Below are 72,089 nucleotides of genomic sequence, written 5' to 3' on the forward strand. Positions count from 1 at the left end.
TAGCAGTAGACCGTCTGAGAATCTTGTATTTCTTTTTATCAGTTTGGAATTGCTATGTAATCACTTTAAACATTATTTACTTTTAAGTATGTTTCGTTATTGTCTTATGATTATCATTGCCTCGGAAAACCGAGATGGTGGCATCCTTATACCTGAGTGGTCCTGGTAAGGCACTTGGAGTATGGGGGTGTTACAAATGGTATCAGAGCGACGATCCTGAAACCTGTAACCAATGAATTTAATGAATATAGGGAGTCAAATAAAATGAACCCGGGGTAAAAGTTATAGGAGCTAATGCAAAGACTTGGGAGACGTCCTAAAGTCGCGAACTCGCCCTACAATTTTGAACCGGTCACCATGGGATATGAGTCGGGATCGCTATGTGTTTATCTTGTGAATTGTGTACCTATATGGTGAAGTGTGGCATGAATCAGTGGATGTATGTATGTGGATAATGGGGAATGTGTAGAAAACATGGTGATGATGTGATTTCGTAAGTTATTGATTGAAAGCATGATAGTTGTTTTACGATATGGAATTATAGAAATACGGAAAGAAAATTTGTTTGATTTGAGTTATACATAGAGTTATGTATACATATATGTTGTTGGTAGTGTTGTACGAGTTTATATAGCTGAAAGTTTGAGTAAGAGCATGAATAATTGGTGGAAAAGATGATAATTGTTGCATGATAATATGATATTTTTTTTTATAACGCATGTTGTATGATGGAAGAGATTTTATAAGGTCGTTATGCTAGTAACATGTGAATATGATACTTGATGTCATATAATTGTGATTTTGTTTACGTAAAGTTATATAATAAAAACATGTGGGTAATATGTGATTGGTAAGTTGAATGATATATATGCATCGAGTTATTTGTTGCTTGGCTTTTGAAGTTAGTAACATGTGGTTAGGGATACTGGTTTTATGAGCATCGAGTTGTTTTTGTTTACCATGTTGTCGTTTAAGTTGTTGGGAAGTAAAATCAAGTAGTTGTGTTTTCAATTATAGGGAGGTTGTCTTTAAACTGTTATAACTTGAGATTCATAAATGATTTTAATGTGATTCTAATTGGAGGTGATATCTTATTCTTTTACGATTCTAACGATAGGTCACACGCCCAAAACGACCAAGTAATGAGTGAGTTATGACTGTTTTACGAAAATTGGACAGTGCTGAGAATTGGGGTACTCGATCGAGTAGCTTTGGTACTCGATCGAGTAAGGGGGAACTCGATCGAGTACGTTAGTTACTCGATCGAGTAGCCCTGGTGATTTGTTTTACGTGCTTCTGATCTTCACCTACTCGATCGAGTAAGTCCCTTACTCGATCGAGTGGCCGGTACTCGATCTAGTGACCCATGATTCGGGTCATATGCTTATCTTTGGACTTAGTTGCATATTATGTTTAATTCAAAGTTGTTATTTTGCTTCTTTATACATTGTTTTACATGTATGTTGGTCTTGATACGTAAGTTACCCAATCTTATGGGGTGGTGAGTGGCACCTTATGGTGAGTATGAGTTTGGTGGGAGGAGATGAGCTATATGTGGTTGTGCTGAGAAGTGGGAAAAAAAAAACATAGATGAGCTGATTGAGGCATGGTGCAAGTTTTGGTGAGACATGGTGAGTGATATATTCGCGAATTTGAGTGATGTAAAGGCAAGTGGATGTGAGTAAGGAGTAATGTAAGTGTAAGGAATGTGAGACTAAAGGGTTGACAGGAAGGATGTGGATAGTAGCAACTTGAGATGTGTAAGAATTATGGAGGGAGATGGTTAGATTGTGTTGGTTAAGAATATCAGTAATGAAAGATCGTTGTAGAGGGATGGAGAATGGTGGTCTATAGTGAACTGAGATGGAGACATGCCGCGAGGTGGACTTGTAGACAATGAGTGAGTTTGGGAGATTTGGTTTATTAAGAGGTGAAACTAAGGTGTGATTTCCTTGGGCAATTAACGGTATGAAATGAGTTCTTTAAACAGTGAACGTTGATTTTATGGATAGGTTAGTGGCAAGTGTGAGCGATAGCATAATAAGAGAAGATCCATGGTAAGAAAGAGTGAGATGATATCGACATGAAATAATGGGATTTGAGCTTTGGCGGAATGAGAAGGTAACCGGAGCACTAAAGAATTAGATAGAAGTAATAAGGAGTTGAGCTATTAAATGGTATTGTTGAATATAAAGAGAAAAGAAGAGTAAAAAGTAAGCTAAGGAAAATTTTCACCGGAGTTATGTGATATAAAGGTAAGGAATCATCGAAATGTGTGATATTATCATGAGGATGTTAGTTAATGGTTATATGGGAGCTTCAGGACAACATGATTAATAATGAGTTTCGAGGAATTAAGGGAGTAAGAGTTGGTGGAGTATTTACACGATATGAGATTTTTGGTGGAAAGTTAGATGACGATACAATTAAGGATAGTATTGGGAATAATGTTGAGGTAATTTGTTGATGGGTTTGATGTTCTTTATTTGGGGATGTTAACCAAAGATAGGAGAAAAGCTGTGTCGTTTTGATATGAGTGTAAGAGGTTTGATATACGAGCAATGGTGGTATTGTGGTGGTGTCACTAGTGGTTAAGGGTGATGATAGATAAGAAAGACAGCAGTCCTAGAGAGGTTGATTTTATAAAGGCCGGATTGATATGTATGGTTGTAAGGAAGTATAAGATGTGGTTATATGAGGCGAGCGCTAGTGATTGAATATTAATGGTATGGCATGAGGTGATGGTTATGCGAATGGGAAAATATGTTATGAGGGGCTTATGAGTTAAGCTCGGGCGACAGGTAACCTTTATCGAGTGGTAACTTACGTGATCAGGATTGACTAGTTGGATGTGATTATGGGTCTATGATGTGTATAAATGTTTGTGTGAGGTTCTGACCTCACGAGAAGCGGTATGGTGTGATAGTTATAAAGTTGTTATATGAATGTTTGTGATATATGTAGGGTACGACAATCTAATGGAATGAGGCTAAAAAGGTAATAATTTGATTGATTTGGCATGTCTAGTTATAATTTTATGTGTATTGATAACACATGCATATTCCGTGAAATGGTAGAGATGATGTTCATGAGGTGCTTATCTGTTTATCCATATAATATGTTGCGTTGTGATTTATTAAAGTGGATTTGAGTAAGTTTTTCTTGTCTGAGAAGTTATGTTGAGTCAGTGTTTATGGGTTTGAGTAAGTTGTGATGTCTATCGGTGCGGTTGTGGTGCCTCGGGTGGTGATCCGGGCACGGTACTTCGTGTTGTGATGCGGTATTTTCGCATCATGCGGTCGGTTGTTGGTGACGGTGTTGTGATGCCGTCACCGGTTGTGGTGGAGTAGGCGGGATGATTATGATACGAGTTTTCGAAAGTGCATACCAGTTATACATAGATTGTTGTTTTGTTTGCTGTTGTTCTTTGTGAGCTTTGGTTGAACATGTAGACTGTTGTTTTGTTTGTTGATGTTTCTTACCAGTTTCAACTTTGGTATGAGGGTAGAGTATGATATGAAAGAGAGTTGTATATGTTTTCGTTGTTGTCATGGTATAGTAAGATTCTGTTGATGGGACACAAATTTGTGAGAAGTTATTCTGATAATTTTGATCTTGTTTTAAGTTGAGGCATCAGTAGTCATAGTCATGATCTGATATATGCAGGTGGTTCATAATCCTTTGTTGAGACAGTGAGTGTTGGGTGTTGAGTAATTAGTGCCGTGTTAAGTTATGTATGAGTCTTGCGGTAATGAAAGAAAGGAACTTGAGGATCTAGTGTGAGTGTACGTAACAAGTGTGGATCGTGAGGTATGCTTTTAGCGATAAGAGTTTTATGTAGTTTATATAGAGAGGTGTGTCATGTGGCGGTAATAGGGAACAAGTGAAGTTTTGGGTTAAGTTAAGGATTTTGTGGTATAGGTTAGGTGGTGTGACGAGTGAAGCGAAGTATGAGAGTTGTTTAAGTAAGAGAGCCTTGGATATGTGCATGGCGAGTGTTTAGGTTCTAGGTGGTTATCTTTGACATGCGGTGGTGATGAGGATACTGAAAAGATATATCTAGGTTTTAGTATTAGTGAGTTACGAGGACGTAACATTTATCTTAAGAGGAGTAGGATGCGATAAAAGAGATTTTAATGGTTGTACATATGGTAGTATATTTTGAAGTAGAGTGTTGGTGTAGCATAAGGTATGGATTTGTATATGTTGTGGTTGATAGTGTTAAAAGGTCATGGACGTGCTTGTAGTAGTTCGATGTTAGGAATGCGAGAATACTTCGATAGTGTTGACAGTTGGATGATGAGGTTATGAGTGTGAGTAAACTTCGAGGACGAAGTTCCTTTTAAGGGTGGTAGAATGTAACATTCCGTTTGATGTTTATGTAGTGGGTTATGTATGGAGTTAGTGTCGGGAGAGTTTATGATGTAGTTGATACGACATCGTGAGCGAGGTGTGGAGGTAGGAATAGTTGGTAGAGTTGGTGTTAAGAGTTCATGGTTTCATGTTTTGTAAGTTGGGGGTTTTGTTTTGAGTTCTTAGCAGCTTTGTTGCGTCTTGACCGAGTTAGTATGTTTGTTTTTATGTATGGGTTGAACTTCGGGGACGAAGTTCTTTTTAAGGAGGGAAGACTGTAATACTACGGTTTTATGAGTCTCTGGGTACTCTATCGAGTAGGCCTTACTCTGTCGAGTAAGGGTGTGTTGCATTTTAAAATAGTTTCTGACCTGTTGGGTACTCGATCGAGTAACGTAGATACTCGATCGAGTAAGGGGGCACTCGATCGAGTAAGGGGGCACTCGATCGAGTACCTTAGCTACTCGATCGAGTAGCCGGTTTACGGGGAATGATTTGACGGGTTTTGCTAATAACGCGAGTTTGATATAAAAGGCTTCCGTCAGTTTATTTAATCACTTTTAACCTTTCTAAACCCTTCAAAAGAAAAAGGAGTTACGTAGTTCTCTCTCGTCGCGTTGTTGGCAAATCCCCAAGGCTAGGAGTGTCGGATCATCTTGTTCTTTGCATCATAGTGTTCCTTGCGTCAAGGGTAAGATCTACATACCAATTTTATACTGTTTCTTTGAGTTTGTTTAAAACCCTAATTGGGTAGATTTGGGGGTTTTGGGAGGGTTATTTTGATTAGGTGATAATTGTATGATTATGTGTATAGGAGAAGGGTTCGTAGAGGAAAGGTTTTGAGACAGCTGCTAGATCGTCTGATGTTTGTGTTGCATTCCAGGTAGGGTTTCCCTACTCAGTATTAATTACATAATGTGTGGTGATTGTGCTGTAATTAGTGATTGTTGATTGATTCAGACGGTTGTGATTGTATATTGTTGATTGATTCAGACGGTTGTTGATGTTGTATTGTGATTGCTGATTGTTTGTCTCTGGTTCTCGAGATGCGTTCTCGGCTGAGTGGAGTCACTTGCGGGAGTGGCTTCACACCCTAGTTTCGCCCTCCGTGGAACCCGCCACGGGAGGGGATGTGCACATTAATGGGACAGGGTTATCGCTCGGTATGATGAGCGGGGCTTAGGTGGGAACGGCTGCGGTCCCCCACTGGCAGGGCTGGTCCAGTGGACAGTCGGTGACGGAGATTGATGGGAGTGGTGTGATTGTGTGTGTGTGACCGTTTGAGCTGTGTTGTTTGTTGTGTTGTTGGATTATATAAATTGTGTGATTAGTACTGACCCCGTTTAAATGTTTTAAAAACTGTGGTGATCCATTCGGGGTGGTGAGCGATTATTGAGCGGTATGATATGACGCATATGGGATAGCTGGGATGAGTCATCACGTGGCAGTTAGAAGTCTTCCGCTGTGTCAGACGATGTTTTATAGCTTTGATAGTTTTAGCAGTAGACCGTCTGAGAATCTTGTATTTCTTTTTATCAGTTTGGAATTGCTATGTAATCACTTTAAACATTATTTACCTTTAAGTATGTTTCGTTATTGTCTTATGATTATCATTGCCTCGGAAAACCGAGATGGTGGCATCCTTATACCTGAGTGGTCCTGGTAAGGCACTTGGAGTATAGGGGTGTTACAGCCACATCCGATTCAGCTGCAAGGCTTTCAAAGGCCTTCATTTTCTTTTCCGCCAGAGCAAGTTCCTCTCTTTACTATCAACAAGGAAGAGATTGCTGAATTGATATCTTTAGTGAAGGCACTTGCTCTACAAGTGCAAGAAACCGCGTAAGCTAGAGATCTTCTATAAAGAGACTTGAGACTCAATTGGCTCAAGTATCTGCCGAGCAAGATGCTGATATGTATGACTCGGAAATTGATGATATTGTCGAAAATGAAGCATCAAACGAAGACTTCAATGCTGTTCCGTATGAAAAATTCGATCAAGCTAGCTTCAGTATTCGATCGAATGACTTATTCAAGGAGGAGCTCGATCGAACATATTCTTTTATTCGATCGAATAGTTTATTAGAGGAGGAACTGGATCGAACAGTTATAGAGACTGTTCGATCGAGCATTGCTGAGGAAAAAGACCTTGATCGAACAGTCGAGCAGTTTGGGTGAAGAAAGCTTTCGATCAAATTTATTAGCTATGGACAGTGTTGATTCGTCATTCATGCCTATTCCGTATGACGTTAAGAAGGTAAATGAAGACCAATCCTATCCGACTAGAGGTATTGCTATTCCTTTAGTTGATTCCGATAAGATTCTTTCTATTCCTTCCGTTAAATCATTTACTGCTGTTGATTCAACGCCTACGCCCCAGTTTGGGAGCAAGTTGGAGGAATGTCGCCGTGTTTCTTCTTATACAGGTCTTGACAAGTTAGAAGACCCGGGAGGAGGATTTGAAGGATTTATCCCGCGTAAGAAGAAGGCGCGAGAGAAGGCCAATAGTGACGTCTATGATGCTGTAAAGAGCCGCTGTTTTTCCGTTGCTGTGCTGTGTAGGCCGGAAGTAAAGCTGATGGACGCTGAAGCGACTGCATCCAGTCAGAAGCTTAATGGTGGGCCATTAATTTTTGTTGGCGGATGAAGAAAGGAAGGTCGAGTTGGGACCTGTCTGAAACTAGCGCTGACCGGGAGGCAACCCGGAGTTTAAAACTTTTTGTATGGATTTTTAAACATTTTAGTTTTTCTTGTGTGCTTAATAATTAGCTTTCTCGACTTTAGATTGCGAAACAATTTTGGACTTGGTTTTTGGTCGAAATTTGTAGCCCGCAGGACCATTCGATCGAGTAATTCTGTTCTTCGATCAAACACTTTGGAAGCTGATTGTACTCGATCGAATATTATGTCTTCTCGATCGAGTATCACGAGTAGACCTGTTTTGTGTTGCTTCGTGTGACGCTGTTCTGGAGCTGTTTGTGACCTCCCATGTTGCTGGCTGGTTTGGGGAGGTCCCTTCTTCGCGTAATCTTGTAAGTTTTCCGCATCTTCTCTCTCCTTTTTAGTTTGCATTTCCTTTCCCTATTTTTTAGTACAATGAGGGCATTGTACGGTTTGGTTTGGGGAGGTTATGCATCCATATCTGTGTCTGCATGTTGTTTTTATTGCATTTCTGTTATCACGTTTAATTTCTGTATGCATTGTTGTTCATTTTTTTTATAAAATTCAAAAATCTCATAAAATTCAAAATCCCATAAAAATACAAAAAATATTCGAAAAATTCAAAAAAATTCACGTTTATTTTAGCATATAGTCGAGTCGGAACAGTGGATTTCTATGATGAAATTGCATTACATTTGTCCTTTTGCTTAAGCCTTGCACAATTTAATATCTTTTAGCATTGTCTTATTGCATATCTATGAGTTTATGTTAAAATTTAGCTGAACAAATAGACTTGACCTGAAATTTTGGCAAATTACTTATAATTTCTAAGATTTAGAGCCCTATAAGCTGGTGTCATTTATGACCGGTTTTATGTAGGATTGTGAGTAGTATACTCCTTGCATAACATGTTCATATTTCGCACATTTATGAAATTCAATTGCTTTTTGCCTTCATACATTCGAGTTAGTGGTTGATGTCACATGCAGGGAGGTGCTTACATTTCCTTTTCTTCTAGTTTTACCCATAAACTCCACATTTAGCCAAATTTGCCTTTTTGACCCTTAACTACATCCGAAATTTAGTATGCCTTGTAAAGCAAGTTTAGTGTATGTTTTTGCGGTATATATTTTATTGATCCAAATTTGGTTTGTATTATATTGATTTGGAGTTGGTAGAAAATAAAAAAAGAGGGTGATGAAAAAAAAAGAAGAAATAAAGAATTGAAAAAAAAGAAAAATGTGAATCAAAAGAAAAAAAAAAGAGAAACCGAGAAAGAAGAAGAAAAAGAAAAAAAAAGATGTTTGATTGTTGACGGTTTCACTCCTATGCTTTATTTATATCTATTGAGGAGTATGTTCAGTTCAGTTTGGTGAGTTTGAATGCCAAATATGGGCATTGTGCTTAATTTTGATGGATTAGAAATGGACATGTTCCATTTGGTTCTGTTCAGGTACTAGCTTGGCCTCCTATACCCTCACATTTCCAAAAATGTTTTGCCTTTTCTTACCCATTGCCTCACTAAACCATACTTTTGTAAGCCCTCAGCTGTGACAGACCTTGTTTGGTTGGAATGTAAGTACGGTAGTTAGAATTGTATATCATATTAGCTGCATGAATGTTTATGTGGGTCGTAGTTTAGGTGAGCGACTAATTTTCTTCCTCTCTTACATTCATATGCTTACCCTTTGCTTCATGAGAGAAGAGTGACCCGTGAGAGTGCATTATCAAAGGTCTTGCAAGGTCAATAGTTCAGCTTTATTATAAACATCCTACAACTCATTTGCATTTGACATTTTTGCTATAAGTGTTAGTTAGCTGCATTAAATCGGTTTAAGTGGCCATTTGTAGCTAGCTCTGAGCTTTTTTTTTTCCGTTCCATTAGTTTGCATATACTTTGCTTGGGGACAAGCAAAGGTTTGGTTTGGGGAAGTTTGATGCGTTCATTTTATATAGGCTTTTTGTATCATATTTGCACGCATCTCTATACATTTTGTGTAGTGTTTAGCTACAAATGTCCCCCGAATTGTCTACTTTGGGTTGTCTTATATTATTTACAGGTATGAACCTAAAAGGAACATAATAAAGCTTAATACATGTCCCTATGCATGCATTTAGGAGATGGGTTGAGTCGGAGCTTGAAGACTACTATTTTGAGATGCGCAAAGAAGTAAGACAACTAGGCAAGCAAAGGAAGAACTTCAAATTATTAGTGCCTAGTTTTAAGAGCCATATCTCGAGTTATACAATATACTTTCAAGTGATTCCAATTGGATATGAAATCTGGTTCTCTTAGCTTTCCAACGCCACTGGAAACACTCTGTTTGCCCAAGTAACGAAGAAATGACAGCTGTTTGAAGTTCAGTGCGCAAAGCAGGAATTGTGCGCTGGGAAAGTACTCGATCGAGTACTATAGTGTTCGATCGACTCCTTTTTCTACTCGATCGAATGTGCCTTTTTGAAAAGTGTTCGATCGAGTACCTAAAGTACTTGATCGAGAGGTTTTAGCTTGGATTCGTTCGATCGAGTGATATAGAGTTGCTCGATCGAGTGACTAGCATATATACTCGGGATTTTTATCCCGTGTTAGGTTTATTTTTATGTTAACAATCACTTCCCTATATAAAGGAAGTCGTCATTAGGTCATAATCATCTCTACACACTCTTAATTACTCTTAATCTCTGGAACTCTGCTCTTAATCACGGCTACTTGTTCTTTACGCCGGATTTGCTTTATTGTAATCTTTCTCTTCTTTTAATCTTAATCTAATACTTTATTTCTCTTAATCCTTGTTCTATTATTCTTTTGTTATTGATTTGTTTAGTTTATACTTAATCTTATTCTCTCTATTATGTCTTTTCTTGGTATGCTTATGTTTATTGTTATTGATTTCAAGAACATGAGTAGGTAATCTCCTGATGTTAGGACTAGGGGATCCATGGTAGAATTGTGACGATGTAGCGAATAAATTAGATAATTTACATGTGAGAATATGTCCCCATAGCAATATAACTATAACACCAATTTAGTTGAGTGCACGCTTCTAAATTACATTAATCTGGTAAATTTTGTTCCTGGATCGGAAGATTGGAATAAACATACCTGCTATGAATAGTAGACTACCCTAATGAGGACGAAAGTTAAGTTAGTGGAATTCTAGGGTGGATAGCGGACCGGAAGGACCTTTCCCATGCCCTTCTCACAGTAGATTGTCTAGGCTATTTGCAATTGAGTCGATAGATTACCATGGTGAACCGAAATCCTGATATACTCTCTCTTATCTGATCACTTTTATCACATTTTCTTACTTTAATTGCTCTTATTTTATTTCTTTTACCCTTAACCCTTTAGTAGTTTAGAAAACCAATACAAAACCCCCATTTGTGACCTAGATAGACGGACTACAGATAGATACCTTGCCTCCCTGTGGAGATCGACCCTACTTATCACTAGCTTCTGTTAGTATATTTAGGTATTTATTTTTGGTACATAAACGACCGTATCAACACATAACACCAATGTTTAATCCTGCAAACCGCTAGATGTCTAACATCAATTCAAAGTTCCTGATCCGGATGACTCAATAGAAGTACGGAAAACAAGTAGTGGCCTTATGGCCACTTACTACATCAAAAATAAAAGAGTATGATATAAGTGCATCAAATATCCAACAACAAATCAAACGAAACAAGTCTAGAAAACAAAGCGGAAATCAAATGTCCGTACCCTCCTCCATCTCCTCACGACCTCTGGTGCCATATGTTCCTACTCCAGATGTTCCCGCTCCCTGATAAGCTCCAGCTGAGTAGCCTCCACCGCCGGTCCATCTCCCTGCCTTGTCCAGCTGACTGCCGTAGTTGGCTCTCCACGGTCCCGCTAGGCAGCCAAACTCGGTCTCTCTTGGTGGTCTCCAAAAGCTGGGATCAACCCCATAAATATGGAACACTCCAGAATCAACCCCGGATCCTCTCCACCAAACCGGTTGTGCAGTCCGTCCTATACCCTGGTTTTAGGCCATCTCATGCATGTTCCGTAGCACCAAGGTAGTGGAGATCCGCTCAGTCAGGTCACTAACCTGCATCTTAGGGTCGTGGATGGTGGGGTAGGGCGAGTACTGCAATGGGTAAAAGCTAAGTGTAGCAAATAAAGGCTCAGTCTCAGTCTCGGCCACCCTAGCTGCTCTCCCTCTACGGCGCTCGCGGGGCGGGGGAGCAATCAGCTGCTTCTCCGTCATGGAGATAGGTTCAGGTAAGTCTAGCAAAATCCTGAAATCGACCAGGTAAGACTGATGGCCGGGTCTACGCTCACCACTCCCCGGGTCATACTCTGCCAAATGGTCCACCACGGAAAGGTGCTCGGGATCGGGGAGCTGTTGGAGTAAGTGTCCCCGACAATAATGCGATCACAATTGTCGATCATGATGATCACATGTTTAAATCTCATATTTAAGAATGCATGAGGGAAATTAATATTTTACAGTCAACTGGTCCACACATATCGGTAATGATTGGCTGACTAGAGTTTGACATTACTGTCGTGCGACGGTGGTGATCTGTTGATACCCTGAGGTCATACCTATAGGGTAATACTCTTAATTGATTATTTAATTAATCGTATACCGATACGAGTTAATTAAATTGCTTAAAATTGACAGATGATTTTGTGAGTATAATTAACGTGTCTCATTGTAATTCGACTAAGTTAGATACGGTCTAAGTAATCGAATTGTTTTATTACTTAGATTAAACTATTGTTCACGAAACAATTGAAACAAGTTGAATAATTTATTATAAATACAAGTAGTTGTAATTTATAATTCGATAAACCACTTTGGTACAAGTAATCAAGAATTACTAATTAAATTTTGTACGTGACATATTTTATTAATATGTTGATTTTTAATATGTTAAAAATAGACTATAGTGTAACATGTCATGTAACATGTGACACATGACAAAATTGACAAATGACAAAATAAAATGGATCTTCCATTTTATGTGTGTGTGTGCCGAAAATGGAGGGAGTATTAGAGGTTAAATTGTGTTGATTATTTTAATAAGGGAAACAAAATGATTATACTCTACATGTAGCCATGCAACCCTATTGCTTTTGAGAAGAGCAATTTGTGCATGCATTGGCCTCAATTACTTCCCCCAACCGGTTTTGAGCATGAAAAATGACCAAAGTTTTTCTTTTAATTATTCACTACCTCTATGTATTATTTTCTAGTGTTAGAAAATAATCACTCTCTACATTTTGCAAAATATTTTTAGAGAAAGAAAACTCATAATTTCCTCTTATCTTAACCGGAATAAGAGAGAACAAAATCACCATTCTTGTGTCAACTTTAAGCTTGTTTTAGTTAGTACTAGTCTTATATTAATTAATATAATTAAGGGTATTCCTTGGGTATAATTCCTTAGGAGAGATTCTAAACTTGAATCTTATTCTTCCATTTTGGAAAGCTCAAGATCTAGTAAGAAGGTGAACCTACTAGTGCCCATTTATCTGAAATCATCAATGTAAGAATTTATTTTTCTTCTTATACTTTGTAATAGTTTTGCATGCATAAGATCCATTTTAATTTTATGACTAAATTAAATCATCATACTATGAATATGTTAACATACGAGATTGATGAATCCCTACAAGTGGTATCAGAGCACATTGTTGTTGCATGTAAAATCGGGTTTGTTTTTCCGAGTTAATTAGTTAACATATAAAACTTGTTATTTAGGATTTATGAAGATAAATCATGAAATAATTTTGTATGTTAAAAGTTTCTGGTCCTAAATGGATTTTAGGTCATATGGAACGATTTATGGATTTTATTGTTCATTTTATATATTATTGGCATTAAAATGTGATTTTTATGAGGAAAATGTCATTTTCGGACGAAAAATAGCTAAACTTCGAATTTTTAAGTGATTTTTGGATATGTTTTCACATATATTATCTACTGGTTTCATGTTAAATTTCATGAAAACCTAAGTTATTTTGAATGAAATATGGATTTTATAAGTTTAAATCGAATTTAAAGGGTTTATTAGGTTAATATGAGTTATATTTTGAATCTGGTCATGGAAATTTTATATGTTGTCACATACATTTTTACTCCGTGTGTGTATAAATCTTAGACGAATTGAACTTCTTTTGCATGATTTATGAATTTTTGAGTAAAAATTCGATAAATAGTGACTTAAATTAGCCAATAATGCTAAAACATATTTCTTAAATAAAACAAAAAGTCATATGTTGTATTTTATCCCATATTTCAGATCTAAAAGTGAAAAGTTGGTTAAAATTAATTTTCTCATATTTTAATGGTCATAATTGATGAAACCGATAAGCCGCAACGATGTTTTTCTCGAAAAAATTTCGAAATTTTTTAACCAAAGTTTTGAACATTATGAGTGTCATGGTATTTTTCCATAATGTTCAAATTTTGAAATTATTTGAAATTTATATAATTTAATTTGGAGTTTATAGTTTAAAATTGTATTTTTGGGTCCCTAATGAACAATACTAAGAAATCAAGTTGAATTATTGTCAAAATGTTAGTAAAGACTAAGTTTTGAGTCCTAATATGGTTAGGGTGATTAACTTGAACATAAATATGAATTTATGTAACATATTGCGATTTTAATAAGTTAAATCACGCAAATCCATAAAAACCGATAAAATATACGATATCGGCTCTTAAAAGGCGATTTAGCATAATATTAAGTATGTTCATACATATCATAATGCTGCATTTTATTTATGATTGTCATATTTTCATTTTATATAATTTTTGAATTATGTAATTTTACTTAGTATGGCCTTAGTTTTTAATTGATATTATCCGAAATGCATGGGAATATCGATTCGGTTGTAATTATTGTGATCTCGTATCACCGTTTTGTAATTTAATAGTTTTTTTTATTACAAATGTATAATAGGAAATTATGTAATTTTTATTTATTATTTTGTAATTTCCCGGAGTTTCATGAAGACGATGTTACCTTGAGATGCGTGCCAAGACCGAAGTTCAAGGGACCAGAGGAGTTGGTTTCCGAATTTATAATAGGTTATTAGATTTACTATTTTAGGAAGGCCATACTAGGACTTTATATTTATGCTTTGCATTTTATTTATATGTTTGCATGCATCGCTAAATCGCCATAACTAAACATGCATTTTATTTAATCGAGTCATCGACCGTGTCAATTATAATTAGCGTAGTTCACCGCTTTAGTTCACTTAAAACGTGATAGATAATAAATTGACATGACCTCTCGCTATATTAATAATTGAGAAATAGCCTTATCAAATAGTAGAACCCATGAGGTACCAATTTCATAAGGGAGTTGAGCCGGCTTCACCGTAATACAAACCTTGTTACGTTGGCGAAGTGGGGTAGTAAAATGTTATTACATCGAAATTTGGGTTGAGCTCAATGGAAGTATTCGTGACCGTAGTCGCATGTGTTCCGGGCTAAAGATAAATATTAGAGTAATTTTATCGACCGAAAGTTCTAAAAGTAGAATCGATTAAAAAGTTAATCCACCGAGTTATATTGATAACGGATGAATCGGCTCACCGTGCCCGAGTTAATATGAATTTGGATCTCGGGATCATTTATCTTAGTTGGGTAGAGGTCACTAGATAAATGCAATAAAACTTGTTTAAATAATTTACAAGTATTATTATTAAAACAATAAATGTTTTATTATTCCTTCTATTTTGTTTTGTAGACCGCTTTTATTTCTCAATAACCAATGGCCGCACCAAACACCAACGCAAACACTCTCACTAATGTTTCATGGCTCCGATCCTTTATGGATCGATGTAAACTTGAAAAGAATGGGTCAAATTTCTCCGATTGGGATGCCCAAGTCAAATTAGCCGCTCAAGGTGACGACAAGCTTCGTTACCTCATTGAGGCCTCTCCACCCGAACCTAATGCTAGGTCAAGTGCCGCCACTAGGGAAGCATATGAAGCTTACCACAAAGAGTCCGCCGCAATCAAAAATGTGTTGATTTTTGCTATGGAGGCGGATCTTCAAAGGAGAGCCTTTAAGATGGGCACCGCCTATGAAATCTACTCTAAGCTTGTGACAATGTTTTCACAAACACCGAGGATCGTCCAATATGAGGCGGCCTCGGCATTCTTTGATCTCGACTTCCAAAGAGGGCCAAAAGGTTAGCCCTCATGTCCTCAAATTGTTGGAGCATGTCGAGACATTGAAGATTCAAAAGGTTGAAATTCCCAAAGAACTCATCATTGATAGAATTCTTCACTCCTTAAGCAAAGTCAAAGCATATGTGTAATTCCGGGTGAATTTCAACATGCAAGACAAGGATGTGTCCCTTGAAGAGTTGCAAAAGCTACTTGTGCAAGCCGAAAGGGACATGGGGCTAAATGCTAGCTTCCCTAAGGATGTGCTCAATATAAGCAATAAGAGCAAGGGAACCTTCAAGAAGAGTGGCAAAAAGGGCAAGAGGCAAGCTCCCATGAAAACCAAGGCTAAGACTTTTGAAGCTAGCACTTCCAAACCCAAGAAGGGTCCCATTGACAAGTGCCATTATTGTAATGGCATTGGACATTGGAAGAGGAATTGTTCCAAATATCTTGGTGACATCAAATCTAGAAAGATCACTCCAGTAGGTAAATGACTATCCCTTCTTTTATGTTTCTAATTCAACCTTGGTATTTTGATACAAGTTAGTATCCCCTTTTTATTGTAATTAGGGCCTCCTCCAAGAAACAACAAGGGCAAGGAGAAGCAAGCTTGAGAGATTGTGAGGAAGCTAGGAGTAGCCACTCATGAAGCTTGGCTTCATTTGTTGTCTTTATTATCATGTTGTATTTTGAATTTCTAGAACTATTTCAATTTCCTTGTTTGACATGGAAATTTGTTTTAATCCTTTGAACAACGGTTGTAATTTTGGATTAATAGTGACTTGGTTTGCAACCCAAGTCACTACGTTTATCGTATTTTTAATTGTTCTAAAATTCATCTTTATATGCTTGACATAGAAACATATGAATAATCTACTTAAAATTGATCCAATAGACAATTATAATGATAGATTCATTATATGTCCATAGACTTGAAGTTTGTGTATGATCAATTATAAAGTGATATTGAGTTAATGAACTCAATTAAGGGAAACTTAATAACCTATTTACACCCATTAAATCTTTATAAATAAGTCCATGTGATATCTCTCTTTCTTCACCAAAACATCATTTGTGTCACAAAAGCTATCTTTTGAATATTTAGGGTATTTATTCTAAAGATAGAGTGAGACTAATATTAAGACACAAAGAATGCTTTGAGTTTTATATACCTATGATTCGCATATCTTGAGTAGATGAGATCTATGTAAGCGATTTGTATACCTTGAGTAGATGAGATCTATGTAAGAGACAATGATTTGTATACATTTCTAATCATAGTAACTACGTGAGGAAATCAAAAGAAGATATTCTTAAGGAAACTACGTGAGGAGACCAAAAGAAAGTACTTAAAAGAATATGACTAATGGAAAGACTTAACATAAAGATTCTTGTTTGATTATGATCAAACTAAACATAAAGATTCAAAGTCAACGTTTACTTAAGAGCCTAATGAAACAAAATGCATCCTTGAATATAAATGAGATTTATGATTAAGAGTTGTATAGAAAGACATATCGATGTCTATAATAGCTAAGTTAATGGTTAAGCATGCTAGAGTCATTGCTAAACTTCATGAAAATGGACAAGTTGTACCTCTTTCCGAAATGAGTATTTTGAGAGGGACGTATGAACTCCATGTTGAATTTTACTTTTAGTAATGGTATTGCTCCGCTTCATTTTAGAATGAACAAGTTAGAGATTAAAATCTCCTTCCATTGTTGTGATTGAAACCTCTTTCCAAATAGGTATTTTGAAAGGATATGTTGAGAACATATGTGGTTTTGTCATAACAATCTAGCAAAGCAAAGTAATTTTAATTCATGAAATGTTTCGATTGAGTGGTCAAATGCGAAACATGTGGAATTGAGTGGGAGTTTGAAAATTTCATATGCAGACAGGAGATTTAGTGGGAGTAACCATCCTCCATGAATTTTACAACTTATTATTCATTGAGAATGACGAGCATATACTATCTTTGATAAAGATAGCACTTAAGTTTTCAATTCTGGATGAATATGGACTAAGATGAAGCCAACTATAACATGGGATGTTAGATTGGCACTAAGATGCACACATCAAATCAACAAGATACGTAGGTTATTCATATTGATGAAGACGAAATTACCATGAGATGGTCATGGTCATTCATTGAACCTAAGAACTGTTGACTACATGATTTAAATGAATAATGTTTCTGCCATTAGAATAATCATGCACATGTCCTAAATAAATCATATGCTTAGAGCATGATGAGTCACTGGTATGCCATATTAGAATCGTCATGAATTCTCGAGGAGAACTAGTGAGCCATTCTAGAGTTTGGAAGAACACTCAGTTGTGTGATAAGAAGTTACACATGCTAGTGTTTCCAAACACATAAGGATTTATGAAGATCCTAATTCAATTACGATAAGAGAGAAATAAGTATTTGGAAGGATACTTAGTTGTGGTAAGAAGTTACACAAAATTAGTATTTTCTAAAATGCAAGGATTTGTGAGAAGTCCTAGACTAATCATCTTGACAATTGTTGCAGGATCCTACAAAACATATACCTAGTGCATTGTGAGTTGGTGGAACACTTGACTAGTGAAAGTTACTGATGTGATCAATATTTGAGCATATTTAGTCCTCGAATTAGCCTCGTTCCTATTCTTTTTAGTGCATATTTGGGTTATTTACTATCTTTAGTCCTTTTTGCATATTCTTTGAGGTTTTGTTTCCTTGGTAGGAGAGGAGTGCAAACCTTGCATTTTCATGGCAAAATAGAGCTAAATTGATCGAATCTAATGACCAAGCATCAAAGAGAAGACAAGACTAGAAGGCCTTTGTACATAATGTAGTAGATGGGCAATGATGAAGAATATCCTTGCATCCCCGACAAAATCTCGGAGGATTGTTGGAAGAAGAAAAGAAGAAAAGGAAGCTGAGCTAAGATCCGCTCGTCCCACCCATCGGGACGCCCATCCAGCAGCTCCCCAGGACGCTCGTCCAAACCTCCAGGCCGCTCGTCCAGAAGCCCCCCAATCCGCTCGTCCCGACCCTTGGACGCTCGGATTGTCCTCCAGAGAGACACATCCTCTTCTTTCTTCATTCGAGATGCGCATATATTTGGAAGACTATCTAAAAGGAGACCCGCATCTTTTCTTGAGAGGAGCGATTCCTCAAGGACTTAATCGTCATTTAAGCCCTTAGTAACCCTAATTTGTGCACCTAATCCCCACTATAAATACCCCATTACTCTAATTAGATTACCATGTTCTTCTTATCAATCTTTAGTGTAGTTTATATTATTCTAATCTCTCTGTAATCTTGCAATCAACTTCTAATCAAATATTAATACAAATCTCATTTCCTTAATCTCTCTATTGTTCATCTTTTATTTTGGGTAATTGAAGATTATTTGGGTTTATTGGGAGATTGACAACCTTCCATCAATCATCAAGTACTTCTATTATTCTTTGCATTATTATTTTGGAATCATCATTAGGTATAATTATCTTAATCCCTTTTTAATTATTGTTAATCATCTTCATTTATTCATCATGTTTTGCTTTGTTAATATGATTGACAACCTTGTTATCATGTTAAACTTGATATTGAGTGAGTAGTTTCCTTAACTAGGGTTAATGGGTAATTAAGGGAAATCAACATGGGGGATGATTCATGCTTAATTTAATATGTTGACATAATTTATTTGCTTGCTTGTTGTGATCTCAACTTATGCACATGTTATGTTTGATGAAATGCGAGCCTATGAATCCTTGCATTTTTTACCCATCACTTACCTTTTTAATGAGACTTGTAAGACATAAACCAACTCGAGTCTCATTAGACCATGCATATAGTTGAGTAGGGAGTATTAAGTCGACTTGTAGGTGTTGTAGAATCTAATCGATTCGGCTCCGGGACCCAAACCTTCCTAGGATTGTAAGATATAAACCAACTCAATCCTATCACAACAATAATTGCTTGTTTATAATTTGAGAATATGTTTGTATGATCAATTCCCATGAATCCCCTATGAACCCATGACACCCTAGTGCTTTTAATCAATTGTTTACATCTCATTTTAGTCATCTTGCTTGTTTACTTTTATTGTTATTTAGTTTAGTGATCTTTTTATCTCAACCCAAATTGTGACACCCCTAGACACCACTACTTGCAATCGAAAATCCTACATCAATACCCATCCCTTGGGATCCGACCTTTAATTGCCTCTTTACTAGTAGTAGAGTTGTTTGTGAAGTTATAAATATTGTTTTGGTCTAGGTGCTCCTAACGACAAGTAACCAAAATCTAAGCTCAAAGCGGACCGACCAAAAATGGCGCCGTTGCCGGGGACGGTGTTAACTTGATTTGATTTTCTTTGATTGTTATTAGTTATGTCTTTCTTTGCCTTGGGGAAGTAAAACTCCTCAAGGTTTGTTCTAATTGTTTTCGAGTTGTTTGATATTTTGCATGTCTAGGAGATCACAAGATAACTTGTTACCCATTGATCACGAAATTGAAAGGACTTTGACACCAATAGAAGACTTGCAAGAGAAGGTGAGGAGAACCCAACACAAAATCAATTACACAATCAACCCACAATGCCTAAGTTTTCATGACATTTCGTACCAACTGAGGAGAACCTACCCAATGGAACTCCCACACCACAACACTTAACCGGAAATTTCATTGCAAAATCCGCATTTATCCAATTAGTCGAAAGAAGCCATGTAACACCCCCATACTCCGAGTGCCTTACCAGGACCACTCAGGTATGGAGACATCACCATCTCGGTTGCCCGAGGTATGATAATCAAACAACAGCGATAAAGAAACAACATTTATTATTAATCGTTTAAAGAAAGAATACAATCTTTGAAACCCAAACCGATAGTACGATACATAATTCCAAACTGTCTACTCAAACTGAAATGTAAATAAAACTAAACTACAGCGGAAGACTCTATCGTCGTCGTGGCCATCCCAGCTATCCCGTATCATCTCTATACCTGCTCAATATCTGCTCACCATCCCCGAATGGATCACCGCAGTTTTCAAAACAACACCGGGTCGTACTAATCACACAATCAAAACAGATAACAACAATAAGACAAACAGACAAATGAACCGCCACACACACACACACATCCACCAACCAACCGTCTCAATCATCGATCGTCCACCGGACCAGCCACCGCCATGGGGGACCGCAGCCGTTCCCACCTAAGCCCCGCTCATCGTACGAGCGATAACCCTGTCCATTAATGTGCACATCCCCTTTCGTGGCGGGTTCCACGAAGGGCGAAACTAGGGCGTGAGATCACTCCCGCAAGTGACCCCACTCAGCCGAGAACGCATCTCGAGAACCACAGACAACCAATCACAAACACCGTCACAATTACAATCAACATATCAATCAACTAACTACAGCACATCACCAATATCCCATTATGGGACTAATACTGAGTAGGAAATCCTACCTGGAAAGCACACACGCAGACGGTATCTACAGCTGTCTCAAAACGCCTCTTCTATGAACTCTCCTCCTAACATATACACATGAATGCTACTATTCAATTACTTATTCATAAAAACCCCCAATTACTAAAATTAGGGTTTCACTAATCTTATCAAAACGTTATAAAAATTATGCTAGAAGCTTACCCTCGACGCAACGAATCCAACGACACAAACTACGATGCAATCCGACCGTCTGATCTCCGGGAATTGTTAAGGACGCGATTAGGAAGATGATCGATCGCTTTCTCTCTTAAACAGGTTTTAGGTTTTGGTAAAAGTGATTTAGAATAAAGACGAATTGGTTTAAATACCTTAATCGCGTAATTAACAAAACCCGAGAAAACTTCCCCGTAAAACCGGACACTCGATCGAGTACCCAAGGTACTCGATCGAGTACCCCCCTACTCGATCGAGTGTCCAAGCTACTCGATCGAGTACCCCCCTACTCGATCGAGTGCCCCAGCTACTCGATCGAGTACCCATCAGGTCAGAAACTATTTTATTCTGCGACACACCCCTTACTCGACAGAGTAAGGGCTACCCGATAGAGTACCCCCAAGACCATAAATACGGAGTATTACAGTCTTCCCTCCTTAAAAGGAACTTCGTCCCCGAAGTTCAAACCACTACCAAACAAAGGTACTCCCACAAGCTTCCCGACTCGAAGGTCAAAACAACACAACGTAAAACATGCTACCTAACCCAACTTATCCCGACAACATACCGACACAACATATACAAAAAGGTGCATAAAACTCTTAGAAACTCTCGCGATCATCTCCTACCCCCCTAAAAGAAACAAGGTTACGTCCCCGTAACCATACATACCTGATCAAAAAGAAAAGGGTAACGCTCTTTCATGATATCCTCCGCCTCCCATGTAGCTTCCTCAGTCTCATGGTTAGACCAAAGGATCTTAAGCAACACTGTCTCACCACTCCTGGTCTTTCTAACTTTTCGGTCTAGGATCTGCTTAGGCACCTCAAGGTACGATAAAGACTCATCCAGCTCTAAGCTCTCTGCCTCCAACACATGTGACGGGTCACTCACATACTTCCGCAGCTGCGATACATGAAACACATTATGCACTCTCTCCAAAGCAGCCGGTAACGCCAAACGATAAGCCACTTCCCCAACTCGCTCTAAGATCTCATAAGGACCTATAAACTTCTGACTTAGCTTGCCTTTCTTCCCAAATCTCATAACTCCGCGCATAGGAGACACTTTCAGAAGAACTTTGTCCCCAACTTGAAACTCTATGTCCCGACGATGTAGATCTGCATAACTCTTCTCGTCGATCCCGAGCCGCTTGCTCTCATCCGTTCCCAGATCATCTTAATCTGTTCCACCATCTCATGTACCATCTCTCGGTCCTAAAACCACCGCCTCAAAGACTATCGTCCCAACAGATTGGACTCCTACATCTCCTCCCATACAAAGCCTCAAACGGTGCCATACCAATACTAGTGTGATAGCTGTTATTGTAAGAAAACTCTATCAAGTCCAACCTCTGCTCCCAGCTACCACCGAAATCCATCACACACGCTCTCAACATATCCTCCAAGGTCTTGATCGTTCTCTCAGTCTGCCCATCTGTCGCAGGATGAAATGCTGTACTCATCTTCAAAGCTGTTCCCAACGATTCCTGCAACTCCTTCCAAAACCTTGATATAAACCTCGCATCTCTGTCAGACACTATGTCCTTAGGGACTCCATGTAACTTAAGCACGTTCTTTCGATAGGCCATAGCCAATTGTGCCTTAGTCCATGTATCTTTCATTGGAACAAAGTGAGCTGACTTGGTCAACCGATCCACTATCACCCAAATCATATTGTTACCTTGTTGACTCCTAGGTAAACCCACAATGAAATCCATGGAAATGGATTCCCACTTCCACTCAGGCGCCTCCAAAGACTGAACCTTACCTTGTGGTCTTCTCTGTTCCCCTTTAACTCTCTGGCATGTCAAACAACGGGACACAAACTCAGCTGTCTCTTTCTTCATCCCAGGCCACCAAAACGTTTTCTTCAAATCTTTGTAAAGCTTGTCTCCACCCGGATGAACTGAATATGGTGTGCAATGCGCTTCTGCCATGATTGTCCTTTTCAACTCCTCGTCATTAGGAACACACCACCTACCATCAAACCTCAAACTACCATCTGTATGAATGGAAAAGCGGGACACCGTCCCTTTCTCTACTCCAGCTCTCCACTCCACTATCTTAGGATCCAAAGCCTGCTTACCTCGAATATCATCATAAAACTCCATATGTACTGTCATATCACCCATAGCCTCTCCTTTCTGCAACATATGAATCCCAAAGCTCGCTACCTCATCCCTTAGTCTCATCAAAGATAGAGCCGTACACAAGGAATGTACACTCTTCCTACTCAAGGCATCAGCTACAACGTTGGCCTTTCCTTCATGGTAGATGATATCCATGTCGTAATCACCAATCAACTCCATCCACCTCCTCTGTCTCATGTTCAACTCCTTCTGCGTGAAGATGTACTTGAGACTCTTGTGATCAGAAAATACCTTAAAGATTGCTCCATAAAGGTAGTGTCTCCAAATCTTGAGAGCAAACACCACTGCACCCAACTCCAGGTCATGAGTAGGGTAATTCTCCTCATAAGGCTTCAACTGCCTAGAAGCATAGGCGATCACTTTACCATTCTGCATCAACACACATCCCAACCCATTCTTCGAGGCATCTGTAAAAACCTCGAAATTCTCGCTCCCTTCAGGCAATGCTAGGACAGGAGCTGTGGTCAAACGCTCCTTTAATGTTTGGAACGCCTTCTCACAACTCTCATCCCAACGAAACCTGTTCTCTTTCCTCATCAACGCCGTCATCGGTCTAGCTATCTTGGAGAAATCTTTCACAAACCGCCTGTAGTATCCAGCTAAACCCAAGAAACTCCTCACCTCAGCGACATTCTTTGGTGCTTCCCACTTAGTCACTGCCTCAATCTTCGCCGGATCCACAGCTACCCCATCTTTAGAGATTACATGCCCCAGAAAAGCAACTTTCTCCAACCAAAACTCACACTTGGACAACTTAGCATACAACTCATGATCTCTCAACGTCTGCAACACAATCCTCAGATGCTCCTCATGCTCCTCCTTAGTCTTTGAGTAGACTAAGATATCATCTATAAACACCACCACGAACTGGTCCAAGTACTGTCTAAAGATCCTATTCATCAAGTCCATAAACACTGCCGGCGCATTGGACAACCCAAACGGCATCACCACATACTCATAGTGGCCATACCTCGACGTGAAGGCCGTCTTCGGTATGTCCACATCTCTAATCTTCACCTGATGGTACCCTGACCTCAAATCGATCTTAGAAAAGACCGTTGCACCACTCAACTGATCAAACAGGTCATCTATCCTTGGCAAAGGATACTTGTTCTTTATCGTCACACGGTTCAGCTCCCGGTAATCTATGCATAACCTCAAAGTTCCATCCTTCTTCTTCACGAAAAGAACTGGTGCTCCCCAAGGCGATACACTTGGTCTAATGTATCCCTTCTCTATCAACTCATCCAATCGCTTCCCGAGCTCCTCCATCTCCTTAGGACCCATACGGTACGGTGCCTTAGAGATTGGCCCCGTCCCCGGCTTCAACTCAACGGTGAAATCTATCTCCCTCTGCGGTGGCAACCCCGGAATCTCCTCTCGGAAAGACATCTCGCATACTCTCCCACCACCGGTATCTCCTCCACCGCCGGGCTCTCTATCCGGTCATCTCTCACATGGCACAAAATCGAGGACATCCCTTCCTCGTATACGACTTCAAAGCGACAGCTGCAATCAACTTAACTTTGGGTTTGACTAGAAACCCACGGTAAGACACACTAACTCCCTTAGGACCTCGTAGGGACACTTTCTTTTGATGACAGTCTATCTTAGCTTTATACTTCCCTAACCAATCCATCCCAACTATCATCTCAAAGCCATTAAAAGGAAACTCTAGCAAGTCTACAGGGAAATCGACTTGCCCAACTATCAAAGATACATCTCTAAACAACCTCCCACACGTTACAGACTCACCTGACGGTATGAAAACTTGCTCCCTAACAGACTCATATACCCTCAAACCCAACTGCTTTACATGACTCGAAGACACAAACGACTGAGAAGCCCCCGAATCAAACAAAACAAACGTAGGAACGCCATTAACAAGAAATGTACCGGTGATAACGTGCTCGTCCTCCTCAGCTGCTTTCTTGTCCATCATGAACAGCTTGCCACTTGACTTCTGCCCACCTCCCTGGACAGTACTGGCTGATGCGGTCGGCTTAGCACCCGACCCTTGATTGTTGTTGTTGTTTATCGGCGTCTTCTGATAAGAATTACCGCCGTTGCGGTTGCCTCCGATCTGGTAGCTCTGACCTCCACGGTTTGGCCATGATCCCGCCGGTCTGTTGCTCGCGAAGCTCTGCGCAGGTCTCTGGAAAGATCCCGGTGCACTTGTGCACTCATGCCTCTTGTGGCCCACGCCACCACACCCAAAGCAAGTCACTCCCCAGCTGTTGCTCACACTCCCACGACCTCTCCCAAAGGATGCTCCAGCACTAAACCCGGACCCAGAAGAAAAACCCTTAGACTGATTGTGGTTGCCTTTCTTGAAATTAGATTGGCCACCACCCTCGCTCTCAGACTTCCTCTTCTCTCCACCTGACCTCTCCTTAGCCATCTCCACTAGCCTCTCAGCTCTCCCAGCCCTCTCATATGCTTCCTTCACATCAGTGAGGACTCCCACGGGTAACTTATCCATAATTGTCGTGGTTAGCCCTCTCTCAAACCTCAAAGCAAGATTCTCCTCACTCAAACCCATGTCCTCAGCATATCTGGATTTCTCATTGAACTGCCTGTAGTACTCAGCCACGACATCTCAGTCATCTTAAACTTGTCGAACTCCTCCCTCAACTTGCTCCTCACATGCTCGCACGAACTCCTTCCTCACAAACTCTGCTGCGAAACTCCTCCCGGGGTATAGCGGGTAACCCCCGGTTGGTATATAACTCCTTGGCACTCACTTTCACCGAGTCCCACCACTTGCCAGCCGCCTCCCTCGGATAAAATGCAGCTTGATCCACCCTCATCTCATCGGACAAATAACTAAGTCTAGTATGTTCTCCATCTCCCTCAGCCAACTATCAAGGTGGTTAGGCTCCTCAACCCCCTTGTACTCCTTCGGGTTAAACCTCGCGATATAGAGGCTGACTTTAGCGTGGTCAACCTCCTTCTCCTTACCCTTATCCTTGTCTTCATTCACTCTCTTCAGGGTCTCCGTAAGAGCGTCTTGGTGTTCCAACATCTTAACGATGTCATCCGTAGTCATAAGCTCAGCTCTCGCGTACAAGGCATTTCTCTTGGGCGGCATCTTGAAGCTATAGAAGAAAGGGATAAACATAAACACGCGTACTAAACTTCAAAACACGAACACGCGTTGCCCAGCACCTACTCGATCGAGTATCCAAACCCACTCGATCGAGTAACGGGCTACTCGATCGAGTGCCACTATGTACTCGATCGAGTACCCAAACTCCAGAACTAAACAGACCTTCTGATCACTCACCCACTCGATCGAGTATCTAGGCTACTCGATCGAGTGACCCCCTACTCGATCGAGTACCCCTAGTTACTCGATCGAGTGCCCCAAAACTCGATTCTGGACTCAAAATCGCCTAGAACCTACTCGATCGAGTTAGTCTTACTCGATCAAGTACCCCCAATACGTACAAGCTACCCGCATGTTATTCGTATACTAACATGCCAACTTTGTCAAACTCATTATATTCTAATAAATAGGCTACGCATCTATTCTACTAATCAACAAAATCAATTCATCATGCTATTAAAGCCACATTATAAACATCCAACATGTTATCATTTCATTAACATGTTCCACATATCCTTTTCTTTCACATGCTCAACTTTCTATTTCAACACCAAACATGCAACACACTTCATCACTTTATTGCACAAGTTACTAAGCACATACATGACTCAAACACATTTCCCCCACGTGACCGGTTCAAAATTGTAGGGCGACCCCTTGCGACTTTAGGACGTCTCCCAAGCCTTTGCACTAGCTCCTACAACTTTTACCCCGGGTTCATTTTAATTGACTCTCTACGTTCATTAAGTTCATTGGTTACAAGGTTTCGGGATCGTCGCTCGATACCATTTGTAACACCCCCATACTCCGAGTGCCTTACCAGGACCACTCAGGTATGGAGACATCACCATCTCGGTTGCCCGAGGTATGATAATCAAACAACAGCGATAAAGAAACAACATTTATTATTAATCGTTTAAAGAAAGAATACAATCTTTGAAACCCAAACCGATAGTACGATACATAATTCCAAACTGTCTACTCAAACTGAAATGTAAATAAAACTAAACTACAGCGGAAGACTCTATCGTCGTCGTGGCCATCCCAGCTATCCCGTATCATCTCTATACCTGCTCAATATCTGCTCACCATCCCCGAATGGATCACCGCAGGTTTTCAAAACAACACCGGGGTCAGTACTAATCACACAATCAAAACAGATAACAACAATAAGACAAACAGACAGCTGAACTGCCACACACACACACACATCCACCAACCAACCGTCTCAATCATCGATCGTCCACTTTGGACCCGACCACTGCCATGGGGGACCGCAGCCGTTCCCACCTAAGCCCCGCTCATCGTACGAGCGATAACCCTGTCCATTAATGTGCACATCCCCTTTCGTGGCGGGTTCCACGAAGGGCGAAACTAGGGCGTGAGATCACTCCCGCAAGTGACCCCACTCAGCCGAGAACGCATCTCGAGAACCACAGACAACCAATCACAAACACCGTCACAATTACAATCAACATATCAATCAACTAACTACAGCACATCACCAATATCCCATTATGGGACTAATACTGAGTAGGAAATCCTACCTGGAAAGCACACACGCAGACGGTATCTACAAATTGTCTCAAAACGCCTCTTCTATGAACTCTCCTCCTAACATATACACATGAATGCTACTATTCAATTACTTATTCATAAAAACCCCCAATTACTAAAATTAGGGTTTCACTAATCTTATCAAAACGTTATAAAAATTATGCTAGAAGCTTACCCTCGACGCAACGAATCCAACGACACAAACTACGATGCAATCCGACCGTCTGATCTCCGGGAATTGTTAAGGACGCGATTAGGAAGATGACTGACTGCTTTCTCTCTTAAACAGGTTTTAGGTTTTGGTAAAAGTGATTTAGAATAAAGACGAATTGGTTTAAATACCTTAATCGCGTAATTAACAAAACCCGAGAAAACTTCCCCGTAAAACCGGACACTCGATCGAGTACCCAAGGTACTCGATCGAGTACCCCCCTACTCGATCGAGTGTCCAAGCTACTCGATCGAGTACCCCCCCTACTCGATCGAGTGCCCCAGCTACTCGATCGAGTACCCATCAGGTCAGAAACTATTTTATTCTGCGACACACCCCTTACTCGACAGAGTAAGGGCTACCCGATAGAGTACCCCCAAGACCATAAATACGGAGTATTACAAGCCAATTTGGGGGGATGCCTAGTGAAGACCCTCATTCCCACATGGAAACTTTTTGTGACTATTGTGATGCGATTTCACAAACCGGAGTGACTCAAGACCAAATTCGATGGGTCTTATTTCCTTTTTTCTCTAATTGGCACCGCAAAACAATGGTTGAAGAGCCTTGATAAGGCTATTCTTGGAATTGACTCTTGGAAGAAGTTGGCTCTAGCTTTCTACAAAAAATTCTACCCCCCGGAAAAGACTAACATGCTAAGAGCTCAAATTACGGGTTTTAAGCAAAGGGACGAAGAATCTTTGTATGAAGCTTGGGAGCGATTCAAAGGAATTTGTCGCTCATGTCCTCATCATGGACTTAGCGAGTGGTTCTTGGTACAACAATTTTGGAATGGTCTTTATGAAGACTCAAGAAACATTCTCAACATGGGATCAAATGGTATGTTCACCGAAGTTGACGATAATCAAACTTGGAACAAGATTAAGGAAATGGCGGTCCATAATTCATAATATAGTAGACCTCGCAAGTCTACTAGAGGAGGAAAGCATGAAGTGGACTCTATTACTCAATTGGGTGCTCAACTTAGTGCTCATATTGATACCATCAACTTAAAGTATGAGAAGGCTATGGCTAAGCTTTAAGAAGCCTCAAAATCACCAAAGCATCATGTTAATGCCATGGTGGCATCTTCATCAATCCCAAGTAAGATATGTGAGAATTGTGGAACTTTGGGACATGACCAAAGTGAATGTAGGGGAACAAATGAGCAAGTGAATGCTTTTCAAGCATACAAAAGTGGTACCCCTTATTCCAACTATTACAATGAAAACACCAAATTCCACCCAAATCTCTCATACAAAAGCCAAAATGTTCAAAACCCTCAACCAACATATACCCCACCTCCCATGAGAAAGCAAAATCAAAGACTCTTTTACAACCAAAACCAAGGTTATCAAAATCAAACTCCATACAATCAACAAAATGACCAAGGTTTTGATGTTCAAAAAGCGGTCCTCCAAACGCAAAAGAATCAACAAGAATTTTTTACTCAAATGCAAAAAGATAGCCAAGCAAAAGACATTACCATCAACAACATCCTAGCCCACCCAAAAATGTTGGAAACTCAAATGACCCAACTAGCATCTTCAAACTCTCAAAGACAAAAGGGGCAATTACCACCTCAAAGTAATCCCCCAAGACATGAAACGCTTAGTGCCATTCACTTGAGGAGTGGTACGAGATATGAAGGACCAAAGAAGCAAGTTGAGGATGAAGTTGTGGAAGCTAGTGACAAGGAAAGAGTTGTGCAAAACTCTAGGAAAGAAGAACCCACCAATCAAGAAGTATCAAACAAAAGTGAAGAAAAGGCCAAAGAGAAGGAGCCCATTATGATTAGACTTCCATTACCGAGTCGTCAAGCTAAGCCTAACTTTGATGACCAACTTGGAAAATTCATGGAAATTGTGAAGAATTTAGAAGTCTCGATTCCTTTCACGGAATTGATCAATCACGTTCCAGCCAAAGCAAAGTACATGAAGGACATCCTTACGAAGAAGAAATCAATCCGGAAGCTTGAGACTATTTCCTTCACTAAGGTGAGTAGTGCCATCCTTCAAGGGAGCTCACCTCCAAAACTCAAGGATCCGGGAAGTTTCTCAATTCCATGCACTATTGGTGACACTACAATCAACAAAGCTTTATGTGACCTTGGGGCAAGTGTTAGTGTCATGCCATATTCGGTTAGCAAGAGGCTAGGAATGGGAGAACTCAAATGTACCAATGTCACGCTTCAAATGGCGGATAGATCAACAAAGACACCTTTAGGGGTATGGGAAGATGTTCCCGTGAGAATTGGAAAATTCTTAATCCCGGTGGATTTTGTTATTGTTGACATGGAAGAAGACTCCAACATTCCTATTATCTTAGGAAGACCTTTCTTGCACACCGCGGGAGCGGTGGTCGATGTGAAGCATGGAGAGCTCACCCTTGAAGTGGGATATGAAACCATCACTTTCAATCTTGACAAGACCATGAGAGCTCCCCGATTACATGAGCCATGTTTTATGGTTGATCACTATAGCTGGAAGGATGATAGGAAGAAGTTGGAATTTCAATGGAAAAAGAAAGTGGATGATGCTCCATCAAAAGAGCAAGGAAATAACAATAATGAGAGCTTGAAAAGCTCACCCATGACAAGTGAAGAAGATGGCCTCATTGGCCAAGAAAAGAAAGAAGGAGAGTTGTCTCTATCAACTCAAGAAATTTTTAATGATCAAGTAGACGAAGTTTGCGGTCTTTGGGATGATGAGTTTGAAGGGATATTCAATCCCTATATTGGTAATGCTATGAACCAAGACCATCATGGAGAACAACAAGTGTAAAAATCTATTGAGGACCTTTATCATGATAATGAGCAAGCTTTCGACTACTTCTTCAAGGTGTTGAGTAACATCAACAACACCTTGAACATGCCCCCTTGACATCTCACATTGGATGAGAGTTTGGTGGAGTTCTCCCTAAACCACCATTTGTAAATATTCTAACTCCCTAACTTGCATTTCAATTATTACATTGCATTTTTGTCATTTTTGGATTTATTTTTGTGCCTTGATCAAGATATTCATCATTTTGAGAGAAGTGAGGGAGGGACTTATGATTTTATTGATGTGTAGTGCTTTACCTTAGTGTGAGGATAACAATTGCCTAGGCTATTCATGCCTTTGTAGTACCCCTACAATGAAGAACATGAGAATTGAAGAATGAAAATGACACGGGTTACGAAGTACCCACAGATGGACCTGAATCCGTGTGGTCAAGGAGGAATCCGAGCGGCCAAATGGGCAATCCGCTCGTCCTGGAGAACCCGAGCGTCCAAAGTCACCAGACGCTCGTCTGGTAGAGCTGCAGAAATCAAAAAACTGGTCTGTAAAGGAATTCCAGCGTCTCAGCTGAGAATCCTTTCGTCTCATTCTGAACGGCCGTCCTTCACAAAAGACGCTCGTCTTTTCAATAGCAAAAATATGGGATTTTCTCTGTAAAGGAATCCAAGCGTCCACCCAGAAAGACGCTCGTCCCTCAGCTAAGAATCCGCTCGTCTTAGAAGCAAGACGCTCGTCCTGTGACGTGTTCTCCATAGCCAAACATTGAGGAATCTGAGCGTCCCGACACCTGGTCCGCTCGTCCTCCACTGCACTTTCAAATATAACGGTTGATTTAAAACCTTTTTATCCCTTTCATTCTCATTTCTTCAATATACAAACACTACCCACTACCCAAAAACCCCAAAAACCCTCATCCTCTCCATCAACAAAATCAAATTTCCTCAACCAAATCAAATCCAAACTTCCTCACAACAAAAATTAACCACTCCTTTTGCAACAACAAGTGATTCAAACACCAAAATATTCAACCTTTGAGTCGATTTTTAGGATACAAAGCAACATTCATTCATCCTAATTCGATTTGGGTATCACTAAAAATTGGAGATTTCAATATTTCATTGGTGTAATCAAGCAAAGGAGAATGGCAAGAACTAAAGGAGGCACCAAGGCACCCCAAAAGAAGACACTTTCCAAAAGGCAACTAGCTCTTCAAGCAAAACAATTGTCAAAGGCATTGGTAGTCCATGAGGCAAGGTTGGAGGTTCAACAACAAGATCCCCCTATGGAAGCTACAACATCAACAACTCCGGTCATTGAACAATTATCCAATTATCCGGAGGTAACTTTCACTTCCGACTCTCATAGGGAGAAATTCATTCTCTTTGCTAAGAAAACCATCATGCCTACTAAGTTTATTTGTGAAGATGCATTGTCAAAATTGGGTGTTCTTGAACAAACCAAAACCTTCTTTGAGTCTATGGGATTGGGTAAATTGTTTACAATGAAAGAATTAACACACCCCTCCCTCACCTTGGAATTTTTAAGTTCTTTGAAAGTCACAAGGGTGGAGACTCGAACCAACATCGAGTTTCGTCTTCAAAATGTTGATAGACGCATAACTTATGGCGAATTGGGTAAGATATTAGGCCTTAGTGATAACCCGAAATATACAAAGACTCCTATCAAGTATGACCCCGCTCCTCTTTGGATGGCAATTTTCGGAAAGAAATTCATACGCTTTCATGATTGTCGTGCTCTCTTAGTCCACCATCCGGGCATTAGAGTATGGCATAAGGTCATTGGGAATACTTTGATAGCTAGAAATTGCACAAATCATCTTACCAAAATCGATTGTATTCTTCTTGAGTCGGCCTTGAACATTGGGAGGGAATTTACCAAGCCATACAATGCTCTAAGACTTTTGGTTGAACGGTGGCTCAATGTCGATTGTGGCAAAGAAGGCACCGCCTTTATTGTCAATGGAGGACTAGTTACCCATTTGGCTAAGCATTTTAACCGGGATTTCAACAAAAACAACACTTATGTGCCGGTTAAAGGATGCCATCTTGTTGATATGGACACCATGATTCACAAGTTTAAGTGGGTCAAGCACGACACCCTTGACGACAAATATGGGTGGTTAACAAATGAAGCTAGATCCTTCACCTTACCTTCCAAAATTTGCCGATTGAATGTTGACCGACCGAACTACCTTCTCCCACTCTCCGAAGAGACCGAGTATATCATTCAACAACAAAGGGGCGAAATTGCCGAGCCCTCCTCCTCCATTATCACCCCACCTTACCCATTTGAATACCACGAATTCAAACCCAAAGATGTCGAAGTGGGAAATAATTACTTGACACTACTCATGAGGGAAATGCACAATCAAGCTTACAATGATAGAGTGGATGCTTACAAGGCCCAATATCCGCCCCTCCTACATCTAGCTAGGCAAGGACTTCTTGAACCGTCTTGTCCTTTGCCTAGTTGGGCGGATAGGGAAGTATTCTTTCCTAGCATTCCTATTAGTGGTAGACCGGGTGAAGAGGATATGGTTGTTGAAGAGGGTGGTGACCAAGAAGGAGGAGAAGAAGAATAGGTTCAAGAAGAAGAAGTTCAAGAAGAGGAAGAGGAAAGTGAGGAAGAACAAGCAAGTGAAAGTTAGAGTGGACATGATTCCATATCTATGGAGGTTGATGATGCCTCAAGAGATGATGATGATGATGATACAATGGGTGAGGATTAGCAAACTTTGGAGGCTCCTACATTCTTACACCTCCCTTATGGTTTGTCTACTTCTCTTGTTTTTATTTTATCTTGATCATTTATTTTGTGGAGTCCTAGCAACATTGGAGGACTAACACCTTGGCTTCATTAAGGTGTTCTTTATCTTTGTTCCCAACTTGTAAAATCCAAAATGACAATCTTTAAGTTTCATGCATTGCATTCTATGTGCATAAACTCCCCCGAAATTCAAGACATTAAAAATAATGTCTATTTTGGTTTGGAGAAGTCCATGCATATGCATTGGGAGCTAATTTAAATTATGCTCTCCGCCATAACAAAAACACATGCATCATGTAGTGTAGCTTAGTATAGTTTGCATTTAGTTTAGAAATCATGCATATTCATTGTATAATTTCCTATCGTATTGGCCATTGAGGACAATGCCCATACTAGTGTGGGGATGGAAAATTCTAACTTGACTTTTATTCAAAATCCAAAAAAATCAAAAATTTCGAAAAATCCAAAAAATTTGAAAAATTGAAAAATCCAAAAACAAGTTCATTTCCTTTGTAGTGTAGACTTGTATATATTGTGTTTGTTCATCCTTGTTCACATTGATTGACTACGCCACATCCGAGACATGAGGATATTGAAGACCGCATGGTATGATCTTTCCAATCTCCTTTTTCCTCTTTATGTTAATGACTATGTGGCTTTATCTTGATTGATGCGGTATAAACAATGTGAATTTAGGATTGCATTTAGACTATTTGGCATATTAGTTGGAAGAAGCATATGCATTAGGTTGTATAAATGTTAGTTGCATCATGGCATGTAGTTGCATTTAGGAAAAATTTTATGAAACCGTCTATTTGGGAAGCTTGACAAGTGTATATAGGCCCTAGTAGATGCTTTTTGTTCTTAAGACTTTGCTTGTTATAATACTTGTAAAACACCCTAGGATGTGTCATGCTAATATCATTTGACCTATGTATTAAGGCCTAGTCAAGAGTACCTTGTGGTGTGATAACTCCTTGGCTACCGTTTATTCCAAGGTGACCCTTGAAACCATGCAATCATCATTCATCCATGTTCTACCATACATTTTGTCATCAAAGGGAATGGGCACAAAAATTGTTCAAAATTTGAGTTCAAGAAATGAAATGAAAAGTCAAAAAGTTTGCAAATGCATCAAAAGAAAAGAGGAGTAACAAAAAAAAAATGAAAACTCCTATGCTTCAAATATAAGGCACCCTCGTTACTAATTGGGGTGACTTTGAAAATATTCAAAAGAAAATGCAAAAGTTGAAAAGTTGTCAAGTATTGAAATGCCAAACATCAAAAGAAATGGCAAAAAGAAAATGTTCTCAAATGTCAAATGCCACAAGAAATTGGGGGGAAAAACAACAACAAAAGCAAACTCCCAAATGAAACTAAAATACTATTGATCCCTTTATCCATCGTATCCATTTTTGTGCATGGTAGAGAGGGGACGACCCTTCTTTTTTTCTAGGCAAGAAGGGAAATTCCGCGATCCTCCAGTGTTTCTAACACCATAGGGAGTCTATTCTTGACAAAAGCATTTAACGATTGAGGACAAAGGTACCCTAGCTTGACACAACTTGGAGGTGATTTATTGGTATCTTTCTAGGCTTAGTAGTTTGAAGAAACCATATCTATGAAGGAGTGTGTACCCTTGAATTGCTTCTCCTTTGGATAATTTCCGCCACTTAGATGAGGAAAGTGGCTATTCTTTTTGTAGATGCATCCATTACTTGATTTTGTGTGCTTTAATGATTGGATGTGTCGCCATTTTGGCAAGACCCACCTTGCCTTGCAAGAAGGCATCCTACCTCATGGTTGTCTTGTTGTGAATTTAAGGGGCGGAGTGAGACCCGCTAATTGTCTCATGTCGGCTATATTAGTAGGATAGTTTAAATAAAGGTCCTAGTTTTGTCACCTCTTTACTCGGGACGAGAAAAGGTTCGGTTTGGGGATATTTGATGTGATCAATATTTGAGCATATTTAATCCCCGAATTAGCCTCGTTCCTATGCTTTTTAGTGCATATTTGAGTCATTTACTATATTTAGTCCTTTGTTTTGCATATTCTTTGAGGTTTTGTTTCCTTGGTAGGAGAGGAGTGCAAACCTTGCATTTTCATGGCAAAATAGAGCTAAATTAATCGAATCTAATGACCAAGAATCAAAGAGAAAACAAGACTAGAAGGCCTTTGTACATAATGTAGTAGATGGGCAATGATGAAGAAGATCCTTGCATCCCCGACAAAATCCCGGAGGATTGTTGGAAGAAGAATAAAAGAAGAAAAGAAGAAAAGGAAGCTGAGCCAAGATCCGCTCGTCCCACCCATCGAGACGCCCATCCAGCAGCTCCCCAGGATACTCGTCCAAACCTCCAGGCCGCTCGTCCAGAAGCCCCCCAATCCGCCCGTCCCAACCCTTGGACGCTCGGATTGTCCTCCAGAGAGACACGTCCTCTTCTTTCTTCATTCAAGATGAGCATATTTTTGGAAGACTAGCTAAAAGGAGACCCGCATCTTTTCTTGAGAGGAGCGATTTTTTAAGGACTTAATCGTCATTTAAGCCCTTAGTAACCCTAATTTGTGCACCTAATACCCACTATAAATACCCCATTAGTCTAATTATATTATCATGTTCTTCTTATCAATCTTTAGTGTAGTTTATATTATTCTAATCTCTCTTTAATCTTGTAATCAACTTCTAATCAAATATTAATACAAAACTCATTTCCTTAATCTCTCTATTGTTCATCTTTTATTTTAGGTAATTGAAGATTATTTGGGTTTATTGGGAGATTGACAACCTTCCATCAATCATCAAGTACTTCTATTATTCTTTTCATTATTATTTTGGAATCATCATTATGTATAATTCTCTTAATCCCTTTTTAATTATTGTTAATCATCTTCATTTATTCATCATGTTTTGCTTTGTTAATATGATTGACAACCTTGTTAACATGTTAAACTTGATAATGAGTGAGTAGTTTCCTTAACTAGGGTTAATGTATAATTAAGGGAAATCAACATGGGGATGATTCATGCTTAATTTAATATGTTTACATAATTTATTTGCTTGCTTGTTGTGATCTCAACTTATGCACATGTTATGTTTGATGAAATGCGAGCCTATGAATCCTTGCATTTTTTACCCATCACTTACCTTTTTAATGAGACTTGTAAGACATAAACCAACTCGAGTCTCATTAGACCATGCATATAGTTGAGTAGGGAGGATTAAGTCGACTTGTAGGTGTTGTAGAATCTAATCGATTCAGCTCCGAGACCCAAACCTTCCTAGGATTGTAAGATATAAACCAACTCGATCCTATCAAAACAATAATTGCTTGCTTATAATTTGAGAATATGTTTGTATGATCAATTCCCATGAATCCCCTATAAACCCATGACACCCTAGTGCTTTTAATCAATTGTTTACATCTCATTTTAGTCATCTTGCTTGTTTACTTTTATTGTTATTTAGTTTAGTGATCTTCTTATCTCAACCCAAATTGTGACACCCCTAGACACCACTACTTTAAATCGAAAATCCTACATCAGTACCCGTCCCTTGGGATCCGACCTTTACTTGCCTCTTTACTAGTCGTAGAGTTGTTTGTGAAGTTATAAATATTGTTTTGGACTAGGTTCTCCTAACGACAAGTAACCGAAATCTAAGCTCAAAGCGGACCGACCAGTTGTATCATCCACCATAATCCAAATCGTTGGTTATGTGATAACAACAAAAGGGTTTGTTACAAGTTTAAAGACCCAAGGTCTAGTTTAAAGACTAGACATGTGCTTGGTAGAGTTCATGCTATGAGAGAGAACATGAAAATAAGGGAAATCGCAATTCGAGAGGTTGAGCACGTGGACACATGGTGTGCTAAACTTTTATTGCATTAACAAGTCTTAACACACTTGTAAGACATATAGTAATAATATGGTATTGACTACTCAAAAGAAATGTCTACATTTATCGTTTGAGTTATCATTAACTCATCTTGTACTTTGTTACATCCAAACGGGTTGTAGAGACAATATTGAACCCCGTTAAAGTGAACCTGGATTAACATGGTATTCGCCCATAGTCACTTGTATGAGGTGACGTCTCGAAGTGACTAGAGTGTAATATGATTGATGGCAAGTTCAAGTGTCATAGAGTCATATGAGATGACTAGTCAATCACATAGGCAGACTGTTGGGAACACTATGTCGGGCCTAATGACCGCTTATAGATTTATGGCAAATTTATATAGCCTGGTCGTGGCAAGAGCTACTATAGTATTCTAATGAGTCGATTCTTTTGACTAAAGACTGTTCGCCCAAGGTGGCACAATTTCAGAGTAACTTTGATTTATGTTCTTATGACCTTCGTAAATGGGGTTAAAGGGCTTATTTTGGGTTATGATGATCTGTGGCTAGTCGAAGGGAATAGTGCGATAGGAATTGTCCACCCCTTTGTCAGGGTTAAAACAATATCTCAGGGCCACTCGAGGAGTAATGAACTGGAAATGCGTGGCCACGCTCGGAAGGTATCTATGGTAGATAATTCCGGTCAATCAGTTATTCTCCAGATCGAGGAAACCACTCTCGATATGATCACTTGAAAGTACGACCCGAAAGACACCTTGCATTGAGTGGGAGATAGTAATAGGACAAGAGAATTGGTGACGCACACTTGTCGTGGACAAGTGGGAGATTGTTGGAGAAAGTGTCCCCGACAATAATGCGATCACAATTGCCGATCATGATGATCACATGTTTAAATCTCATATTTAAGAATGCATGAGGGAAAGTAATATTTTACAGTCAACTGGTCCACACATATCGGTAATGATTGGCTAACTAGAGTTTGACATTACTGTCGTGCGACGGTGGTGATCAGTTGATACCCCGAGGTCATACCTATAGGGTATTACTCTTAATTGATTATTTAATTAATCGTATGCCGATACGAGTTAATTAAATTGCTTAAAATTGACGGATGATTTTGTGAGTATAATTAATGTGTCTCATTGTAATTCTATTAAATTAGATACGGTCTAAGTAATCGAATTGTTTTATTACTTAGATTAAATTATTGTTTACGAAACAATTGAAACAAGTTAAATAGTTTATTATAAATACAAGTAGTTGTAATTTATAATTCGATAAACCACTTTGGTACAAGTAATCAAGAATTACTAATTAAATTTTGTACGTGACATATTTTATTAATATCTTGATTTTTAATATGTTAAAAATACACTATAGTGTAACATGTCATGTAACATGTGACATATGACAAAATTGACAAATGACAAAATAAAATGGACCTTTTATTTTATGTGTGTGTGTGTGCCGAAAATGGAGGGAGTATTAGAGGTTAAATTGTGTTGATTATTTTAATAAGGGAAACACAATGATTATACTCTACATGTAGCCATGCAACCTATTGCTTTTGAGAAGAGCAATTTGTGCATGCATTGGCCTCAATTACTTCCCCCAACCGGTTTTGAGCATGAAAAATGGCCAAAGTTTTTCTTATAATTATTCACTACCTCTATGTATTATTTTCTAGTGTTAGAAAATAATCACTCTCTACATTTTGCAAAATATTTTTAGAGAAAGAAAACTCATAATTTCCTCTCCTCTTAACCGAAATAAGAGAGAACAAAATCGCCATTCTTGTGTCAACTTTAAGCTTGTTTTAATTAGTACTAGTCTTATATTAATTAATATAATTAAGGGTATTCCTTGGGTATAATTCCTTAGGAGAGATTCTAAACTTGAATCTTATTCTTCTATTTTGGAAAGCTCAAGATCTAGTAAGAAGGTGAACTTACTAGTGCCCATTTATCCGAAATCATCAATGTAAGAATTGATTTTTCTTCTTATACTTTGTAATAGTTTTGCATGCATAAGAACCATTTTAATTTTATAACTAAATTAAATCATCATACTATGCATATGTTAACATACGAGATTAATGAATCCCTACAGGAGCACCATCCACATAGATTCTCTCACCCTTAAAACAAAAGAACCATTCTCTAACTTCCTAATCCATCTATTATGACACCAATATTTCTCATCCATCGTGGGGGCAGACTCGAACAACCCAGTTCCTGACGCAGGTAGAGCTTTAAAGTCAGTCAATCTCTGGGCCAAGCGGGTCACTATGACCCCATAAGTAAGGTAACGGCTCGGAGACCATGCCATAAGATCCAGACTAGAGCATACAACCCCAGGAGCACTATAGTAAAAAGGCTTCCCCCTACGAGGGTTAAGATAGGACATCAACAACATTACCTCATGAGTGTTCATCTTACTCATATCCTCCCTCCCAAACAGTAGACAAGTCATCATCCTAAGGAACATACAGAGTGACATATGTTGAACATCATTAATCACTCGCACTCAGCACGGGTCTCCCGGTCAGGTAAGGTTGGTAGAGAGGTGCCCCACTGTTCTTCGCCACATCACTCAAGTACCCCTTTTTCTCGGTCTCTAGCCCAAGGTGGTTAGCAAACTCATCAAGTGTCAAGCTATGGTCATTGTTCATGAGGCGGAAAGAAACGGTTTTCCCCTCTACATCATACTTAAAGGAGCTCAGAAACTCCAAGGTTAGATATCGGTAGGACTTCTTTCGAAGATTGTAAAGTCCCTCAATTCCCAAGATCTCAAAATTGTGAATGATATCCCCTTGAACCCCCAAGGTCTCCAAGATGTCGGGGTCCACACAACGAGTCGGCCTCATGGTCCGACCCATTAAGGCCACAAAAGCAGCCCGCTGCGTGAAGTCACAGAAAATTACCAATGGATATTCGTCCACCGGAGGAACAATGGGTTCCTGACTAGATTGGCCAGTTTCCAAGTTAACATTGGCGCGAGTCCGCCTCTTAGCTGGGACTTTTGCTTTCGGCATGCTGCAAAAATATGGATTCAACAAGGATTTTCTAGAAATTTTGCCATAGTAAGGACTATTTTTTGAATTATACACTTTTAAGACGAAGTTTTAAGACGGATTTTTCTCGCAAAAGACATGTCAAACTAACCAAGAAAAGCATTACTATCAGCAATTAACTCCCAAGGAACATCCTAGAGGCAATCTAGGTGACTACTAATCAAAACTTGGAAGCAAACCCTAGAAAAATTTTTAACATAAGATGGATGATTTCAAGCATGAAAACCGTTTTAGAGCATACATAGGCAATGTTTAAGAGCAAATATGACCAAAATATCAATATAGAAGTATAAAAACTTTGGATTACAAGAGAAAAAATTTAGATTTTACGGCAAGTTTTCTCCATTGATTGAATTAAAAGCTAAGAAAATTGATTAGATACATTACCTTGATTGGAGGTTGAACAAAGCAAGTGGAAATCCAAGAGCAACTACCACCAAGAATCACCCAAGTATTTGAGAGAGAGAAAATTTTGAAGAATTAGTGTAGAATGAAGGTAGGAGGCGGAAATAAGAAGGGAAGAGGGGTTATAGAGTTTTTTCGAAATTAACCGAGCTGGACCGTGATTCTTGGGTACTCGGTCGAGTATTGGGTTTACTCGGCCAAGTAGAGACTACTCGGTCGAGTATTTGGTCTACTCGGTCATTCAGAGGTCAGTAGCGAGTGTAATCTGCCATTCCGAATACTCGGCCGAGTATGGCCTACTCGGCCGAGTATCTACGTTACTCGGTCGAGTTCAACAAAACAATGACGGAATTTAGAAGATACTAAGAGTATTTCCTGCAAAATAATAAACATCATTCGGATTCACTGGATTGAGCTCGTCACCATTAGACCCTATTTCTAACACACACAAGGCACCTCTTGAGTTATAAAATTCATTACAACATTCTTATGCAACACATGTTATTATGCACATAACCGGTAGTAAGAAAATCCACACCACAATACATATGCACAACCAATCTTGACTATATTGCGGGTAGCACAGGTCATATATTTCTAACTCCATGCCACAACACATATACACAACCATCGTTACAAGTACACATATATATACCATTAAGCACACGTTCACATTCTCGTCCTTCTTATCATGTTACAACACTACCATTGCTTGTTATCTCCTCTGTCATGTACCACTATGCATAAGGCTTTAGATTCATCAGTCAACTCATCTATACGAGCACGCCACCTAATCTTACTAACACTTCATTGAAGACATCGCTTACGCGCAAACATAACTCCACCTATTCCATACTCGACACATTATCACATAGACTACTACATGCATACATACTTGACACACACAATGGCACAGAGACACTCCCACACATCTACCCTTTCACGGTGGCTGGCTTAAGCATGATTGGGGATGGGATTCTGCGATGAGGGTGCCTTCTCACCCAAAAATGACATAAGGGGCTCCTAACACACATACACCAGGTTCATTTTAATTTGACACCCTACATTCATTTGGTTCATTAGTTCAGGTTCCAAAATCGTCGCTCTGATACCACTTTGTAACACCCCCATACACCAAGGTGCCTTACCAAGGATCACCCCAGTGTATAAAGGTGCTACAATCTCGGATTTCCGAGGTAAGTAGATCAAATAAACAATAGTAGAACATTTATTAAATAGCTTTATACGTTACATTAATAAACAACGAGACAAAGATACAACGTAGAAAACTGAAGAGACTACTAGACATGAATGGCGGCGATATCTACTTCGGTAGCGTGATGACTCGATTCCCTTCCATGTTCCGCAAGCATCAAGACTAGCCGTACCTGCTAAGCAACTGCTCACCATTCCTGAATGGATCACCACAGTTTTGAAAACACAACACGGGGTCAGTTCACTGAATAATTATAAAGATAAGCAAATAAAACAAAGATAAACCAGTTGTTCCATCATAAATCTCCAACTCCCAATCACATCTCCTAACTGACTACACACTAAAGTGTGTAGCCCTTCTAGTGGGGGGCCACAGCCTTGCCCACCTAAGCCCCACTCATCACACGAGCGATAACCCATGTTCATTAATGTGCACATCCCTTCTTTGGTGGGTTCCACAAAGGGCGAATCAAAGGCGTGAAGCCATTCCCGTAAGTGACTCCACTCAGCCGAGGACGCGCCTCGTAAACATCATCAACCATCTAACTCCAACACCCCGTACTCCAATCCACCAACAACAATCAATCAACAATATTAATCATATCAATTAATCACAAAAATGCAGCTTAAATCAATTATACAATCAACCGAGTAGGGAAACCGTACCTTATCGCTAATCCATGAAAGTGCATCCAACAACTAGCCAGGCAAAACTCCGAGGCATATACTACATGTAGTAACTAGGGCTGAGCAAAATCGTATACCCGATACAGTTTTGAAAACCATATCGGGTTTACGGTTTTTAATACACCTTTTTTGGGTTCCGGATACGATACGGTTTAACCGGGTATACGGTTTTCGGGTACCCGGTTAAACCGGATATACGAAATCCGGATACCCGGATACGGTTTTCCAGTTTCTCTATTAGATGCGATTAAAAAAACAAGTAGAACATTGTGATTTTGTGAAGTCAGTAGCAAACTAGCCCTTCTTCTCTACCAACCAAAGTGGCTAAACATGAACATGAACAACTGAAATTAAACAACCAAAACGAAATAATCGAAAACATTAACAACCAAAATCAAAATCAAACAAACAAAAACATGAACAACCAAAATCAATTGAAAAATGCGAATTAAAATTAGATAACATACTTGATAGACTGACTATTTTTGCGACAGATCTGAAGTAGGTTGTTTAAAACAAAGGGAAAATAGATTGTTTGAAAATGGGGATCGACATTTGTGAGGAGGAATTGGTGATCAAATTTAGGGATCGAGATTAGGGTTAGAAAATGGGGATCGAAAGTTTGTGAGGAGGCAATGAGTGAGTACTGAGTAGGGTTAATGAGGATTATTTACTTCTTTGTGAGTTTTAAGCGGTGTAACTAAGTGTATTGTGAGTTGTATTTTTTTTATTTCTTTTTTAAATAAAAGTCAAAACCGGGTCAAAACCGTATACCCGATTTTCATTTTTGCTAACCCAGATATGAAACGGTTTTTGGAAAACCGTATCGTGTATACGGATTTTCATACCGTATATACGGAAAACTGTATAATAAGAACCGTATATCGTATCGTATTCGGATAAAAAAAAACCGTATCGGATTTTTTTGTTCAGCCCTAATAGTAACCATACTCTATTACTAGACTACCCCAAAAACCTACTGGAAGATAACGATGAAGCATAAACTTACCTTAAGACGCAGACCGAAGTCAGCAACGATGACATCCCGACTCGATGACTCCAAGCATGAACCATTCCACCTTCTTGAGTTAGTGTCTAGGCTAAGTGAAGGAGTAGAAAGGTGGGTGATAGGTAGGAGAGAGAGAGAGAGAGATATTATGGTTAGAAAGATAAAGGAACCATCGAAAAATGAAATAAGGTTTACGATCTCGCGTTTTATAATAACGTGTTAAAAAACGTGATACTCGGTTGAGTATCTTCATACTCGACCGAGTAAGCCATACTCGGTCGAGTGTTCCCACTACTCGGCCGAGTAAGCTCTACTAGGTCAAGCAAACCATGACGTAGGCCTCCTATCCTTTCCCATATCCCTTGCTACGGGTCTCCCCTGGTCAAATGGTCAGTCAACAGGTCCTTAAACAGGGCGGGTATTACAGATAAAACATCATAAACATAAAGTTGGATCAAATTAGTGTTCTTGTGCTCCTACTAAGCGCATCAAGGCTCTTTTATTTCTTCTTTGAGACTGTGAATATATGATGTATGAATATAGTAAGTCAATGGTTGACTAATAATCTAGTTAGTTAGTTATAATATAACTAACTATATATACCCAAGCATTGTAACAGATTAATTAATTAATTCAATACAGTTTATCTCTCTATATTTCTCTTCCTTCTTTCTCTATAACTGATTCCCTAACTAACTCAAGCTTCATAGCTACTTCATCAATAGAGTTCCCACCTGTTTCACGTGGTATCAATCGCATGAGGTTCATGATCCTGTGATTCTTGCTTCTTTCTTCGCTTCCGCATCTCCTTTTCTGGAGTTCTTCTATTGTTTGGTTTGGATTCTCCTTCTTTATTCCTTTCGTTCTTCAAATTGATTGTTTTCTTGTGTTGTTCTTCCTGTAATTTTCTTCATATCTCTGCAAATTTCCTGTGAAATTCTTCATTTCTTGCAAATATGCCTGATGATAATTCTTCATCCAATGTACCTGCTGCGTATGAAGTATTTGATGATCCTTTATATATCTCCAATTCTGATCAGCCTACATTAAAATTAGTTGAGATAAAATTTAATGGACAACACTTTATGCAATGGAAACGTGAAGTTTATTAGGCATTAGTTGCCAAAAATAACGATGGATTCATAGACAGTTCTTTTAGGCTTGATAAGAAGGATAAAAAGTAGGGTTATTTAATGAGAATACTCTGAACTATGGAGCTCCTTCTCAAAATACTCTAATCTCCTTTTTAACTACTAATAAAACCAACTATTGCACCTCTTCTCTATGAATAGAATTCGTGTTTTTTTTAACTTGTTATAGCAGGTAAGTTATGAGTTTTCATCTTCATCTTCCTCCTTAATTAGCCCACTATTTTCCCTTTTAGTAATCTTCACTAGGGTAGTTCCCGTACAAATGTACGGTTTTTTAGATGAGAATGTTAAAGATTATAACAATTAAATTGCTATTTATTTAACTCCAGCCCATTAGAAATTTAATAATAAAATAAACTATATTGATAATATTTCATATTAAGAGTTGCAAAAGAGTAAAGTCAATAATTTTAACTCGAATAAGATTATGTTTACTCAAAATATATTGTCAACATTATTTTTAAAAATAATATTATATTACTATATCCACTAAAAACATCAACATTAACGGATGATGTTGTTAATAAAATCAGATAAGATAAATGAATATAATCATAAAAGCCGTTAACTGAATTATTATCCAAAAAAATTGACATCTCATTAATTTCATCTCACCTCGTATCATTTTGATCTGAGGAAAAAAAATGATCGACAAAACAAATTGAAATAATTGGGTAATGTCACGCAATGTGTATTTTAATGATTATATTTTAGAGTTTAATGAATAACACTGGCGCAATATTTTAATTGGGTAATTGACTTACCACTGGTTAAACGCATCTGATTGATTAAACACGTAGTCAATAACATATTTCCTGTCGCTAAACACTGGCGCAAGGAGCGGCTGACTGAATGTCAGGCTTCTCGTAGCAAAGCACTGATCAGGAGCAGGTGCCCTACAGTCAATAGAACACCCAAGGTTCTCAAAGACGTGATCCATGCACGATAAGGGCTCGCTTGAGTGAAGTAAGAATGGATGGTGGCTAAGATCACTATGAGGGACGTACGTTGCCGGGATAGGAATCTCCACATGATCTAACTCTGGTAGTACAGCAGATGTTACCTCGTCATGATCGAAAGTCCCTTTATTTTTCCCGGCAACCCCATCGAACGCCTAATGTAATTCTGTAGCAGAATAGATTGTGCTTGTAAGTTCCAGAGACTTGACGGCCGCATCCTCCGCTGCCGCATCTGTAACAATAAAGGAAAATGTCAGCAGACCGACAATATTTTTTTTCGTGAAGGATTGAATTTTCAACCAGGTAGAAAAAGTGAAATACTAAATCCAAAGAGTATAACTTTATGAAAATAAAATGAAGCTTTTAGGAAAAAAAAGTGTAACTTTAACACAAACAAGTGTAATTTTAGTGCAGAGGAGTGTAACTTCAATATTCCGAAAAGTGTAACTTTAACAACAGAAATAGTAATTTTTGTGGAGAAAAGGGTAACTTCATCCATGAACAAGTAAGGTGCCACTTCAAAACTCTAAAGTTTAATGGATTACCTCCATGATCCTTCAGTGCCGCATCATCCACCACATTCTCCACCACCTCCTGAGAACTTACATCCATAGCTTGGTCAACATTCTCCCCCCCGGCTGATCGAGAGCACAACCATATGTTGGGGCCCTTTGATAAGCAGCGTTTAATTCCGCACTAGAATAGAGGGTACTTGTCCATTATATGTCCATCACATCCTTTTCCTACACCAAATTCGTAACTTCTGGCACCTCGTCAACCTTTAACGACGACTCCCCGGGCACGATGCATGGGCCAGGTATAGGTACCTCTCCAGATCTTTGAGTTTATGCTATGGACTGTTCAGCCGCGCGCTCTGCTTCACTAAGCTTAGCAGACGAAAAAAAAGAACTGAGTTACAGGGGGGACATATTCCGTGGACTTAGCCTCCATAATTCCATTCTCCGCTTTTTTAGAGTCCACGTCAATAGGCCCCATTAAAATTACAGATTTTGGGTCCACTTGTATAGCCTCGTCTAATTTCGTACTAGAATATATGGTACTTGTCCATTCTAGGTCCATATCAGCGTTAAGCTCCCCAGTCTGGTCGATATCCTTATCCAGCACGACACTCATAACTTCCGTCACATCGTCGGCCGTTCTCGACAACTCGGCGGACACGTTTCAAGGGGCTGATACAGGTACCTCTCCAGTTCCTTACTCTTCTGCTATAGGCTGTTCAGCTACGCGCTCTGCTTCATTAATCTCAGCAGTCGAAAATAAGAACTGAGTTAGAGGGGGATCAGCCTCCGTGGACTTAGCCTCCTCAATTTCCTTCTCCGCTATCTCAAAATCCCCACCAACAGGCCCGTCCGTAATTACAGGCTGCTCTTGTTCATTTTGAGCTACAGACATCACATAGAACTTCTTCTCAGCTTCATCAACCTCTTATTGTGGTGCCTGTGAAACTGGTTCTCCAACGTCCACCGACCTTTCAACTACTTTCCGCCTTTTGTAAATGACACGAATTCCCCGAGTATTAACAAAGTCCAAATGTTTATCGTTACTCTCATCCTCTCTGTTAGCAACTTCCTTAAATTCAGCCGTGTTGTAAAATTGCACCGCCTCCATAATCTATTTTGTAGACACTTCGCATGCTTTATCATTGACTGGTTCATCACATCCAAGTGTAGCGGCTACCCCGCCTTCCAAATCTCTGCCAACGTCTACATGAACCTTTTCCTCATCCTCATCCTCATCCTCATCCTCCACTTCCTCACCATCCTCCTCATCCTCATCCTCCCCCGCCCCCTCTTTCTCCTCATCACCATCCTCTTCAACCTCTCCCGCTTCCTCTTCCTTCTCATCACGCTCCTCCTCACCCTCCTCCTCGTCTCCCTCATCATCCACCTCCTCATCCTCCACCTGCTCCCCTGAACTGATTGTTCCTGACCCACCTTATTGCAGCACAGGCACTGATGTCAAAGAATCGTTTATTCGTTCAGCTATCTCTTGCATTTCCACAGCATATTCCTTCATCTTTTGGCTTTGAAAGAATGTTTGGGTGCATTGTGTAGCAACAGAGTCACTTGAATAATTAAGATCTTCTGTTAACCTTTTGAGCGTCATGGCTGCATCTGCATACCATGAATAGAAGAGGATAGCATTCCTCTGCAACTTCAAATAAAGCTCATGGACATCCTACACTCAAAAAGAGAACATAAAAGGTACAGATAAATTAAAACTGTAATAGAGAAATAGTGTAACTTTAACAAAAAAAAAGTGCACTTCTAGTGCAGAAAAGTGTAATTATAACACTCCTAAAAAAGTGTAACTCTAACGAAATCAATTGTAATTGTAATGAAGAAAAGTGTAATTTTAACCACAAAAATTGTAATTTTAATGAAAGAAAGAGTAACTTAAAATAATAAGTGTAATTATAATTGACAAATGACCAAAGAACACTTACATCAACAGCCCGAGTTTTCAATTCCTCATCATCTTCAACACCGAATGGGAGTTCAATCTCGAGGAACTTCTTCTTCTGGGAAGTGGAAGCCAGCTGTTTTGCCGCATCAGTGACCACATTGTCGATGGCCAAAACTTTGTTATCAGTGGGCACACCACCAATGCTTAACACTTCCTTTTCCAGGCATCGAGGATACTTGACCAAGGACAAAGTTTGGCGACCCAAACGATTATTGTCTAGCTCACCATGTAACCTTGCAGAAAGCGTTTTCCGGTCCCAGTGCTTAATGAGAGGGAGGTCGTGGGGGAAGCTCTGACCACGGAAATCATAACGTTGAAAATACGTAATTATTAAGAAAGGGATACAGCCAAGCAGGAACAATTTATTTTCACCAATAGCTGCTGCGGCCTTAACAATGTTTTCTAGAACATAACTACACCAGTCATACTGCAAAATAGCCTTCACATCTTCAACGGCTTTCAAAAGCTTAAAGTCAATTCCGCTGTATGAAGTTGGAGTGAGTAATGATGACATGGTGAGCAGAACAAACAGCCTGCAAAATTAAGGACCTCCATCTTTGTATTTTCTTTTTAATATATCTTTGAAGACAATTTCTAAATTTACCTCGTCGTTATCCTCTTTAACATTGTACGCTTTCCGCCATTTGTCTTTCAAACGCTTGTTCTCCGAAGCTTGAGAATCCTTTTGGCGGCCCATAGGTACAAGTTCAAGGGTTTTAGGGCTAAGCAGTAACATGAAACAGTCATATACGCCATGCTTCGTGACCATGAACTCTTTCCGTTTAGAGGCCCGAAAAACATACGACTCGTCGCTAAATGCATTGAGAAAATCTTTAACATAACCCAGCGGATATGATTTGAGCTTAAGCTCCGAAATACCTCCAAAACCAATCCTCTGTACCGCCGCTCACTGAGCATCATTAAGCTTTCGAACCAGCTCAACAAGCTGCTTCGGGCGGCACTTGAAAGACACCCTAGAAATTTTTTTTTTTGACTTCTTTCGTCTCCTCAAGATCTGACATCTGGTGAAGAAAACAAAAATTAAATTACAAGGTGAGAGATATAACTTACATAACACATAAAATAAGCATAATCTAAAAGTTACAGTTAACTGATTACTACAACACAAATAAAGTGTAATTTTAGCTGACAAAAGTGTCATTTTAGCTGACTTTACAAAAGTGTAGTTTTAGCTGACAAAAGTGTAATTTTAACAAACAAAAGTGTAATTTTAACAGAAAAAAGTGTAACTTTAACAGACAAAAGTGTAATTTTAACAGACAAAAGTGTAATTTTAAGCAACAAAAGTGTAACTTTAACATGTTGTAACAAGTGTAACTGTAACAAGAAGAAAGTGTAACTTTAACAGACAAAAGTGTAATTTTAGGCAACAAAATTGTAACTTCAACATGTTATAAAAAGTGTAACTGTAACACGAAGAAAGTGTAACTTTAACAGACAAAAGTGTAATTTTAGCTAACAAAAGTGTCACTTCAACATGTTATAACAAGTGTAACTGTAACAGAAGAAAGTGTAACTTTAACAGATAAAAGTGTAATTTTAGTTAACAAAAGTGTAACTTCAACACTTAAAAGTGTAATTTTAGAAGAAAAAGTGTAACATCACGGGTTATAGTTATAAAGTAATAAAGACCAGTCAATTATTCTGACATAATCAACTAAACCAATAATAATGAACCTAAACTGAGAAGAACTGATGTTCATAATGTATAAATTTGCAATCAGACTAAAATTAATAGAATTAAATTTAAAATGTATCAAAATTGGAAAATGGCTAAACATAACAGTAATCCAATAAAATAGTAATATGGGTATGTAAATGTGCTAAAATATCTGGGTAATCTGAATTAATATGAACATAACAATCGCTAATACAGTAATCCAATAAAATTAGTACAACAACGCGTATGAAAATGTGCGAAACAATCTCGGTAATCTGAATTCTTATGAACATAACAATGGCCAATAAAGTAATCTGCAAATGGAGAAATTATAAACAATGGATAATCAAAATAAAATGAAGAAAAAAATCATAAAACTCTAAAAAGCAAAAAATGATTACCTTTATAACCTAAAAAAAGTAATCTGAATGGACGAAATAGCAAGTTGCAAGTGAGTGAAGAGAATGGAGAAGAAACCGATACTCAGGTAACAAAAATGCGATAGAGTGAGGAGATTTTGAGAGCAGTTTATTTTTAGAGCGATTGATTATTATTGGGGTTTAATTTGGGAAGGAGTTTATTTTGAATAATTGAGTGAAATGAGAAAGAGGGGGAAAGACAATGAGACGTGTATGATGGTTGATTGACAACCTGCATGCATGCTTATGACCTATGAGAGGTAGGATGAGAGAGGTAATTACAATAGCCATTAGAATAACATTATTAGTTGCTTTTTACTTTTCATCTAAGCCATTCATATCCAAGATCCAAGGGTATACAATGGTACTTATGGACTCACACTTAGTAGAAGGACTTAGTTGATCCTAATACTATATATATATATATATAGAATTAGGATCACATGAGTCCACCCTATCTTTTTGAGTCCCGTGAGTCCACTTATGTATCACACGCTCTACACAAAAATATCACGTTTTTTTTTTTTACAAAAAAAAAAAAAAAAAAATTTGGTAAAAAAAAGCTGTGATATTGTTTAGTATCACACCTTACAATAAACAATATCACTGGTTGTACTAAACAATATCACGGGTTATACTATACACTATATATCACACCACTGAAGAATCAAACAAGCGGTTCCCAAATGATAGAAATCGAACAAGGAGGCATAAGCCACACCCCATATGTTGGACAGAGCTTGTTTTCCACATGGGTGGCAAGAGGTAGTAAATAGATTTAATGCAAATTGCAATGCAAAGTTACGGCCTTACGAGTCATCCGAATTCACCGCGTGTTTTAAACTCATAGCCTCTCTATGTTTCAAAGTTCAACCATATGGATTTAAGGTTATGTACATCTCGATAAGACCCCGTACTCTCACCAATGTCGCCATGGCAGAGTGGCACAGGTGTAATAGTGTAATACAGTTGTTGATGCTAGTGCATGACACGTTTGAACAGCTATGTGCAAGGCATTTAAGAAAGAAAACAAAGGCATAACATATAAAGATGTCGCCAGTCTCATGGGTTATACTATACACTATATATCACAAGTTATACAAAACAATATCACACCTTACAATAAACAATACCACTGGTTCTACTAAACAATATAACGGGTTATACTATATAATATCACACCACTAAACTTAACTCCGCCTTCCACCATCTTCATTGTCAGTCATTTTATAGGTTTTGACAGTTTGAGATCTGTTTGCCACTGTCTCCAATTGACGCATTCTTAAGGCAATTTAGCCGTGAATACAAAAATTGTAAGAGAGCTCGTTGTCCTATAACCACATATTGTTGTCATTGGAGTAGAGGTGGTTATAGGATGTGTTAATCGGGTTATATCAGTTCATATTTTCAGCTAACTTAAGTTCTTCTTTTTTGGCTTGGGTTGACTTATTTTGTGAGATCAGCTAGTAACATATCGAAACTGTGAGCACGACATAGTGTCAAAATTCAGTATTTTGCCATTCAAGTACGAGACTACGAGTGTACGACATTAACAATCTTAATCTTGGGTATGAAGATCATGGTCTAGGAAAACAAAGAAATTGAAAACCTATCGATTTTATTTTGGTTACCCACGACAAAGATAGTAGTATTGTACATCCATTACTATGCACTAGCAATCGGTTAGTATATTTCCATTACCTATCACTGAAAACAATTGTTTCTAACTAAGCAGAAGGATTGCCAAACGGCAATATTCAATCAGTTTCCTCGTAATTTATGGGTCGTAACATAGTATACTAAGAAATGTAAATGAATGTAACATGCGATTATTTGTAAAGGTTAAACAAAACATAAAAAGAACCATCGACACAGCTGTTGATGAAAATGGCTTCACACTTCGAATGCTCCACCTGCTCCTTGTTTAAAGATTTAGTGAGTCTTGTATAAGACGGTCTCACATGTTAAACCAGCCCCATTCATATGTGTATCTCTCATTTAATTATAAGTTTAATCGGTTTATTTACGAAGACTCAAAGCTTAGTTCGGTTCTTGTTTATGAACACTACTATATTGTTATTCAATTCGTGATATTCTTGTCTACAGCGTGTGATACATAAGTGGACTCATGGGACTCAAAAATATAGGTGGACTCACCGGATCTTGCCTCTATATATATATATATATATATATATATATATATATATATATATATTACTGTTTGTGAATAGTTTTCATTTTGCCTATATAAACAGGCAGATGTTTTAGTTGAGGGCAGGCTTCTCCTACCCCTCTCTCTAGTTTCCTCTCTCTCTCCCCCTTGTAAATCTTCTTTCTTAATTAATAAAATATCGTCAACCGTTAGTCTTCTATTCTGAGCACAATCTAAGTTTGTAAGTTTTCTTGTTTTTAATTTTTTGTTTTTAATTTATATATTTTACTCTAAGGATGAGCCTAATAGGCTAAATCCTTTGTTGAATTATGACGACACTTGATTAAGTTATATATGTAACCATGGATATGTTATTATCTTAAGATGGTTTTATTACCTATCAACATAAAATAAGAAGGTTTAGTGAGGGTACGCATTTTGTTCAATCTGAATTGATAACATGGAAGGAGAGGCACCGTTTTGCCGTTATGCCGTGGATAGGCGCTAGGCGTTTTTTGTCATCTCCGAGTTGTTACCAGTTCAGATTAAACATTTTCGTGGTAATATCCCAATCACTTGTAATGAGCACTTGGGTGTGCAACCTCGTTCTTATACTATGTTGGTACAGTAAAAAGATCCGCCTTTCTTAACTTGGTATCAGAGCCATGGAAGTATATATAATTTATGATAGTTAAGTCATAATTCAACTTTCTTATCTTATGAGTTTACATGTTCTTAATACGGGTAAGTCTACTGTAAAAAACAGTATGACTGAAGAGGTTGATTATCCTCATAATTTAGATTTGCTAAACAAATGGACAATTCCAGAAGTTATTAAAAGAACTATTTATAATTATGGATTTTTTGAATATATTGGGTTAAAACATAGAGTTAAAACCACAGAGGAATCTATTTCTCTAAATAATGAAGAAATGTATCTTCAACTTCTAAATAATAATGACTTAGAACCATTAAGAAAATCTAAACATCAATTTATTCATATTGGTTTAGTCCAAGTGGCTTTTAAACCATTAACTTTGGAAGGATTACCAGAAAGTTTTATTGCAGCCTTAAGAGATGGCAGAAATTTGAATTGGCAAAAGTCAATTATTGGAGTTGTTAAATCCAGTTTGGCTCATGGTCCAGTCTATTTTGACGTTTACCCAAATTTACAGTTATCTTTAATAGATACTAATATATTAGATGCTTTAACTTTAAATGTTAAAACTCATGGTTACAATTATGCTAAAGGATCTGAATTAATTTGTATTTACTACAGGATTTATTATAAACCTTTATATACGTTAAATCCTCACTGTAGATTAGCTGATAAAGCTATAAATGAGACTATCATTATTGAGACCAATTGTAACAAATCTAATATCACTACTAGAAAGGCTATTAAATGGGAAGAAATATCTTTTCCTGAAAATTGGACAATTACTCATGCTATGCCTCCTCAACCAATTATGGAGACTAATTTACTTGATGTACAGCAAACTCCTGAAGGAGCTGTTACTTTAAATTTTGGTAATAATCATTTTCGACCAAGAAGTAGTACTTCAAAAATGACTAGATCTTTTTCTAATAGGACTTTTATTTCAGCCGTTGATCAAGATTTAGACATACCTAGTACATCTAGGTGTTCAACTTCTCAATTAAGAGATGAAGATTTTATTGAAATAAATGAAGATGTTTTAAGGATGCATTCTGATAAAATTTTAAGACGACATCCTAAAAAGGAAGCGGACACATTGTCCCAAATGAGTTATGCTGATGATTAATAAGGCCTTACTAGATTTTTCTCCTGGTTCAACAACCAGAAAATTAATTAGTAATGAATTTCAATCTCCCAGTTGGAAAAAATTTAGAAATTGGTTCTTTCATAATTTTGATGAAGAACAGCAAGATATTTTGCAAGATGAATTTTATGAATACTGCAAGTCAGTTAATGAAATTATTTATTTTGTTCCTTGGTATTGTTCAACTTATTTATATAATCATTTGACTATCCTTGAAAGAAATTTTGAACTTCTCAATGGAAATGAAGTAAAAGGGGTTTATCCTCCCCTAAAAAAGTTCAAATTAGACGGGTGTTCTTTCATGCCCCTTTCAAAAATTTATGAAAATGGAACTATTACAACAACTACTAATCATTTAAATTTTTTAATTGAGCAGAATAATTATGCTAATATATCTTTAAAAATTCTTGGTGAACATATTACAGATTTACATCATAAAACTAATAAAGTTATTAATCTTCTTAATCAAGTTATCCAGAATACCAAGGCAGAAGATCATTCTTCTTCTTCACAAGAGTTGGTTCCTATTATCAAAAGTCCTCCTGAAATAAAAATTTTTAATTTTTTATCGGATATTAAAAATGAACAGCTAATAAGTAAGTTAGCTGATAAGATTTCAAAATTAAGTTTAAATACTTTAAATGAAGAATTATATCCAGATTTCAAAGACGATTTAAATGTTGTCACAAGACATAAATGGGGTCAAAAACCCATTAATACGTTATATTATAATAAAAGACCTACACCTTAGATATTATGCAGGAAGAAAATGCCGAGATTATTGGTAACAGTTATCGTGGAACTGATATTTATGAATGGAATATAGACTATTTTGCTGAAAAACAGATTCATAATCATTGTCATAGAATGCTTATGTATTCTCAATGTTGTAAAAATGCAAATAATAGTGATTCTAATGTTGCTAAAATGATAATATCAGGATTTACAGGTCAACTTAAAGGATGGTGGGATAATTACCTCACTAACGATCAAAAAATAGCTATTCTTACAACTACAGAAATTAAAGATGAAGTAATCACAGAAACCGCGGTTTACACTTTACTTGTTAATATACTTGAGCATTTTACTGGTCAATATGGGAATAATTATGATTCAACAAGAAGTCTTTTACAAAATTTTAGATGTAAAACTTTAACTGATTTTAGGTGGTACAAAGACACCTTTCTTAGTAGAGTTATGCTTTTACCTGAATGCAATAGCTCTCATTGGAAAGCCAAATTTATTGATGGTTTACCACATTTATTTGCAGAAAGAATCAGAAAGATTCTTCGAGGAGATAATCCTTCTATTTATTATGAGCAATATAATTATGATCATCTTATTAAAGCATGTACAGCAGAGGGTATAAACCTTTGTAATGAGATTAAATTAAATCAACAACTCAAGCACCAAAATATTATTGAAAGAAATCAATTAGGTGAATTTTGTGAACAATTTGGTATGGATATGCCTTCTACTTCTCGTAGAAAACAACACAAAGGTAATGATAAACTTTATTATCCTAGATATAAGAAGAAAAGATATTCTAAAGAAAAATTAGAAGAAAAAACTCATCGAAAAAACCAGAGAAAATTCCATAAAAAACATTACAGAAAAAAAGGTTATGAACCTCCAAAAGAGATGAGATGTTTCAAATGTAATAAAAAAGGTCATATGGCAAACAATTGTTGGACCCAAAAACAAATTAATAATTTGGATATAGATGATGATCTTAAAGATAAGATTTCAAAGCTTTTTCTTAATGAACAAAATCTACAAAGTGGAACTGAAACTTTGTCAGATGATTCTAGTAATTCTAGTAATAATTTGAAAATTCTTAAAGATGATTCTTTTTATACAGATAGTAGTTCTGCAACTACTGGTTCAGAATGTGAACCATGTGGACAGGGAAAAGTTTGTATTAATCCCAAAAAAGATGAATTCTTTAATCTTTTATCCAATTTTCAAGATGAAAAAATTCAAGTTCTCACCAATAATAATTGGTTGGATATGTTAAAAGCTATCCCAAATGCAGAATTAAGATCTCAAATTATTGAAAATATACCTAGCACTTCTCATAATAATTTTGAGAATGACAATAATAAGAATTTTTCAGAGGAAAAACCTTATTCTTTAAACGAAGTTTATAAACGTCTTCAAAATAAAAATACGACTTCTAGTCCTTCTTCTTTACAAGATATTTTGAAAGAGATGGATAATTTAAAATCTGAAATTAAACGGCTTAAAATTGAAGAACAAAGAAATGATATAAGAATTTCTAATCTTGAAAAACTTTTTATTTTTCAACATGATCTAATAAATAATGATGATCAGGAATCTAAAGGTAAAAAGATTGATATCCCTGACTTTATCCCTAACTTAGATGGTAAAGATCAAGCTATGCAACTTGTTAATACTCTCCCAGAATTAGAGAGAAATAAAAATTTCTCCAAACCATAAATATGGTTCTTTGGCCAAAAATGGTATGTTAAGATCTTACTCAGGATAAATAATCAATTTTCTAAAGAATTTATTGCTTTAATTGACACTGGAGCAGATTTAAATGTTATACAAGAAGGAGAAATTGACTCCAGGTATTTTGTCAAAACTACTCATAGTTTATCTCAAGCAGGAGGAGACAAATTAGATATTGAATTTAAACTCCCAAAAGCTGATATATGTGTTAATAACACCTGCATTCCTTTAAGTTTTCTTTTAGTCAAGAATAAACTTTCAGTTCCTATTATTCTTGGAACACCTTTTATAACAAAGATTTATCCTTTTACTGCAGATAATAAGAATTTAACTGCCAATTATCAAGGAAAAACTGTTACTTTTAGTTTCATTATGAAACCCTTTATGAAGGCTATAAATGAGATTTATAGTAAAATTTCTTTAAAAGAAAATCAATTAAGTTTTTTAAAACATGAAGTTAATATTTTGACATTAGATCAAAAGCTTAATAATCCTAAATTAAAACAAAAAATTATTAATATTGAAAATCAATTTTCTCTATCTATTTGCAATGATCATCCTAATGCTTTTTGGAATAGAAAAAAGCATATAGTAAATCTTCCTTATGAAGAGGATTTTAAAGAAGAAAATGTTCCTACCAAGGCTAGACCTTGTCAAATGAATTCTGAATATTTGGAATTTTGCAAAAAAGAAATAAGTTCTCTTATAGAGAAAAAACTTATTGGTCCATCCAAATCACCATGGTCATGTACAGCTTTTTATGTTAACAAAAATGCTGAAAAGGAACGAGGGGTTCCTAGATTAGTTATTAATTATAAACCTTTAAATAAAGTTTTAAAACGGATTAGATATCCAATACCTAATAAAAAAGATTTATTAGATCGTTTGTATAAAGCTCTTATATTTTCTAAATTTGATTTAAAATCTGGTTATTGGCAGATTCAAATTGACCCAGCAGACAGATATAAAACTGCTTTTAATGTTCCTTTTGGACAATATGAATGGCATGTTATGCCTTTTGGATTGAAAAATGCTCCATCGGAATTCCAAAAAATTATGAATGATATTTTTAACAATTATAGTCATTTTATCATAGTTTATATTGATGACATTCTCGTCTTTTCTATGAATATAGAAGAACATTTTAAGCATTTAGATATTTTCAAAAAAATTGTCATAACTAATGGTTTAGTAATTTCTAAAACTAAAATGTCTTTATTTCAGACTAAAATCAGATTTTTGGGTCATAATATTGAGAAAGGCCAAATTATTCCAATCAATAGAAGCATTGAATTTGGATCTAAATTCCCAGATGAAATTACTGATAAAACTCAACTTCAAAGATTTTTAGGAAGTCTAAATTATATTTCACCATATTATGATGATTTGGCAAAAGATACAGCACTTTTATATGACAGGTTGAAGAAGAATCCCTGTGCTTGGTCTAATGATCACACTAAAGCTATCAGGAAAATTAAGAGTAAAGTTGTATCTTTACCGTGCCTAAATTTGGCAAACCCTCATTGGGAGAAAATAGTAGAAACAGATGCTTCAGACATTGGTTATGGAGGAATTCTTAAACAAATTGATCCTAATAATAAACAAGAATTTTTAGTCCGTTTCTATTCAGGAAAATGGAATTCTGCACAATCTCATTATGCAACTGTTGCTAAAGAAGTTTTGGCCATAGTCAGATGTGTTCTAAAATTTCAAAATGATTTATATAACCAAAAATTTATAATAAGAACTGATTGTAGTTCTGCAAAATTTATGTTTCAAAAAGATTTTAAACATGATGTTTCCAAACAAATGTTTGCAAGGTGGCAAGCTCATTTGGCCCCTTTTGATTTTGAAATACATTATAAAAAAGGATCTGATAATCACCTCCCTGATTTTTTAACAAGGGAGTATTTAACTCTATAAGAGTTTGTTATTTGTTTCAGGAATGGATTTTGGTCGAGGCCGTGGCCGTAGCCGCTTTTCTTATCCTTCTAATAGAGGGAAAGGAAGACAATCATCTTCAATTATCAGATATGGGAGGAATCCAGGACAATGTTCCGAAATTATCAAAACTGGGAATAACCCAGGACCAGGTTCATCCACTGGTTATATAAGACCAAATAATATTTTGGCACAATATGGTGAAAAAAGGCTAATAGCCAAAAATTTATGTGATAAAATCACAAAGGAAGAATTTGAAGAATTCCAAATATGGAAACAACAAGAACTTAATATAAGTTCTCCATCTTTCAAAAAAATTATGAAAGATTCTCTTGATGAAAAAGAGAAAATGGTGAAATCACCAGAAGAAAGGGAGATAATTATACTCCAAAATTCTGACAAAAAATGGGAAGATAATCCCTGGTTATTATATAACCGATATTTAACAAATAATCAATATCCTATGGAGACTTACAAAAGTCGAAGTTTTTATGAAGGAATCCTCGCTGATAATGAATGCAATTTTAAGCATTTTGAGGATCCAGGGAATTTCTGGAGATTTTCAAAAATTAATATCAAAAGAATACTATCAATTGAAGAATGGGGAATAACTCCATCTACTTCTAAAACCTTGATAAACAAAAATAATATCAAAGTTGAGTACAATTACTGGGATTATATCCAGGCTTTTGACAAAGTTTTCTTATATGAAAATCCTACGAAAAGCCATACATGGCTAATAAAAATTTACCCTGAAGTCTTTGATCAAAATATGCCAAATTGGTTAATTAAATGGTGGCAATTTTATGGACCTAATGAAGATATTCTGCCACAAATTTTTAAAAATCTTTATGACGAATGGAAAGAATTACTTCCAAAAACTGATCAGGATGATATTCCTGGCATTATTCAAATGAATTTCTTTATTGAATTTTCTATTCCCTGGATTTGGAAGTTTATTCCCAAGACAGGATATACTGATCTCAAATTATTTTGTTTAAAAAGAGAATCTTATTCTCGTTTTTGGGATGCAATGTTGAGACAAGATAAGGATACTAATGAGTTAAAGTGTATATACACAATCAATTTAATTCAAGACAAGATTGATAGTTTAATTATTTTCAATGCTGAAGAGTGTGGAGAATTGGAAGAACACCAACTATCTGAAGAAATATTTCAGATCAAAGATAAAACTGAAGATGAAATTCTTAGCCATTATTCCAAATTGGCAAAAAGGGCTTTAGCTCAAAAACAAATGCATGAGGATAATAAATCCCAGACAAGCGATGTATCAATGACAATGTCTACAACATCCAATAGCAAGAACAAATTTGACATTCTTCAAGATGCTCAAGAAATGGAAGCAGAGACAGAAGTCCAATTACTAATAGAAGAAGAAATAATAAATAAAAAGGCGAAAGATGCCAAATCAAAAGACAAAGGAAAAATAGTGGAATAAAGATGCCACTCAGAAGATGCACAATGGAGCATTAGCAATAGTTCTCGCACCAATAAAATGAAATAGTTCTAAGCACTAATAAAGTGTGATTTACAGTACATTTACTGTTTGTGAATAGTTTTCTTTTTGCCTATATAAACAGGCAGATGTTTTAGTTGAGGGCAGGCTTCTCCTACCCCTCTCTCTAGTTTCCTCTCTCTCTCCCCCTTGTAAATCTTCTTTCTGAATTAATAAAATCTCGTCAACCGTTAGTCTTCTATTCTGAGCACAATCTAAGTGCTCATTACAAGTGATTGGGATATTACCACGAAAATGTTTTATCTGAACTGGTAACAACTCGGAGATGACAAAAAACGCCTAGCGCCTATCCACGGCATAACGGCAAAACGGTGCCTCTCCTTCCATGTTATCAATTCAGATTTGAACAAAATGCGTACCCTCACTAAACCTTCTTATTTTATGTTGATAGGTAATAAAACCATCTTAAGATAATAACATATCCATGGTTACATATATAACTTAATCAAGTGTCGTCATAATTCAACAAAGGATTTAGCCTATTAGGCTCATCCTTAGAGTAAAATATATAAATTAAAAACAAAAAATTAAAACATAGAGTTAAAACCACAGAGGATTAAGGCGGATCTTTTTACTGTACCAACATAGTATAAGAACGAGGTTGCACACCCAAGTGCTCATTACAAGTGATTGGGATATTACCACGCAAAATGTTTAATCTGAACTGGTAACAACTCGGAGATGACAAAAAACGCCTAGCGCCTATCCACGGCATAACGGAAAAACGGTGCCTCTCCTTCCATGTTATCAATTCAGATTGAACAAAATGCGTACCCTCACTAAACCTTCTTATTTTATGTTGATAGGTAATAAAACCATCTTAAGATAATAACATATCCATGGTTACATATATAACTTAATCAAGTGTCGTCATAATTCAACAAAGGATTTAGCCTATTAGGCTCATCCTTAGAGTAAAATATATAAATTAAAAACAAAAAATTAAAAACAAGAAAACTTACAAACTTAGATTGTGCTCAGAATAGAAGACTAACGGTTGACGAGATTTTATTAATTAAGAAAGAAGATTTACAAGGGGGAGAGAGAGAGGAAACTAGAGAGAGGGGTAGGAGAAGCCTGCCCTCAACTAAAACATCTGCCTGTTTATATAGGCAAAAAGAAAACTATTCACAAACAGTAAATGTACTGTAAATCACACTTTATTAGTGCTTAGAACTATTTCATTTTATTGGTGCGAGAACTATTGCTAATGCTCCATTGTGCATCTTCTGAGTGGCATCTTTATTCCACTATTTTTCCTTTGTCTTTTGATTTGGCATCTTTCGCCTTTTTATTTATTATTTCTTCTTCTATTAGTAATTGGACTTCTGTCTCTGCTTCCATTTCTTGAGCATCTTGAAGAATGTCAAATTTGTTCTTGCTATTGGATGCTGTAGACATTGCCATTGATACATCGCTTGTCTGGGATTTATTATCCTCATGCATTTGTTTTTGAGCTAAAGCCCTTTTTGCCAATTTGGAATAATGGCTAAGAATTTCATCTTCAGTTTTATCTTTGATCTGAAATATTTCTTCAGATAGTTGGTGTTCTTCCAATTCTCCACACTCTTCAGCATTGAAAATAATTAAACTATCAATCTTGTCTTGAATTAAATTGATTGTGTATATACACTTTAACTCATTAGTGTCCTTATCTTGTCTCAACATTGCATCCCAAAAACGAGAATAAGATTCTCTTTTTAAACAAAATAATTTGAGATCAGTATATCCTGTCTTGGGAATAAACTTCCAAATCCAGGGAATAGAAAATTCAATAAAGAAATTCATTTGAATAATGCCAGGAATATCATCCTGATCAGTTTTTGGAAGTAATTCTTTCCATTCGTCATAAAGATTTTTAAAAATTTGTGGCAGAATATCTTCATTAGGTCCATAAAATTGCCACCATTTAATTAACCAATTTGGCAGATTTTGATCAAAGACTTCAGGGTAAATTTTTATTAGCCATGTATGGCTTTTCGTAGGATTTTCATATAAGAAAACTTTGTCAAAAGCCTGGATATAATCCCAGTAATTGTACTCAACTTTGATATTATTTTTGTTTATCAAGGTTTTAGAAGTAGATGGAGTTATTCCCCATTCTTCAATTGATATTATTCTTTTGATATTAATTTTTGAAAATCTCCAAAATTCCCCCCGGATCCTCAAAATGCTTAAAATTGCATTCATTATCAGCGAGGATTCCTTCATAAAAACTTCGACTTTTGTAAGTCTCCATAGGATATTGATTATTTGTTAAATATCGGTTATATAATAACCAGGGATTATCTTCCCATTTTTTGTCAGAATTTTGGAGTATAATTATATCCCTTTCTTCTGGTGATTTCACCATTTTCTCTTTTTCATCAAGAGAATCTTTCATAATTTTTTTGAAAGATGGAGAACTTATATTAAGTTCTTGTTGTTTCCATATTTGGAATTCTTCAAATTCTTCCTTTGTGATATTATCACATAAATTTTTGGCTATTAGCCTTTTTTCACCATATTGTGCCAAAATATTATTTGGTCTTATATAACCAGTTGATGAACCTGGTCCTGGGTTATTCCCAGTTTTGATAATTTCGGAACATTGTCCTGGATTACTCCCATATCTGATAATTGAAGATGATTGTCTTCCTTTCCCTCTATTAGAAGGATAAGAAAAGCGGCCACGGCCACGGCCTCGACGAAAATCCATTCCTGAAACAAATAACAAACTCTTATAGAGTTAAATACTCCCTTGTTAAAAAATCAGGGAGGTGATTATCAGATCCTTTTTTATAATGTATTTCAAAATCAAAAGGGGCCAAATGAGCTTGCCACCTTGCAAACATTTGTTTGGAAACATCATGTTTAAAATCTTTTTGAAACATAAATTTTGCAGAACTACAATCAGTTCTTATTATAAATTTTTGGTTATATAAATCATTTTGAAATTTTAGAACACATCTGACTATGGCCAAAACTTCTTTAACAACAGTTGCATAATGAGATTGTGCAGAATTCCATTTTCCTGAATAGAAACGGACTAAAAATTCTTGTTTATTATTAGGATCAATTTGTTTAAGAATTCCTCCATAACCAATGTCTGAAGCATTTGTTTCTACTATTTTCTCCCAATGAGGGTTTGCCAAATTTAGGCACGGTAAAGATACAACTTTACTCTTAATTTTCCTGATAGCTTTAGTGTGATCATTAGACCAAGCACAGGGATTCTTCTTCAACCTGTCATATAAATGTAACACTACGGATTTCCTTTGGAGCCTACTCGACCGAGTAGAGCCTACTCGGCCGAGTAGTGCTCTTTGTGTGAGTTATTTCGGTTCTGCCGAGGAACACTCGGCCGAGTATAGTGGATACTCGACCGAGTGTAGGCCACTCGGCCGAGTGTCGTCACACTCGGCCGAGTGTCCGGTTTGGCGAGGTTATATTTCGACGGTTTGATTAAGGAATGATTAGGGTATTTTATAATTCCGCGTCAGTTTCTAATTTCACATTTCACAACGCTAACATTTCTACGTGCCCTAATCCTAACCAAATCATTCCCTAATCATCCCTTTGAGCATTTCGTAGCATCCTTGTGTCGATAATTTGCGGTGATTCTTCCGTATAAACTCTTGTTGCTTTGTTGGTAAGTTCCACCTTTGTAATTATTGTATCTTTTGGGTTACTGTACATTTATATGGGAAGGGAATGTCGGGAGTTGTACAAAGTGTAATTGTGCTGTGTGATCATTGTATAGGAGAAGACTTCGTAGAGGAGCCTTTTTGATTGTCCGTGCTTGCATACTGCTGTGATTGCTAAGGTAGGGTTTCCCTACTCAGTTGTTGTGCTTTACATGATATATTGTTGTATTTATCGTTGTCTATTGATCATCGTTATATGGAGATTGTTATGACAGTGTTGGTGTGAGGGGATTGAGATGACAGTAATGTCATGTGATTGTGATTGTGGTGGAGTCACTTGCGGGAGTGGCTTCACACCCTAGTTCGCCCTCCGTGGAACCCGCCACGGGAGGGGATGTGCACATTAAGGGACAGGGATTATTGTCGCTCGTTGAGGAGCTGGACTAGGTGGGATCGGCTGCGGTCACCCATCGGCGGCGAGGATTACCCGTTGCGATGGGTAATCTGGCGGGGGCTACACACGTTAGTGTGTAGCCGGTTACTATGTGGTGATTGGGAGTTGACGATGATCAGACGAGTATTGCATTTGTTTGTCTTGTTGTTGCATATTACTGACCCCGTTGTTATTTGTGTAATCTGCGGTGAACCATTCGGGGATGGTGAGCAGGCTTGACAGGTTTTGCTAGTGAGAGCTTGGGGATTTGCTTGGGAGATTTGTCACCATGAGTCCTAGCATCACCGTCGGAGTCTTAGCGAGTTTCTTTTAATTTTAAGACCTTGGAGTTGTATTTCATTAAACGGTATTTGGTTATGGATGTTGTAACTTTGTTAATTACATTACTTTAATAAATGTGCTTAGTTCAGACGCTTTTGATATGTACTAACCTCGGGCAACCGAGATGGTAACGCGTTCTCATGGTAGGGTGGTCCTGGTAAGGCACCTTGGTATGAGGGGGTGTTACAAAGTGGTATCAGAGCCGAAGATTCCGGCACCTAAACAAAATGAATTAATGAACCTAGGGAGTCTAAATAAAATGAACCCGGGGAGAGTAGTTTGGAGCTACCGCAAAGACTCGGGAGACGTCCCGGAGTCGCATAATGGCCCTTATTAACTCGAGCCGGTAACTTGGGGAAAGTGTGATGAGGACTAGGCCTTGTATGTGTCCGTATGTGAAGATGCATGTTAGTAAAAGTCGATAATCGTATATATGTGAGATGAAATTCTTAACGGTTGTGATGGGAGAAGTAATTGACGAGACGGTTGTGATTTCAACGTTGGAATTAGCGTATGTGCAAATTGGATGTTAACATGTTTACAATATGGTGTTAGAGTTTTAATATATGTATCACATGCTGAAGTGTTTATAACATGGCTTTCGAGTTTTACGTAATTGTTATGAGAATACTGAGTGTGATAGAGGGATCGTAAAGTGTTAACCTGTAAATAGTGTTACTCGGCCGAGCATTATAGGCACTCGACCGAGTATTGAGTACTCGGCCGAGCAGAAGGGAACTCGACCGAGTGTTGTTTGAAGGAAAGTAGCAATCGCTACTGTTTATGGTAACTCGACCGAGCATGGGGTACACTCGACCGAGTATGGTCCACTCGGCCGAGTGTTGTTATACTCGACCGAGTGCTTCTTTTTGTGCTTTGATGTTTGTCTCTGGAGTCGATACTCGACCGAGTATCTGAGAGGATACTCGACCGAGTGATCTTTACTCGACCGAGTGTTATTTATACTCGGCCGAGTGTTCTTATGGCGGAGGGATGTTATATTTTGAGCATATGTTTACGTTTCTTTCATTCTTATCAGCTCAAAATGCCGCCCAAAAGAACTCCCGCTCAGATCCAAGCTTCGGAGATGTCTGTTGATGAGGTTGCTCGCATGATTGAGCAACAAGAGGCTCTCCTTGAAGCTCTCAAAAATGTGGGAAAAGGAAACGAGAAGACGATGGATGCAACCCAGCTTAGCATCAACATTGCTCGTTTCCACCCTCCCACATATGACGGGGTAGGTGAACCAAAGCTGCTAGAGAAGTGGCACCGTGAGATTGAAGCTCTCATGGAAATGGTTAAGTGCCCCGAGGATATGATTGTCGAACAGGTTGTGTACTACCTAAGGGGAGAAGCTGCGGTTTGGTGGCAGAACGTCAAGGAGGATGCTAGAGCTTACTACCAAGAAGAAGGGGCAATTCCGTGGTCTGGGTTGAAGAGTGCTATGAGGGAACGGTTGTGCTTGGAGCATATCCGACACAAGATGAGATCCGACTTTGAATCTTTCACTATGTCTGAGGAGATGACAGTCACGGATTACTATCATCGGTTTATGGAGCTATCTCGTTATGTGGAAGATTTGCAGCTCGGACAGAGGGGTTTGGCTCTCCGATTTGAGAGGGGTTTATCTGCTAAGATCGTGAGTCGTATGCCGGCTGGGGTTGCTACTGACCTCAAGGAAGTGTACCTGAGAGCGGGTCAAGCTGAGAGAATGGTGGATCTCTCCAGGGAGATTGAGGAGAGGACTGCTACCGAAAAGAGGAAGGCTGATGGTGGAAACAACAATCAGCCAACCAACAAGAAAGGGAATTTCAACCATGCTAAAGCTTCCTCTAGTGGAGCTGGTTTCTCTGGAGGTTCTCGTGGCTGGGGAAAGAATGGGGGTCGGGCTGTAAGCGACAACACCAATCTTACGTGTTTCAACTGTGGTGGTGTAGGCCACAAAAGGCGAGACTGCACGAGCTACAAGCCCGGCAATGGTTCGGGAGCTCGGTCGGAAATTTCTCTCGGGGGCCGACTCGAGTTTTGCTAGTAACCGACCGGGAGGTTCATGGGGCAACAGAGGTGGACGGGGTAACCAGGGCGGTTACAACCGCGGTGGTGGTGGATCTTACCAGCGTCGAATAACGGTGTCACCCGAGATTCGGCGGCTAAGCCTAGTACCTCCAATGCTTGATTCGGGGTGGAGGACGGAAGAATAGTGGAAAGCTCTTCATGATGGATAAGCGGAAGCACAGTGATGCTCATGTAGTTCTGGGGTACCTTTCTTGTTAATAATGTACCGTCCTTTGTTTTGTTTGATTCCGGGGCTACACATTCTTTTGTGTCTAAGAGTCATGCTGTGTCTATGGGTTTGGGCAATTTTGAGGTTGTAAAGGATGATGTGTTCATACCTTCGGGGGAGTCTGTGTCGTGTCTCAAGTTATATAAGGGTATATCTATGGTGATTGGAGGGGTAGATTTACCAGTAAACCTGTTAGAGTTCCCTAAGGATGGGTTTGAGGTGATTGTCGGGATGGACTGGCTGGGTAGGTATGATGCCAAGATAGATTGTAGACAGAAGAGAGTGTCTTTAAAAAGTCCCAAGGGTGTTAAAGTGTCCTATAGAGGGTTTGTGGTAAAGCCTAAGTGTAGGTTTATAGCAGTTATGACTTTAAAGTCATGTTTAAGGAAGAAGTGTCCTTTAATCCTTTGTCATGTGAGAGATCATCGAGTGGAGCCGCCGACAACTTCTGAGATTTCCGTGGTGAAAGAATTTGAAGATGTATTTCCTGAGGAAATACCGGGTTTGCCTCCCAAGAGGGATGTCGATTTCAGCGTGGAGCTTAAGCCGGGAACGGGTCCTATATCTAAAGCACCCTATCGTATGGCACCTAAAGAGTTGGCTGAGTTGAAGAAGCAGTTACATGAGTTGTTAGACAAGGGTTATATCAGGCCTAGCGTATCACCGTGGGGAGCTCCAGTTCTTTTCGTAAAGAAGAAAGATGGGAGTATGAGACTGTGCATTGACTACTGAGAGCTCAATCGGGTTACAGTGAAGAACAAGTATCCGTTGCCGAGGATTGATGATTTGTTTGATCAGCTAAGTGGGGCTGGTGTATTCTCTAAGATTGATCTGAGGTCGGGGTATCATCAGCTGAGGATAGCAGACGGAGATATTCCTAAAACAGCGTTCCGATCTCGTTATGGTCACTACGAGTATGTAGTGATGCCTTTTGGGTTGACCAATGCGCCAGCAGCTTTTATGGATTTGATGAACCGGATCTTCACACCGTTTTTGGATAAGTTTGTGGTTGTTTTCATCGACGATATCCTAGTTTATTCCAAGACCAAGGAAGAGCACGAAGAGCATTTGAGGATAGTCTTGCAGACTTTGAGAGAAAATCAGCTCTATGCCAAGTTATCCAAGTGTGAGTTTTGGTTAGAGGAAGTGGCTTTTCTAGGCCATGTCATATCTAAGAAGGGGGTGTCTGTGGATCCTAGTAAGATTGAGGCCGTTACCAAGTGGGAATCGCCGAAGAATGTTGCCGAGATCCGGAGTTTCTTAGGCCTTGCCGGCTACTATCGTAGATTTGTGAAGGATTTCTCTACCATAGCACGGCCTATGACATCCTTGATGAGGAAAGAAGTCAGATTTGTTTGGGATGAGAGTTGTGAAACGGCGTTTCAGACCTTAAAAGAACGCTTGACTACAGCTCCTATCCTAGCCTTGCCAGAGGGTTGTGAGAACTTCGAGGTCTATACCGACGCTTCAAAGAACGGTTTGGGTTGTGTCTTGATGCAGGGAGGGAAAGTTATAGCGTATGCTTCGAGGCAGTTGAAGCAATATGAGGAGAACTACCCTACTCATGATTTGGAGCTGGGTGCAGTTGTGTTCGCTCTTAAGATTTGGAGGCACTACCTTTATGGCGCAACTTTTAAGGTGTTCTCTGATCATAAGAGTCTAAAGTATATCCACACTCAGAAGGAGCTTAACATGCGACAGAGGCGGTGGATGGAGCTGATTGGAGATTATGATATGGAGATCATCTATCATGAGGGTAAAGCTAATGTTGTCGCTGATGCTTTGAGTAGGAAGAGCGTTCATTCGCTATGTACAGCTATGACCTTGCTGAAGTTGAGAGATGAGATGTCTAGATTGGGGATCTTTATGATTCGAGAAGGGAGTACCATCGGGGATTTGACGATCGAGCCAGAGTTGTATGAAAACATCAAAGGGAAGCAAGAGCTTGATCCTAAAATCCAGGAGTGGAAGTCAGCGGTAGAGAGCGGAGCAGCATCTAGGTTCTCTATACATCCAGATGGGAGTGTTCGTTTTGATGGGAGATGGTGTGTTCCTGACGATGCAGAGTTAAGGAGAATGATCTTGTCTGAGGCTCATTGCACTCCTTATTCAGTTCACCCGGGTGGTGACAAGCTTTACAGAGACCTTAAGAAGACTTTTTGGTGGCCGAACATGAAGAGGGAGGTAGCTGAGTTTGTGGCTAGATGTTTGACTTGCCAGAGGGTCAAAGGTGAACAAAGGAGACCTCAAGGTAAGATTCAGTCCCTGACAGTGCCCGAGTGGAAATGGGAGTCGATCTCTATGGACTTCATTGTGGGGTTACCTAGGTCACAGCAAGGTAACAACATGATTTGGGTGATTGTTGATCGGCTAACCAAGTCAGCCCATTTTGTTCCAATGAAAGATACTTGGTCTAAGATGCAGCTTGCATTGGGTTACCGAAAGCATGTGGTTCGGTTGCATGGTATTCCGAAAGATATTGTTTCCGATCGTGATGCGAGGTTCATATCAAAGTTTTGGCAAGAACTGCAAGAATTGATGGGTACAACTTTGAAGATGAGCACAGCTTTTCATCCGGCAACCGATGGTCAAACAGAACGGACCATCAAGACCTTAGAAGACATGCTAAGGGCATGTGTTATGGACTTTGGAGGCAGTTGGGAAGACAGACTTGATTTGATCGAGTTTTCATACAATAATAGTTATCATACAAGCATTGGGATGGCACCTTTTGAAGCTTTGTATGGCCGGAAATGCCGAAGTCCAGTTTGTTGGGATGATAGTTCCGAGACAGTGGTCTTAGGGCCACAATTGGTTCAAGATATGGTTGAGCAAATCCAGTTGATTCGCCAAAAGATGAGAGCAGCTCAAGATCGTCAGAAGAGCTACGCCGACTTACACCGCAGGGATATTGAGTTCGCGGTAGGTGACAAGGTGCTTTTGAAAGTGTCACCTATGCGAGGTGTTATGAGGTTTGGGAAGAAGGGTAAGCTAAGCCAGAAGTTTATAGGCCCTTATGAGATTCTGGACCGTGTTGGCGAGGTAGCCTACAGGTTAGCTTTACCACCAGCTTTGGATAGAGTTCACAATGTTTTTCATGTGTCTCAACTCCGGAAATATGTGAGTGACCCGTCGCACATCCTCGAGATGGAGAACATCGAACTTGATGAATCCTTGTCTTATGCCGAGATTCCTAAGGAGATTCTTGATCGCAAGGTTCGTAAGACCCGGAATGGTGAGACGGTCTTACTCAAGGTCCTTTGGTCTAATCATAATGTGGAGGAAGCCACATGGGAATCCGAGGAAGCTATGCGAGACCGCTTTCCTAACCTTTTTGATCAGGTATGTTTGGTTACGGGGACGTAACCGTTGTCTTTTTAGGGGGGTAGGAGATGGTCGCGATAGTGTTTTGTGTTTTCTTTGCTTTGTTTGATTCGTGTCGGGAGATGTGCTTGGGGTAACTTGTTGTGAGAGTTGTTTCATGTGTTTGTTAGAGTCTTGTGTCGTGGTGTGTGTTTGTGTGTAGTTGAGTGTGAACTTCGGGACGAAGTTCTTTTTAGGGGGAAAGATTGTAACACTACGGATTTCCTTTGGAGCCTACTCGACCGAGTAGAGCCTACTCGGCCGAGTAGTGCTCTTTGTGTGAGTTATTTCGGTTCTGCCGAGGAACACTCGGCCGAGTATAGTGGATACTCGACCGAGTGTAGGCCACTCGGCCGAGTGTCGTCACACTCGGCCGAGTGTCCGGTTTGGCGAGGTTATATTTCGACGGTTTGATTAAGGAATGATTAGGGTATTTTATAATTCCGCGTCAGTTTCTAATTTCACATTTCACAACGCTAACATTTCTACGTGCCCTAATCCTAACCAAATCATTCCCTAATCATCCCTTTGAGCATTTCGTAGCATCCTTGTGTCGATAATTTGCGGTGATTCTTCCGTATAAACTCTTGTTGCTTTGTTGGTAAGTTCCACCTTTGTAATTATTGTATCTTTTGGGTTACTGTACATTTATATGGGAAGGGAATGTCGGGAGTTGTACAAAGTGTAATTGTGCTGTGTGATCATTGTATAGGAGAAGACTTCGTAGAGGAGCCTTTTTGATTGTCCGTGCTTGCATACTGCTGTGATTGCTAAGGTAGGGTTTCCCTACTCAGTTGTTGTGCTTTACATGATATATTGTTGTATTTATCGTTGTCTATTGATCATCGTTATATGGAGATTGTTATGACAGTGTTGGTGTGAGGGGATTGAGATGACAGTAATGTCATGTGATTGTGATTGTGGTGGAGTCACTTGCGGGAGTGGCTTCACACCCTAGTTCGCCCTCCGTGGAACCCGCCACGGGAGGGGATGTGCACATTAAGGGACAGGGATTATTGTCGCTCGTTGAGGAGCTGGACTAGGTGGGATCGGCTGCGGTCACCCACTGGCGGCGAGGATTACCTGTTGCGATGGGTAATCTGGCAGGGCTACACACGTTAGTGTGTAGCCGGTTACTATGTGGTGATTGGGAGTTGACGATGATCAGACGAGTATTGCATTTGTTTGTCTTGTTGTTGCATATTACTGACCCCGTTGTTATTTGTGTAATCTGCGGTGAACCATTCGGGGATGGTGAGCAGGCTTGACAGGTTTTGCTAGTGAGAGCTTGGGGATTTGCTTGGGAGATTTGTCACCATGAGTCCTAGCATCACCGTCGGAGTCTTAGCGAGTTTCTTTTAATTTTAAGACCTTGGAGTTGTATTTCATTAAACGGTATTTGGTTATGGATGTTGTAACTTTGTTAATTACATTACTTTAATAAATGTGCTTAGTTCAGACGCTTTTGATATGTACTAACCTCGGGCAACCGAGATGGTAACGCGTTCTCATGGTAGGGTGGTCCTGGTAAGGCACCTTGGTATGAGGGGGTGTTACAATAAAAGTGCTGTATCTTTTGCCAAATCATCATAATATGGTGAAATATAATTTAGACTTCCTAAAAATCTTTGAAGTTGAGTTTTATCAGTAATTTCATCTGGGAATTTAGATCCAAATTCAATGCTTCTATTGATTGGAATAATTTGGCCTTTCTCAATATTATGACCCAAAAATCTGATTTTAGTCT

General features: G+C 38.4%; 1 non-coding gene across 1 annotated transcript; it reads right to left on the minus strand.

The window, feature by feature from the left end:
• Nucleotides 1-28,526: 28,526 nt before the first annotated feature.
• Nucleotides 28,527-28,633, minus strand: LOC141616579 (small nucleolar RNA R71). The gene has a single exon (XR_012530916.1). It is a non-coding gene; the product is annotated as a small nucleolar RNA R71 (small nucleolar RNA).
• Nucleotides 28,634-72,089: the final 43,456 nt, after the last annotated feature.

Source organism: Silene latifolia, chromosome 11 (genome assembly GCF_048544455.1).
Source record: "Silene latifolia isolate original U9 population chromosome 11, ASM4854445v1, whole genome shotgun sequence".
Lineage (NCBI taxonomy): Eukaryota > Viridiplantae > Streptophyta > Magnoliopsida > Caryophyllales > Caryophyllaceae > Silene > Silene latifolia.